This window comes from Dermacentor silvarum, chromosome 6 (assembly GCF_013339745.2).
Source record: "Dermacentor silvarum isolate Dsil-2018 chromosome 6, BIME_Dsil_1.4, whole genome shotgun sequence".
Taxonomy (NCBI): domain Eukaryota; kingdom Metazoa; phylum Arthropoda; class Arachnida; order Ixodida; family Ixodidae; genus Dermacentor; species Dermacentor silvarum.
The window spans coordinates 136811040-136875144 of NC_051159.1; the positions used below are offsets into that span (position 1 = coordinate 136811040).

General features: G+C 46.6%; 3 protein-coding genes across 5 annotated transcripts in view; 1 reads left to right on the forward strand and 2 right to left on the reverse strand.

Annotated features, from left to right (window-relative positions):
• LOC119456917 (protein OS-9-like) overlaps positions 1–18638 on the reverse strand; it is a 56734-nt gene extending 38096 nt beyond the window's left edge. The window contains exons 1-9 of one of the 3 annotated variants that reach the window (XM_049669534.1): positions 18417–18638; positions 17611–17784; positions 16736–16799; positions 15902–15978; positions 15699–15800; positions 14505–14706; positions 12730–12873; positions 10639–10739; positions 2509–2833 (exon numbers count right to left, since the gene is read on the reverse strand). In XM_049669534.1, coding sequence (XP_049525491.1) covers positions 2509–2833; positions 10639–10739; positions 12730–12873; positions 14505–14706; positions 15699–15800; positions 15902–15978; positions 16736–16799; positions 17611–17784; positions 18417–18542 — 1315 coding nt within the window. In that variant the 5' untranslated portion in view covers positions 18543–18638. The remainder of the gene's footprint in view (positions 1–2508; positions 2834–10638; positions 10740–12729; positions 12874–14504; positions 14707–15698; positions 15801–15901; positions 15979–16735; positions 16800–17610; positions 17785–18416) is intronic. The other 2 variants (XM_049669535.1, XM_049669533.1) reach the window with 2 other exon arrangements.
• Positions 18639–28247: 9609 nt separating this feature from the next.
• Positions 28248–45781, forward strand: LOC125946344 (pinin-like). The gene is made up of 4 exons (XM_049669137.1): positions 28248–28429; positions 32092–32310; positions 41165–41184; positions 43774–45781. Exons 2-4 carry the CDS (start codon positions 32131–32133, stop codon positions 45779–45781), a joined length of 2208 nt encoding a protein of 735 aa, XP_049525094.1. The 5' UTR covers positions 28248–28429; positions 32092–32130.
• Positions 45782–47309: 1528 nt separating this feature from the next.
• LOC119456080 (cholinesterase-like) lies at positions 47310–58047 on the reverse strand. The gene is made up of 3 exons (XM_037717683.2): positions 57899–58047; positions 52597–54125; positions 47310–47606 (listed from the first exon to the last, which is right to left on the reverse strand). The coding sequence occupies exons 1-3, from the start codon at positions 57944–57946 to the stop codon at positions 47474–47476; spliced, it is 1710 nt and encodes a 569-aa protein (XP_037573611.1). The 5' UTR covers positions 57947–58047; the 3' UTR covers positions 47310–47473.
• Positions 58048–64105: the final 6058 nt, after the last annotated feature.

Here is a 64105-nt window from a genome sequence, read left to right on the forward strand (position 1 = left end):
TTGGCTAAAAGCTGTTATGGACAGCTTGACTGGGCCAATGAACCCTTTACAAGGCAGTCGGGACTAGAAAAAGAAAAATTGTCAAGAAGTATAATACAAATATCGTAAATAGGAAGTAAGGAAATGTTGTTCACCATTTCAATATACCAATACACTAAATAAAGGAAACAATAAAATACGTGTGTCAGAACATTATATGAACTTTACATTTCTTAAGAAAAAAAAAAAACAGACACCAGAAAAAAAATACATAGTACAAAGGTAAGGTATACAACCATAGCAAGAATCAGTATTGAAAACACTGACTTATCACAGACATAACATATCTATACAATGCCAAATTTTCTCGATATTTGTTTTGTATTATAGAAAAGTACAATGAAGTCACAAAAGTACAAACAAAAGAGAAAAGAGGGAGATCGCACAATAAGTGCATTTTTCAATGCCTCGTGGCAACGAAATCAATTCATATTTACAGGAAGGAACCGCACTTATTTTAACGAGAAGTTTCTTACACGGCTGTATTTATTGAGGATCATTGGCAAATTGTATCGCAACGTTTGAAATTTATAATTATTGCGAAACCTTTGAACAAGCCAGATATCAGTGCTTCTTGCGCGTGATATCTGATACGTGATATTAACTTAAAGGCTGTTAATAAAAAACTATACAATTACTAGCCCTGCAGCTATGCCCAGATTGCTTCAATAGTATAACAGTCGACTTCCATTGATTCAGCTCAGATGGCACCGACGAAACTAATCGAATTATCCGGCAGGTTGAATTAAACATGCCAAAAAAATGCCAAAGCACACCTCAGATTCATTTGGCAGCAGTAAATACGCCGATTTTCTATGCGCCGAAAGTATAAAACAAACATAAAAATGGCATGAAAGCTCCTAAACAAAGTTCCTAACGCACACCCGACTTTTTAGCAAGAAAATGGGCAAGGATCCAATATGTGTTGTACAATGACGACCGGTTTCCAAAAGTCAGCTTCGCTGCAACACACCCGTGTTATGCGGTAAAGCATACGAACGCCGCAAGGGCGGTTTTGGTTTTGTATTCGATTGCACTGCGTAGGAAAATTTCGGCCCAGTTTTCTTGCAAAAAAAAGGGTGTGTGCTGGAATCAGGTCAATACCGTAATCGGACATTGTGAGTTGTGGTTATTCTAGGGCAGACTGGTGTTTTCGAAGGTAGATGATGGGTGTTCAATGCACTGACTTTCGTCCAGGCTCTGCCGAGACAGATGCTGCTACTAAATGGGTCGCTTTTGGAGTCGCCATAAGGGTCAGATGCATGCGTAATGACTGGTCAAGTTCGAATTATCCAGCAAAGGCTAATTTTAAGATCGAAATAACTGAAGTTTGCACCCATGGAAATGCATAGGCGCCGAAATAACTGAAGTTTGCACCCATGGAAATGCATGGGCGCCGGCTGGGACCTTTGGTCGGGATTGAATTAACCAAAAAATCTAATTAAGCGGAGTTGAATAAAGGGAAGTCTACTGTATGCTACTCACTTATAACCAATTTACCAAAGTGAAATTTCATTGCAGTTGGGCTTTTAAAAGGGGCCTGCAACACCTCTTACACAATACGTGGTGTGTGTTTAGTATATTAAGAGGCATCACCTTACAAGTCTTTTCCACTATAAATTTTTTGCAGGCGCCTTGTACGAGCACAGTAATCAGTGATCAAGTGCCCTTCCTGTCACGTCTTCATAGCCTTCCCCTCCTTTTTAGCCATTCCTTTTGCGCTCAAGCTGTATTGCTCTGTCCATCGTTGTGCTGGGCTCTGGCGTGGCTTCAGAGAGTAGTCCACTGCACTGTCCAATCTCACGAGCCATAGTATTGGCACAGTGATATTGTCCTCCCCAACCAGATGGCAACACCCCCCTATCAGTTACAACATTAGTTCTGTTTCTGGTCCTGCCAGAAGCAGTTTGGACATGGCATCTGAAGCAATCTGGCCAAAAGCCATTATGCTTACTGGTGTGTTGAAGTAAACACGTACAGCAGCTGAGATTTCATAAAGTTGCAGGAAAGAGCGTTCATAGAAAAGGAGTTGCAGCAGAAGATACTTACAAGAGTATTGTTCAGCTACTAGGCCGGTGTAGGATTTGCCATGTTCAAAAAGAATTGCAAGGCAAAAGAATTGTGAGCCTTTATATAAAAGCCAGAAGTAATCTTGTAAATTAAACAAATAAAAAGTAACAAAGGAACTCTGCACATGCACACACTGAACAATGTGACATTTTTTTCAATGAAAAATGCAACAAAAATGCCAACCGCATTTCAAGAAAGTTGCAGCTTGCCACAGCTAACAAAACATGACATAATGGAGGAATTTAGTAAAAGAAGGTCATAAAATGTGGCAGCCACATAAAAAGATGAAAAGAAAAAAAAAATTTTCTTCACAGGTTAGGCATTTATCCTTGAAATGATAAAGCATGGTCCATGCTCTGTATTCCAGTGCATGTACTGTGAACTAAAATTGAAGCTTACCACCTTCTTCGCCAACGTCTTGATGCCCATCTCTGCTGGCCAAGTGACCGGTATCCTCCCCGTCGTATTCATTCTCCACAACCTCGTCACCGCCTGTCACATCCTGGGAAGCATTCTCTGGTTCTACGAGATGTTCACTGCCTTGCTGTTCCTCAGCAACATGCTGCTGAGAGGCGATTCCTGCACTCCCTTCCGCATCATCCTCAGCATCAGCCTCCATCTGTTTTAGACGTTTCATCAGTCTCTCGAGGGCTGCATTCATGTCCGCCTGACTGTCATCCTTGAACTGGGCAGTGGCCTCATCACGAAGGTCGCCCTCTCCCTTCTGAAAAGAAGCAATGTAAGCGTCTGTTCTAAAACGTATTTGAACAGAAAAGGTACACAATGCATGACCACATTTTAACACAACTTTCTGACAAGCAGAAAAAATACTTCTATGAAAATGTGCGCACTATGTGCACGTTGGTCTGAATTGGAGAATGAGCCAAATGGAAGGCGAAACTGCTAAAGAACATGCAGAAAGCGACCTCAAATGCTTGCCTTGGTTGAAGCAGCGCAGCATCACAATGCTTATTTTTTGGCACTAATGTGGTCAATATGTAGAAATCATTGACTAGCACAGTCAGCCTAATGAATGGCCATAAACATTTAGTCATTCGGCAAGTAATATTGTGGAGAAATCCGCGTGGAACGACTTTTTACTACCACTTGCATGGACACCAACTTTGATGTAAGAGGCTCACCATAAATATTTATAAGTACCCACAACAGCACTGTAACACAACGTCACACATGTGAGAGGAGTCATAATAAGCAATTGTGCTACAGAGTATTTTGAGACACAACGGCATGTTCCCTGCATTAATGGTATGTCTGTGCCACTCACTCCTAACACCGCTCAGACATGGCAGGGCCTGCAGTCAATTCACATTCAAGTGCTGCTGTGATCTGGGCTGGGCATAACAAAAAGCTGCAAGCCTCATGGACAATTAGAAACCTGGCATTTGCAGCTCAAGAACTACCAAAACAGATGCATTCCCTCTCTAGCAAAAACAAGCTCCCCAACTAAACTGATGTGGTAAATTGCTAATAGGTACACTTGTAGTGGGGAAGAGGGTCACGAACTATTGAGAGAGGATGACGACGTCCTGGCAGCCCGGAGAGCGCGAGACAGTGACTGATGCTCTTGGGACAAGGCTGTTGTTACGTAGCCCCCTGCTTGTAAATAAACCCCCGTACAGTTTGGTGGAAAGGTGCTGGGTAGTCTCCTAGTATCCTAGTCTCACAACCTGGAAGTACGAAGCCGTACCCTGCTTCCAGCGCCAGCGATGGTGGAAGAAACCACCACCCAAGGTCCCTCTCAGACTCAACCCACTGTCTGTCCCGGCGTGCTGCCTCAGCGTCATCCACCGATATTCAGCGGGACTGACGACCAAGACGTCGAGGACTGGTTGGCAACTTACCAGAGGGTGAGCGCAGTCAACAAATGGGACGATGCGACTAGGCTGACCAATGTCATATTTTACTTGACCGGCGTCGCCAGACTCTGGTTCCGCAATCACGAAGCGGAGATTCATAACTGGGCCTCGTTCAAGTCCACTTTTTCAGAAATCTTCGGTCGCCTCGCGATACGCAAGCTCCGCGCAGAACAGCGACTTCATGAACGCGCTCAACAACCCGGTGAGAACTTCACCAGTTATATTGAAGACGTCGTCGACTTGTGTAAGCATATCAACCTGTTGATGCACGAGTCGGATAAGATCAAGCAAATCCTGAAAGGAATAGCCGAAGACGCATTTCAAATGTTGTTGGCCAAAGACCCACAAACCATCGCAGATGTTGTCAGCTTGTGCCACAGTTTCGACGAATTGCGCAAGCAACGCGCCCAAACTCGACGCCTACTGGATCAGAACGACTCGATCGCGGCCTTGACTCTCGGTGACCAGAATGCACTGTTGATTCAGATCAAGCAGCTCATGCGTGAGGAGGTCGCCAGACAACTCTCTATATTATCGAGCATGCCCGAGCCAGCACAGGCACAACATCTGGCCCCAGTCATACGTCAAGTTATCCAGGAAGAGGTCACTGACGCTTTGCCTTTCGCTCGTCCGCCACATCCGGAGTCTGTGCCCTTGATGTACGTGCAAGTCGTCGCTGCCGGGTCGCATCATCAGCCAACCTATTCTTCCGTGGTGGCAGCCAGTTCGACCACCACCTGTTCCGTTCAGCTGACCAGTCCCCACGTTTTCAAATCCATGGCGCACTGCGGACAATCGCCCTATATGCTATTCTTGCGGTTATGCAGGATACGTGGCACGCTTCTGTCGCCGTCGCCCTCCTGTTCAAATAGACGCCATGCGACCGTCTGCGTACGATCCTAGACACTTTGATGGCACAGCGCGGCTACAACAATCTTCTTCGCCCGAGCGCCTGCCGTCCGCTACTCACCGATCTCCATCCCCCCTACGTCGCTCTCTGTCACCTATGCGCCGTCGGCTCTGCCCTTCTGACGCGGAAAACTAGATGCCCGCAGTTCCCAAGGCACGAACTGCGTCGTCGTCGATCAATTCAAGTCCGTCGCAGTTCTCCGGCCAACCTCATCGACGTTTTTGTGGATGGCTTTCATACCCTTACGCTTGTGGACACTAGTGCTGCAGTTTCAGTGATAGACATGAAACTTTGCCGCTTGCTTAGGAAGGTTACCATGACATCAAAGGGATTGTCCCTCCGTACCGCCAGCCAGACCATATTCAGTCATCAGCTGCCTGCACAGCCCGCGTCGTCATTCAAGATGTGTATCCTATTGAAATTCTTGTGTTACCGGCCTGTTCGCATGTCATCCTCAGTTGGGATTTTCTCTATCGCCATTATGCCGTTATTGTCTGTGCTCGTGTCGAGGTGGCGTTCTCTGCGTTGTGTTCCGCATCGTCTGGCCCTACGTTGGAGAAGTTGTTTGTCGCCGATGATACGAACATCCCACCCAGTAGTGCAGCCCTTGTCCCCGTGTCCTGTGCCGCCGTTGGTAAATCCACAGTTCTATTTACCCCCTCCGAGACCGTTCAACGCCGCAGGAATCTCACATTGCCATTTGCTGTTCTCGACTTGCCCAACGGTGCTACATCGTTGTTTGTTAGGAATCCGTTGCCAGTTCCCTCAACCTTACTCCATGGAGAGTGTGTAGGCACAATTCAGGCATTCGACGCATCCTCCATCTTCTTCCTTGACGACATGGACACCTTTTATCTTAGTGCTCTGACACCTTCTGCTGGTACGCCTGATCGCCCACCTTTAAGCTTTGGCTCCGCCATCGACGACAAACTTACAGAGGCGCACCGCACTGCAAGAAACTTCTTGTACTTCTAGACCAGTTTTGTGGCTCGTTTGATTGCCAGCAGAAGTCATTAGGCCGCACGCACACTGTTCTCCATCCGATTGACACCGGCTCACAAGCGCGTTTCTGACAGCGCCCTTGCCGCGTATCCCCTGCCGAGCATCGCGTGATCTCCGAACAAGTCGACGACATGCTTCAGCGCGGCATCATTCAGCCGTCCTGCAGTCCCTGGTGGTCGCCTGTTGTTCTCGTCAAGAAAAAGGACGACTCGATACGCTTCTGCGTCGATTACTGCCGATTAAAGTTACGCGCAAAGATGTGTATCCTCTGCCACAAATCAATGATGCCCTGGACTGCTTGCAAGGAGCTGAATTTTTTTCATCACTAGACTTAAGATCCGGCTATTGGCAGGTCCCTATGGCACCATCCGATCGCCCGAAAACTGCCTTCGTAACTCCCGATGGGCTGTACGAATTCAATGTCATGCCCTTCGGTCTATGTAATGACCGAGCCACATTCGAAAGGATGATGGACAGTGTTTAGCCTGGGTTAAAGTGGAAGACATGCCTGTGCTACCTGGATGACATCATTGTTTTCTCCCCTGATTTCGATACCCACCTCCATCGTCTTTGCGAAGTATTGAGCTGGTTGACGCGCGCAGGACTTCAGCTTAACATCAAGAAGTGCCGATTTGGAGCTCGCAAACTCACCATCCTGGGCAACGTAGTCTCGAAGGACGGCGTCCTTCCCGATCCGCAAAAACTTCGTGCTGTTGCTGAATTCCCAAAGCCTACCACCGTGAAAGCGCTTCAAAGCTTCCTTGGCCTCTGTTCATACTTTTGCCGCTTTGTGAAGAACTTCGCTTCTATAATAGCACCACTAACGAAGCTGCTCACCGGCGATAGCTCTCTGTCTGGTTGGTCGACGGCATGTGATGAGGCTTTCACAACATTACGTCATCTCTTGACTTCACCGCCCATTTTACGTCACTTCGACCCTACAGCTCCAACCGAGGTACACACGGATGCTAGTGGGATCGGACTTGGCGCTGTACTTGCCCAACGAAAGCCGGGATTCTCTGAATACATAGTTGCTCATGCTAGTCATGACCTCACGAAGGCAGAGTGCAAGTACTCAGTTACCGAAAAGGAATGTTTGGCCATTGTTTGGGCGTTGCAGAAATTTCGCCCTTACTAGGCCAGTCATTTGATGTCGTCACCGATCACCATTCGCTCTGCTGGTTGGCTTCATTGAAGGATCCGTCGGGCCGACTTAGACGCTGGGCGCTACGTTTACAAGACTTTGATATTCGCATTCTTTACCGCTCTGGACTTAAGCACGCCGACGCCGACGCACTTTCCCACTCGCCCTTGTCTTCTAAGAGCTTCTGAGTGCATGCAATACTATTCATCGCACCACTACCAGCTATCGTCCACAGACGATACGGAGAGCTTTAACCGAATACTTGGTGATATGCTCTCCATGTACATAGCCTCCGACCATTCTAATTAGGACTTGGTGTTTCCTTTTGTGACATATGCCTACAACACAGCCACACCAGCCCACCACTGGATTTTCCCCTTTCTTTCTCCTATACGGACGTGAGCCCTCTTCCACACTGGATACCATACTTCCGTACCGCCCGGATGCGTCCGAATACCGCCCAGCCTCAGAACTCGCTCAATGTGCTGAAGAGTGCCGCCAACTAGCACGCTCATTTACATCCGTAACACAAGGTCTCCAAAAAGAACGCTCGTGACCCGGCTAAACCTGCGCTACCTTCCCTGTTGGCTCATTCGTGTGGCTTTGACCCCTGGTCTCTCCTGCAAGTTTGCAGCGAAATATCATGGTCCCTACCGGATCGTACAATGCCAGTCGCCGGTGAACTACATTGTCGAGCCTGTGACACCTCCCACCAACAGACGCTGCCACAGTCGTGAAACAGTCCACGAGAGCCGCTTAAAGCCCTACTACGACCCTCTTGTGCTTGCAGCACCTTGAGTCGCCAGGCTGGCACCTCTTCGCCGCCGGGGCCAATGTAGTGGGGAAGAGGGTCACAAACTATTAAGAGAGGATGACGACGTCCGGCAGCCCGGAGAGCGCGAGACAGCGACCGACGCTCTTGGGCCAAGGCTGTTTTTACGTAGCCCCTGCTTGTAAATAAACCCCCTTACACACTGTAAGAACTACAAAGGGAAGCATAACTGAGAGTAGCAAATGATTAGATAGAGGAAATGGGTGAGTTCGGTTGACACAGGACAGAAGTAATTGGAGATCTCCAGGAGATACCGTTGTCCTGCAGTGGTTAAAAATAGGTCGATATCACTAATGCTGACGACGAGTGCTACTTGTTGCTAGATCTAAAATAAAATCACAAACAGCATATTTACGAATATCTATGCAGGCACCTCTGTAGCCAAGATATCTGTATCACATCATGTGGTGTTTTCCAAACCTTGCCACCTCATTGATTGTAAGAGTGGCCTAATAGTAGCATACACTACTATAAGCATGACTACTGCAACTTATGAGCAAGTACAGTAAAACCTCGATAATTCGAACTCGGTTAATTCGAAATTTCGGTTAATTCTAAGAATTTGAGCGGTCCCGTCATTCTCAATGCAAATTCTACCGGATAATTTGAATGGCCCGCGCGACTCTATTCGGATAATTCGAAGTTTCCGGCTAGTAGCAAGGTGCGGCGGTTAGGTTAGGGCGCTCCGTACAGTCGCCAACCGATTTTCCGCGCTCGTTGGGACTGAAAAATAGTCCGGAAAACTCGTTCAGCCGAGAAAAAAGTTATTAGTGCGACTTAAAAAAAATCTCTAATAATGCCCTGCCTCATACTAGGCTTGGAGGGGATCGACTTGCTTGGATTTGCGCAGCAATGACGTCGTCTCAGTGTACAGTCGACACGAACGTCACCGCGTTGGCGATCTCCACCAACGGAGTTCGCCATGGAGATCCAAGAAACGAGCTTCGCACCACACCGCTTAGCTCTCGCGAAGGTACAGGAGGTAGCGCCGATCACTGAGACATGGGTCTCCGAGACACCTGCTCAGTGTACACGCCACGTTCAAAATAGCAACCGAAACTTGAGAGAAAAAAAAAAAACACTGAATTAACAAGCGTGGTGTCAGTGCGCACGAGCGAGCGCGCAGCGAGCGAAGGTTCGTGCGGTCTATCCCTTCAACGGAAACTGAGCGGCGAGAGCACAGCTCATACAAAAAGTCAGAGCAAGTTGGTTCTTTATTCTACGGTCAGAGCCGTCTGGAGATCGCTTTCAAGATACGGTGCGCGCGAGAAACCGCTCCGGCTAGAGCTCCGGCGCTAAGGTACGCAGTTGTTAGAAGAGTAGAAGTCGCCTCCCCCCCCCCCTCCTTCCCTCCCTCCCATACCCCCACGTCGCGTTTACGCTCCGCCGTGCGTTCGCTCTCCATGAAAGCGCGCGTCCCCCGTGCGCTGTCACTCGCACACTCCTTCCTCCATGCTCGCACATACGGCGGGCGCGCGGCGATGATTTTATCGCCCTTGGACTTTGTATGGAACCTCAGGGCGCCGACGCCGACGGCGAAAATCCGCTTGAAGTGTCCATATAATTGCTGTCGCAATAAAAAAAAAAAACATCCCACAATAAATGGTTACAACGATAGTGCTGAGCGCATATACTAAGAAAAAAGAAAAAGAGCAGTACTCTGGAGCGTTTTAGTCAGCCAAGGAAGAGCGGGCATGGCCTCCGAGACTGGAGAATTGCGCGAGCTCTCTATTGATAGCGCACGTTCCAATCTTGGAGGCTATACAGCGAGCCACTGGAATCCAAGCCAGTGCAAAATCCAACATGGCGGCCTCCAAGATTGGGTAGCGCGGCTCGGAAAGAGCGATTTAGTCCGCAAAATCGAACTTTGGGGTCTCAATTCGTCCGAAAAATTGGGTGCGAAAATGCATGAATTCAATGGAAGGAACCCTGACGGTGCATTTTTGAAGTCCGGAATATCCAGCAAGTCCAAATTTTCGGAGTCAAGCACAACCACGCCCGTTTTCGCGGCAGTTATCGATTTCGTGAACATCGTCCGCAACTTTGTTGAGTGCAGTGCGGGTGATATTTGTATGCTACGTTTTTTGAGCCAGCTGGAGAGCATGGTACTAGGGGCGGCGAACCAGCGCGCCAAGTAATCCCGCATCGGTGATTACTTTGAGTAATTTTTCTCGGACATGGAAAATAAAGGTGATTTCTTTTTGCGGCAAGTTCTTGCTTGTTTTCTTTTTTTTATTATTCATTTCGGTTAATTCGAAAATCCGCTTAATTCGAAGAATTTTCGCGGTCTGGCGACCTTCGAATTATCGAGGTTTTACTGTAATATACAGCACATGCAAGATGCCTTTTCAAGTGTGTTGGTACTGTATTTCATTTATTTAGCCATAGCGTGTAAGGCACATGTGCACAAGGCCAGGTTTGACAATTTGCCAGTTTGTAATTTCTTTTTTTGCGCATATGCATATATAAGGAACAGAATTGGGATGTACTAGCAACACACAAAAACAACTAGGCCTTGTTCAGTTCAATTAAATTACTAACAAGACTGATGTGAGGCTGACATTATAATCTGTGGGAACAAGCATTGACCCACAAGCAGAAGTGATAGATACCCGTAAGTGATCAGAGTAAGCTTGAGGCCCCGTCTTTGTACTATGGAGAAAAAACTAGTACACTATTAAATCGAAATGGCAGTGATGGAATGAAGATGCACTGATGTGCATATTCACTTTAAATGCAGCAGTGAACACGAATAAACACCAACCTTGCTGAACACTTCTTTGAACTGCTTCGCCACGTCGTTTCGTGTATTTTCCAGAACTGGTGCTTCGTCATTCTGCGTCTCGGCTGGCACCTCCGGTTGTGCTGTGCAGTGAAGGAGCAGCAAAATTTAGTGCTTTTCTCTCATGCTATTCGCATCCTCAAATGGTTTGTAAAGGAAGCACAAATCCTTAAGGTAGCCCTTAAAATAAAAGACTGGCCGACATTTATTTTCTAAAGAGATGTCACGCCCATAACACACATTAGGTGATTATCGCAGTGAAGGTAACGAAACATTCTGACTGTGGGTCGGCATTTCACTCATACCATTGTACCCATAATGTTCATTCACATAGGCAAGTGCAATGAACTTATCTCACAGACATCGCAGCTCATTTTGCTCATCTCATGAGGCAAATGCCTATGATTGCTGAAAGGCCAACTCCAAAGAAATTTTGGACTGTGTAGAAAGCCTAGTTTAAGATAATGTAGATATAGAGGAACCTCTGTGCTAAATCTGACCTTTGAAATACGAGTGGGAGCATAACAACAAGATAGCAAAACAGCTGTCTTTGATACTGACACTGAAAAAAAAAACTGCCATTACCGCTTGTTGGAAGTTACACATGACCTAACACAGTGGTTTCTCGGCATGACCACCGAGACTGCCAGAGCACACATGTGTCCTCTCGGAGGCCACGCTGCTTCGTAGCAGATACCGTGGCCTCCTCGGGGTACTGCGACAAGCCCTCTCCGAACAGTTATTGCTGTGTGAGATGCTAGGACTACCAAGTGCTCCGATTAACCTCTGTGGTTCTCCAGGTGTGGCAATGTTAGCCAGCGCACGTACCCGGCGACCGCGGCATGCTGAACAATTTTGGACCGGGCGTGCTGGGACTTACGTCATAGTGACACCACCAGATGCATATGTTGTCTGCTTAGGTCTGTTTACAGGCTGCTAGCAAAAAAAAAACTATGCAATTACCAGCTCTGTGGCTTTGCCAAGATTCGTTCAGTGGCATATACTACTCATTTATAACAAATTTAGCCAAAGTAATATTTCATTGCACTTGGCCTTTAACACCATTTGAAGTTGTGAGAGAACATTCGTTTATGCACAAGGGTATGATCAACCTACCCCACAGTCTTAGCTGCTCATTTTGTTCAGCCATGTATGACTACATAACAATACCTGGAGTTCCAACAGAACCGCGGCTTGCGAGCATGTCAAAAAGATTGCGAACTTCACAGCTCATGTCTCCAAAACTAGGAATAATATGTGGCGTGATGACTGATCATGCTTACTGGCACAAGGGTTTGCTTCGCGTATTGACTCAAACCTCATTTCTTCCAATGCGTAGGAACGCTAACACTCAGAACAACGCACGCGTGGGTTCCTCCTAGTACCGACCATCATCTTGTACTAACAAGGCGTAGTACAAAGAAAAAGGCGTAGTACTTATAGAAAAAGAAAAAAAAAAACTACTTGTTGCCTACTTATATCCCGTCAAATAGACCAGGAACTGAAAAGCATGAAAAATAATATATATAGATTGCTCGGTGAACCTAACACTTATAACAACCAAATGAGCAAAAAATGTAATAAACACTTATCGCTTTGACGCACTGCTCCTGCTGCGCTGAGAAGGCACTTCCAATCGGCACATCTGTTCCTTTCAGTGTCACTCTCTCAAATGACGCCAAAGTACAAATTTTAGACATGGCGCCCTCTTTCCTTGCATCTTACAGAGTGCACGTGGTGAAGGTGGCAAACTCTTGCTTGGAAATTTGCCGTCACACTTGCTCAATAAGCACTGTTTCACACAATTCACTAGTTGCGGAAACACGTCTCTGGTATTTTCCTACTCCACTGGTCTATTTCTTCCCCCTCATTATCCTTCCCACAATTTCTTTATTGCTTATGCTCTTTCTACTCTGATTCCATTTTTAGCCCTAACATTTGTTATGGTTCATGACATTCATTATGCTTAGAAGCAGACTAGAGAAGAAATGCAGTGAGGACCCATTAAAACCATTTGCTGTGAAAAATTGTGTGTTGGGCTTATAAAGCATGCAAGTCAGCCAATACACTCACCCTCTTCAATGTCCACTACAGGTTTCTCCAAGTTGGTAATGCCGTTGCTGGGTTCCTTCTTCACAAAAGATTTGATGGCTTCCAGGTTTTTCTGCTGCTCCAGCAGCCACAATTTTCTCTTCTCTTCCTCTAATTTCTTCTCATCTAATAACAACCAGGGAGAATAGTTTGCTTTATTTAAGCACTTCAGGAATAACCAAAATGACCTGTCTTGTGATGAACATAAGTGCACAATTCAGTGGATGCCAAGCAAAGCAGTTTCTCAACTCCCATACACAGCTGAACTACGATATAACAAACACAGACGTAACGAATTGTCAGATATAACCAAGTAAATCCAAAATGTTTCTCGACAATATTAGTATGTACAGAATATATTTTTATAACGAATATTGGATATAAAGCGAATCTTTTTTCATGTAAGATGTAGCTTCTTTATAACAAAGAGAAGAAGGGGGAAACTAAAAAGGGCCCGATTATTGTTAGTCGCAAATATATGAAGCCAAGGAAAATATAGGGAAAATTATTTATTTTGTTAAGTGAAATGCAGAAAGGATCAAGTAAAGGAAAGTGAAAGTGGGTGAAAAAACCATTAGCTGCTGGGGAGAGCCCTACCCAAATCCTGTACCCTTTAGAAGAATCCAAGGTAAATCATCCTCCTAACATGCCAACGCAACAGAAAGGCTATGAGACACACTGTAATAAAGGACTCTTAATTTTGACCACCAGGGGTTCTGGAAAATATGCACCTAAATCTAAGCACTATAAAAGCATTTCTGCATTGCATGTCCATCTGAATGCAGCCAGGATTTGAACCCATGACCTCATGCTCATTAGTACTATGGATCACTAAGAATGGGTCGTCTATGCCACTCAATCTAATAGGTCACAGCATCAGCACAGTGGTATTAACTCACCACTAGATGGTACCACCACTTTATATACCTTGAGGTATCGGTGTTAATAGTTCTGCAAAAGCAATGCTTTGTCCAGACAATTACAAAAATCTGGCCAATATTCGTCATGCTTATGGCGTGCCACAATAAGCATGAAAAGTGGCGGGAGTTTCACGAAGTTGACAGAAAGGGTAGGCAGTGCTCTGAGCGAAATTGCAGAATCCTGGCTGCATGTACTGAGACAATAGTTCGCTCAGCTGTTCATGAGGGCATTGTATAGCAACTAGTGATCACGCACCATGTTCAAAGGCTGCTGTAGGCCGTTTCTTTTTTATTCGCCTTGGTTGCCATGCAGCGTAGCGTTGGAATGAAATTACATATACAAACGGAGGCCCGTTTCATGCAAATTACTACAAAAGCGACTTACAAAACGTATAGTCCATGGGCCATAGTTCATGTTTAAGACTGCAACTATGTGTTACGACATTGATTACACAATTACATTCTGGACACAAGGTAGTACAACAGCACAAAACTAACAGAGACAAAAGCACACAAAGCAACAAGACCAAGCACCAACTTTTATAATGCCAAGTCAGTGATTTTCCGTGTCACCATATTTTCTTTGGTCTGTGTCAGTTTGGCACTTACTGTTATGCTACCACAACATGCAAAGCCATCACAGCTGATTTGTTCCTCTTTACCTCACATTAGTCATCTTAGCCAACACTCCACAATATACATTGGCAAAGGGTGAGGAACAAAAATATTTAAAAAAAAAGCATGATCACGAAGGAATAATTGCCACTAAAAGAACACGCACAAAAGAGAGGGAGAGAAAAACAAATCAAAAAAGAAGAAAAATGTAGAATGACGTACTTTCCTTGACTTCCAGGTACTTTTGGTACTGCTTTTCCGTCAGCCTGGGACTGCAAGAGATGGTGTGGGGCTTGGATGGAGATATCCGCTTCAGCGGTGGAAACGCGCACACCCTCGAAGTGTGCACCGTGAAGACATAGCTGCAAGTCTCTGGCTCTTCCACGCTTTCAATGTAATCAGTGGAGTCTTCATCACAGAAATACTAGAGAAAAGAGAGTTGCACACACATTCAGCAGGGCAAGCACAACTAAGGGGACGCTAGTAACATTACAGCATCCTTGCAGAGAACTTAGCAAGAACAAAGTTTTGATTGCAGTGTCTTTTCTCTCTCTTTTAAAAATGCACATCACTGGTCGTGAACCATAAACAGGGTTGCCACATGTCCCGTTTTCGACTGGAACAGCTGACCTTTTTCTTTTGCACGAGCTACTAGTTGTCGGTTCAACATTCTGACTGGCAAGCATTAGCTAGCTTACTGGTCCTGAACAAACAACACAAAAATTGCGTCAGGAGAAAGGCCGCTGGGCAGACAAGTGATGTAGAAGAAAAAATAAAATCAGTGAATTTAAACTTTCGAGCTCTTAAACGGCAAATTTTGCAAAGTGCGACAACACCCGCCATGGTGGCGTAGTGGCTTTGTCGTTGCGCTGCTAAGCCCGAGGGCACAGGATCAAATCCCAGTGGCGACAGCAGCATTTCGATGGCAGCGAAATGCAAAAATGCTCGTGTCCTGTGCATTGGGTGCACAGTGCACTTAATGAATGACTGGTCATTATTCAGCAGAAGCTAGCAACTCCATGCATTTCCTCAGAAAATGGCCCCTATCCGCCATAACCACAACTCTCCTGCAGCAAAAGCGTTCTGAACAGTCACCACTTGGACCTGTCTTTCTCTCTGTTGACTCCAATAGGTGTTGTAATCTGTTATGTCAAAACAGAAATGGACACTTCACAAGCTTGAACACTGAATTATCAAGTCAAATACAAATCAAATAGAAAAGAGTGTCCAATTCCTATTAAAATTTCAAGTATACTTGCACACCGCTATTCAAAAAGAGAACATAAACGTTTGTTTTTCAACTCTACATTGTGCTCTTTGACTAGCAATGACATTCCTCTCAACAGGAGAAAAAATAAATGTCTCCACCTCTTCAGCATTCAGCAGAAGTAAACATGAAAAGATTATTTAACTCACTCTGACTTCTGCTCTCCTCGGGACACCGGTAATGTCGCATTTGGAACCATGGCTGTAGACCTGGCTGTGGTACTTTTGTTGGCCTGTTTTGTTGAACTGCTCCTAGCCAGAAAGAATGAAGAAAGAAATATACAGCTTATTACATAATTTCACATACAGCAGCAAATGTACAACGGCAAATGTAACATGCGTAAAAGACATACCAGGTTTGTTTCATTGTTCCAGTCAAAATCGTAGTCAAAGAGACCGAGGAATATGATTGCGCCTTCTGGTTTGCCATCTGGGAATAAAAACACCGAACATGTTAAGCAATGAGCATTCATGCACTCTTAACAAGACATAAAGAGTTTGATGCGTAATCAATTTTACATCAACTATATGCTTATCGAAACACGAAGCTTGGCTAGGTGAATCGGGTGCACAGCCAGACATAACAAACAGCATGACAGAGAAACAAGAGTTGGAAGGCCCGTGAATAAGTGAGAAGCCCACTCACTGCTATTAGCTGTATACTTCTCGTGATAAAGAATATGCCCCAAATTTAGCTTTTACTTAATGTGTTTCATTTTTATGGCTTGCTGGTGTTAAGCTATTTCCGATATCATCTACTATAAGTTACTGAAAATATATCTCTTCATTCCGCTGGACAGTTTTAACACTAATGCCAAATACATACAAAATCAGATGCTAGCAGTGTTTCAGCACAGTAACATACGAAGATAGCTTATGTAATAAAGATTCTGACATTGAAGAGACTTGTCTGAATATGTTAGTGAATATGCAGCCTGCTGCTCACGAACAGCTAAACTTCCCATTCTATACTTTAATAAACATTCTTGTATGATCTTTAAATCAAAGCTTTTTATTGAACCCACTGATTATTAATTAGCAAATAAACCAGTCAGTTCCGCTGAATGTAAAATGGTGAAAACACAAGAGTGTCTGCAGATGATATCGCTCTTGGCAAGTAAAATGCCTGATAGAGAAAAAAGAAAAACAAAACAAACAGATAGACAGCCATCAAACAGACTCCTTACTTTCTACATGAAATTGCTTGATTGACTTTCCATAGCAGAGTTCATATGTCCACCAGTTTCGTGTCTGAAAGACAGCATGAACATAAATTATTTACCACCCTGGTAGCTTGCATGCATGTTGTTTTTTTAACAGTAAATTAAATACTGCAGATAACAGAAGATGCATTGAAACCAATACTATGTATGTATAACATGACATGCATAGAAAACACGGAGAATGCGGGAGATGGAAATTCAAGAAGATGAGCAACACGAGAACAAGGTGAAAGCAGGAGCTAACGTTTCGACAAGTCGACTTGTCTTTTTCAAGGCATACAGCGCTGTCTGCATACATATACATGCATAAGCAATTAAACTGCGAAATCTAAACATTCATATCGTTATGCAAGATGATACACTAATTTACTTTGATTACTCACACATAAGGACTACTATGAAATGCAATTACAATTAAACATTTTAAGAAATTATTAAAGCTTAGTTTTCCCTATAACTGTAGTGCTCACAGCAAAGATTCACAAGGTAAACCGTGTTATAAGGCTTTCTTTATTCTTCAAGCACTTTTCCCAATCAAGCATGCATCATAAAACACAATGCATTTGTTTTTTAGCTATTATAAACAAGTACTATGTTGCAGGATCAAATCAAAGACATAAATAGCAGCAGTTTACTATCGGCATAGTTGACAGTGCACGCTGCCCAATGCACATCTGGTTAACTGAGCACACATGCAAAAGGTGGGAAATAAAATGCAACATATCAAGCATACAACATATTGACAAACATGCATGACACTAAGCAATGCATTGAGGGCATATATAACATAACATTGGTTATAGTGCAAGGTGCTATGTTGCAGTCACCTTGCAACATACCTTAGTCAAACAAGGTGCATTTCTTAGTGGCTCCAGTAACCTTAAGACGTTCGGGGCCTCATCTTCAGCATCATCAGACTCTGTATGTTCCGTCGGGTAGGAACTCTCGGGTAGGGAACACTGATACTCTTGTCCAAACTTCGTCATCATAAGTATTACCGATGCTCCAACATCCTAGAGGCAACATAATTGACACAAAATGAGAAACCACTTCAACGTAAAAACTACCATCAATTTCGATTGAAGTGCGGCGCATAATGTTATACCGGTGTCAAAAGGGCAATATCTTGATCGTGATTTTACCTATGCAGCTCAGATGTTGCTACATCGTCATCCTCAAGCATGCTCATCTCAGTCATGCCTCTTTGTACGCGCTTGAAGAGGGCAAAGCAAACTGAGCTCAGTGAAAATAGAAGAGCCCGTATGACAGGTGTTAAAAGTCACACGTCATTGTTAATCTGAAGTATTAACCCATGCACATCGCTTACCATATACATATCCCCATTTCATCCTTTTCGCCTACGAACCAAGTAATATGAAGAAATGAAATCATTTACACAGTATCCACTCGGCAAAACAATATTGCGAGCTTCGGTCCACCGATAATATTCTACAGCTTCCTTGAGACTCCTGTGCCATGACCGACGTCCGGCGTTACCAGCTTTCAATGAAGTAACTACGGTTTGAAAATTAAAGATAGACCAGCAGCGTTGTATAGGCTCCACCCTAGACTTCTTTAACACGTATCAAAGGGGTTGGTATGTCGGGATCGCGGGGGACGTAAACGTGATACACTGCGTACTTACATCGCTGATTTTCACAGGTGTGCTCACGATGTCAACTTCATAATTGAAACTCCTAAGTTCCTCCAAATTGAAGTACGCAAGCACACATCGTAAAAATAACAATAGTAACGTGGCCGACGTGATCATGATAACTAAGGTGAGCTGACGACGAGCATCCGTACAGGGAGATATCACACGTAGTCTCAAGCTGTGTCAGCTGGGTAAATAACGAAGTGAGCGAGTGAGCAAATGCGGGTGCGAGGAGCGGCGTGCCATTGTTGCTGGATGATGCGGAGATTCGACTGAACGAACGCCGTGACTGGTTTCGGTTTTGCTTTGTATCGAATTGGAAGCGTTGTCTCCTGAAAATTACCAACAATTCTCAGTGTATGATTATGATTGTGTGTTGAAGCTGATTGAACAAACTGTTACATAGAACGAGGGAAGCTCTCTTTAACGTAGTATTGGACAATGGCTGTCGTTGCAATCATATGCAATGTAAAATTACACTGTGTGCTTGTTATATTCCTGTCGCATTTTTGCACGGCGTCGTTCTCAGCGATATTTTAAGTACAACCTTTGGTTCTAAGCGAAAGTAAAGCAAACAGGATGATAGTAACGTAAGTGCTGTATATAAAACACGTACCACATGCTTTGTGTTTTTCAATGCGTGCACAACACGTAAAGGCGACAGCAAAGCGAGCATTTTGCTCCCTTCTTACTGACGTAATATTAAAGCGGAAGCTAGGCGAAACGAAAAAGCGTCTGTTCATCGCCTGTCCACAGAAAACTATCATCATCAGCATTGGCTCGAGCATCGTTGTCTTCTTATTTCCGCAGCTGGCTTGTTGGCGCCCCACGGGCTCGGGTACTAGAGAAACTGGAAAAAAAAATTTTAGAGTGACTCTATCGGCTACTAGTACACGTACTGTACCTTGGGTTTCGATCGTGCTCGTGCTCGGCACGCTCTTGTGCCACTGCTGCCGCGTTCGTCGTCGTCGCCCAGCAAACCACAAATATCCTTTGGACGTACCACAAAATACCAAATATCCAAGACATTTAACGACGTCTAGTTCACATCTATAGTATGTTCGACTAGTACGTGGCAGTCAAGGGTCATCCAAAAGACATCGAATGTATTTGTGATTTGGATATCTCTTGCACATTCAAAGCTTTCGCACATTGATCGTACATTGTGCGTTGCGAGTAGATGCACGCACTATGCGCAGAAATACAAGCAAGTTGTCTCTAATGCCTAACATTGGGAAGCTAGGAGAGCAAAAGTCGCGCTGTTGCCTGTTACAGCCCTGCAGCGGGGCATTTACTTTATTTTTTGACATCATCATCACTGTGTATGTTCGAGATCCTACGAGAGGGAAAATGTGTACAGCTGTGTTCGTTCTGAAAAGATTCAGCTTATTAAAGCCCACAATTTCAGATATGACCGCACTTATTTTGCAATTTAGCACAACCTCTGCACGCACTGCTGGAGGTCTAGTAACGTTGCTGCTGGACACCGGGCGCAAAAGCCAATACTTTCGACATTTTTTCTGTATGCTTTCGGTCTCAGTTACATCATTTTTTTTTTCTCATACAAGATGCTTTATTTTTCAGTTATATTTATTAGTACACTGTTCAAAATACGTAGCATTTAACTTGCTGATGTATTACGACAGTTTATAAAGAAAAAAAGAAGCTTGAACTCGCAATACTTTTGACTTCGCATCGCCACTGATATCAATTCAGCAACACGCGCCTCAATGCAAGTGCACTACCTGTGCACTCACGAAGCATAATTAAATTATTTGTCATTCTCATTCGAATCCGTTGTTACTTCCTATTGTTTTCTCTTAACAAAGTTGTGGGCTCGAGTGCTTTAATTACCTGTGCCTTAATTACCTTCGTCATGATTAACACCAATGGTTGCGGGCTCTACTCCCACCAAAGGTCGAGGGTTTGAGTGCCTTAATTAATTGTATCTTAATTAACTTTGCCTTAACACCAAATGTCGAGGGTTCAATCTCCAATTTTGGTGCCATTGAATTTTCGGGCTGTAACGCTGGACATCGGATTTTTCGACCATTGAGCCATCTAAAGATTTCACCTTAATAAGTGTTGCAATTTATATTTTCGCATTCACACGTTTACACGCTAACAAAACATTTCAAGCAAAGCCACCAGCTACATGCCGACAATGGGGGTAACTGTGCCATTAGTGTGCCTCCACAGATATAACATCGAGGACAAATTAAATGCGAACAGTGGAGCGTGTGGCCGAAGCATAACTAAAGGTATACGGTGCATGTCGGCGGCCAGTCGTTGTGCACATGCGTGGGGACGTAGTTCTCGAGGAAGAGTGCAGCGCTGCTCGCCCTATTGCGATAAACGCCACCCTTATTTTGTCCGAAAGTTGTTTTCTCATCTCTCCGTGGCAGTGCCATACCCCCCTGGCAGTACACTGTTATGGTGGCTAGCACCATCGCTACATCTGTAGCGTGATATAGCTGGCATGCACCCAGCTTGGTAACGAGCGTTGCTTTGCTTTTGTTACCACCATCAAAGCTGCCAGTGTCTAATCGTAATTTGAATAGCACGAAAAATGTATTGCATTGGATGCGCAACAACAGTGCTAGCCACCTTAACAGTAATCACAAATAGGAATGACACTGCAATGGCGGGGTGAGAATACAAGCTTCAAACAAAATACAGGTGACGTAATACGCACTAGGACAAGCAGCCCTGCACTCCGCATCGAAACCACATGCATATGTACAATGATCGCTGGCCGACGCCGCACACTGTTTTTTTTTTTTTTTTTAGTTGCGCTTTGGCCACACATTCTGCTGTTCGCATTTCATTTGTATTCGATAATACATCTGCTGTGGTACTTGCAGGTATGCAGCTCATTATAGCGTCAACAGGAAAGATCCACTAGATGTTCCATCGGCCTCCTGCGTCCCCAAAAAGAACATCTATTAGACGTTACTTATGTCCAGCTGCGACATCCTTTCAACGTTACAGCAACGTCTGGATGGGACTTAGATTATCCATGGTACGTATTTGTAATGTTGTTTGGAGAAATATAGATATCTATAGGATGTGTGCAATGTCTCAAACATGATGTTCTATGGACATCCGTGGTACATCAATGGTTCACTGGGCGTCTTCCACAGCTGGCTCCGTTGCCGCTCATCATTCCAGCGTAGAGTTTCACTTCACTTCTGTCACTTTACTTCACTTCATTTTGGAGCAATTTAATTTTGAAGAATCCCAAGCGGCAATGGTTGGCGAATGCTGGTAACGACGCCGCCGAGCGAACTCGTGACATCGAACGTCGCAAGGGACAACGGCGGACTAAGGGCATACCGCGTAAGTGACGTCGTTCTCTCCGTCGCAGACGAACGTGTGTGTAACCTCATTAAGAATACAAAGACGTAACCAATAACTGAGAAATACTTTAATGAACCTTCGGGATTAACCCAGTCATAACCACCGAGGTGGCAAGTTTCAGCTTCGCTGGTTAACCATCTGTAAGGAAGTCTTGGACGGTGATTTCTTTTATTCAACAAATAATTTCTTTGCGTAAAATGAAAGTCCCAGAGCTCCAAACTCTTCAAAAAATACAATAAAGAGAAGCCGCAGAGCGCCGTAAATGATTTAATATAATTTTTTCTGTAGCCAGTTTCTGTTTCGTTTCCCAGGAGGCAACTGTGTCGTGACATCATGATACAGTATGTGGTCACGTGGGAGCATGACATCGCGATGATTTGACTAGTTTTGACACTGCTCTGTCTCGCTCGGTCGTCCGCCATGATAGCCCGTTTACTTACGCTTGATACGTTGGCGATATATGTTGGCGTAAGCTTACGTGTGAGTTGGGGTGGATGTGTGTAGATAATGATGCGAGAAACTTACTATGCCAGAAAGCTGTGCTACTCCCTTGGTCACTGTGTAACGAGCGGTAATCACTCTTGCCGACATTCCGAAGTTGAAGTCCTGTCCTTGGAGGTTAGCGATACAACGCGGGCAAATGAGTGATTTTTTTTTTTAATCCTCGAGGAAAGCTGTGCAATGCGAAACTACCGCCAATACAGGCAGTCCTTATATGAAGCAGCTGTCCGTGTCCGGCACACAGATTCATTCCATTCCTTTATATGCCAGTCACTATTCTTGCACATGTCTTCACTCTACACCGCTCAATATCTTGTAGCACGAATGGAGTACAGTGCGTTAGTGAAAACCCAGTTTCATTTCCGACAGCTGATCGTACGTACAGAAGCGTGGCAGGAGCGGTAATGGTTTCGTGTTCGTGCGCTTTCGCGCAGGGATTGGGAAAGTGTGATGATGATGATTATGTAGTAGCGACCAGCCCCTTTGTAACGGGTGGACACACGCAATGTCCTGGCCTGGAGGGTCTAAAAAATACATAGATAAATCAATAAATAAATAAGGGAGAAAAAGAGAAAGAAAAGGAAAGAAAGAAAGGAAATGGGCACTTCGTAGGTCACTATGCAATCCAGAGTCACATCCGACGCACACTGGTCCACCACTTAGTCAGACGCTTTTTGGTGGCCACTACAGCGCAGTTCCGGCCGACATTGTGTCCATTCGCGATGTGGTTTCCATCTTCTGCCTCGAGCATGTGAAAACCAAGTGCCCGAGGGAGATCTGTGTCCTCTGCTGGAGCAGTCTGCAGGCCAGCGCATCGAAGGATGATATGCTCTTGCGTATCGGCCTCCGCCACGCAGAGCCTGCATTTTGTGCACATACCGGCGTCTTGGAAGCGGCTGCGGTATACGAGAGTGCGCAGTGCCCCTGCCCTCGCCTCGAACAGGAGGCTGCTTCCAATGCTGTTTTCATAGAAGCACTCCGCACTGATCCCTCGTTTGTTTCCCCGGTAGAGTTCAAGGGTGGATTTCGACTCCATTTCCTTGCTCCAAATGGTGGTTTGCGCTTCCTTTACGCGTCGGCGGACCTCGACCGACCACTTGGTTGCAGTGTCGGCCTCGATTTCTTCACCAAAAAAGCCGTACTTTTCGATCTGGTACACTCGGCGTGTCCAGTCAGTTCGCATGCATGTCGCCGAGAGATTCTCGAAAACTCGGCGAGCCCATTGCGTGCGTGGTAGGAAGAGGAGACGGCCACGGTAGGTAATCTTTCTCGCAGTTTCCCGGGTCTCGAAGCTCGACCACCCCACATCTCCCTGCACGGCCTCATTGGCTACGTGGCCATGGCAAGAGCAGTGCGCACAGCCTCCCGCTGCTGACGCTCCAGCCACTCTCGGGTTGCTGGTGAGAGGCAGGTAACTGCATTTGCAAAGGTGAGGCCGGGTACGTGGACCAGTTTCCATAGATCGCGGATCATCAGAAAGCGGTTACAGCCCCACAAGCACCGCTGGCGGTGGATACGTCGCGCCCGAAGAGCCGTCTGCTGCAGTGCGGTCTCGTGGAAGCTGTATTTATCTGCCTCGGCATAGAGAGTGACCCCGAGGTACCTGTACTCATTACATGTAGCCAGCGGCTCGCCCCTGAGAGTCAGGACAGCTGGATCAGTACGCCCTCCAGCCAGACAAACGACCGCCGGCTTCCTTGTACTGAAGCATATCCGATGCGCGAGATTTCCACCTGGCAAATGTCGAGGAGGGCCTATAGATCCTCTATGTTCTCTGCCATGATCACCAGGTCATCCGCGAATGCCAGGTCAGGGAGGCGGTGGTTCTCGTTGGCACTACTTGTACTAAACCTCAGACGGAACCCGAGACCCGAGTTTAGCAATGCCCGCTCCATTTTTGATGTGTACAGAATGTAAAGCAAGGGCGAGAGGGGACAGCCTTGCCTCAGGCTCTTAGTGACAGCAATTTCGTTCGCGACAGCGGAGCCTAGTTGTACAGTCACTACATTATGTCTATACAACCTTTGTATTGTATACAAGAGCTTTGGCGGCATGCCAAGATCGGACAGGCAAGTGACGACTGGCGAGTGTGGGACGTTATCGTAAGCTTTCTCCACATCGAGAAAGCTAGGGCGCCTCGATACCAGCGTCGCTTACAGGGTGGGGACATCTTTTGAACCGCCCCGCGCCGCCGCTCTGGCTTTTCGGCGCCATGTTGGTTCTTTCGCGCCGGCTGTCGAGCTGAACGGACGCGCGCTCGATTTGCTTTCTTTGTGGCGTTGTGGTGCGAGAGCTCGTGTTTTGTGTAGTCCCTTGTGATGTTCTTGCTTGTTAACGAAACATGATGGGCTGCTTTGTCGCTCTGTGCACTGGATCGACCGCAAAAGAGCCGCGGGTATTTTCTTACCCCCGCGAAGTAGAACGAAGGAAGAAAAGGGCAGCGCAAGTAAAACGTGACAGCTGGGTACCGACGGACACAACGAAGATATGCGAGTGAGGATCATGATTTTGTTAAGGATAATGTCCCTTTGTAATCCTTTTAATTTTCACAGAGAAGTTGCTTGTATATGTTGGCGTGCCTTTTCTAGTGATTATAAGGCTGCAGTATGGTGTGATCGCCGTGTTTGACTTGTTGCAACGGCGTAGGTTTATTCTAGACGTTTATGAATTGACCTTTTTTGTAGCTAGAAGTATTGGGGCACTTGCAAACTCGTTTCCTGGATACGCGATCGATGACAGTACCTACCTGGTCGATTTTTTCTCAGCAAAAATTAAACAAGCACAAGGCATCACTCAGTCGGAAGAGAGTGATGAGAGAAGAGAGTTCATTCTCGACTTAGAGGAAGTTTCTTCTCTTGGGGAAGGTGTGCTCGCCCACTCGGCAGGCTTTTTGTTAAAGCCGATTATCCGCAATGTGGAGCACTGCTCTGTGTGCATGTGCATGCAGCGGCTGAAGAACCTGGACAGGAACACCACCTTGCTCAACTAAATGAATATGTCCAAGGCGGCAAAATTTAATTTATGCAAGTAGACAAATTCTGGACTTTGTTTTTTAATGTGAGGGTGTTCGCAAGTCTTTTGCTGAAGCTCAAGATTTGAGCTGTCTGAGAAACACCATTGAAACCACTGAAGGAAATTATCGGAAATAATGTAACCTTGCCAGAAAACCCATGTTATCAGCACAAAGATGTGATTGAAGAACTCCTTGAGCTATTTGTGTCCACACAACTCCGCATCTATCTGCGATGGCTTAACACTCCAGAAAAGGCACCTGAGTGTTATGCTAGCAAGACTGTAGCAGGTACGAGCTTGCAGTAGGGCAACTACATTTTAACCAGATAACCTCGCTGAGAGCTTATAAAGTGGATTAATTAGTGCTTTCTTTTGTAAATAAATTGTGTTCGAGTATTGAAAACTGTTCTCAATGCATTTTTCTTCTTCAGCAGGCACCTGAACTGCTGCAGGCCTACTCACGCGACGTCTCCTAGTTTTTCTCCCAGTTTCATATATATGAGGGGAAAACCCTAAGAAGCAAGATAACTATTAAAAGGGCTTCAAACTTAACATTTCATCAAGTGTACAATTCCAGTAATATTTGTGGGTCGTTTACCAGTGAAATGAGTAAATAAAAAGGGGGGTAACCTCGCAAACAAATCGTGCTACCTTCAGGTTGCGATCGACGCGAAAAGTGTCGGACAACCTCTTTTGAAACGAACACTCTATGCAAGCAAACTGTTTATCAGATGGTAAAGCAGAAAATCTCCATTTAAATCGCGTAGGTATCGCCCTTAACACGCCCGCCGCCATTTCTTTCTGCCCAATGGTTAATCTGTAGCCGCCACACGCCCAGCGCCTACGTATTGGAAAGAACCAAGACGGCGCCGAAAAAGCGTGGTCCCCACCCTGAAAGCGGCGCTGGACATCGAGGCACCCTAGAGAAAGCTAGAGTTACTGTATATGCTACCAAAGGGAGCATATACAGTAACTCTAGAGAAAGCAGCACAGCAGCGCCCTCCTTTCATTCCGTGCGATTTCCGGCGCGCTGCCGAAAGCGCCATCTCGTTTCTCTAGAGCAAACTGCTCCGCGAGAAGGATCTATTGACCCTTTAACAATATATTTAACAACAGTGCAATCAGCATCTCTGAAAACACAGTCTACATCCTTTGTTAATTTCAAATATTCCCAACTTGAGAAGTATGCAATGTCCCATAGCCATCCATTACAAATCCCCTCCTGAAGTGAAGCAAAAAAAAAAAAAAAAAAGATCTCCACAGAATGTCCCAAAAAGATATCAAAAAGATAACATACGTCCTTTTCGCGACATTATTAGAATAATAAATGTACCTTTTAATTTATCGTGCAGCTTCCAGTTCAATAAGGAAGCAGAGAAATGTGTGTTGAATGCGACTGCTTCCTTTTGCTTTATATCCTACAATTACGTTAAATGGGTTTTCAAGCTTCAAAAACGGAATGTTTATTACACGCTTCACTGGGATATTTATTGCACTAAAAATAGCAGAGCGGGCAATAACATCACGCGCAGATGCACTGAAATAAGAAAAAATGAGCAAATGTGTTGTCATCTAACGAAATTCTGGCATGCGTGCAATTCATGAATATAGTATTGCCATGCTCTAGACATATAAACGAAAAAAAAAAGGAAGAACAGGCAGCGCATTATTTACGGCATAGCACGTTAGGAGATGATTGCAATTGAGGTAATTAATTAAGTCGAAACCACCAAACATAATTTTTATAATTTGGATACTTGAGCACACATATTTTAGGAATGAATGCACTGAGTTCTGGTATCGTGTTCATTTACAGTGAAAATCGTCACTTCTGGCAATCGATGATTACAGAAATCCTGACCACGGTGAAAAGTGCAGGAAGATACCGAGGGGCAAAAAAATAAAAAAAAAAGAAGAGGAGGGGGAGTTTTTTCAGAGTTTTGTCTTTTCAACCACAATGAAACATTTGTATCATACCTATGCGAACACGTACTCCTCTGTCACTAAGATATAAACCCATCCATGTGCACCAGAACCAGTTTGCAGACATTCGTCCCCCAAATCTTCAACAACGTAGATGGTATTAAACATTTTGTCCAGCATGTGCTTAAAGAAGGCCTTGCAGGAAAGTTATATGGGACTCGCATATTTAATTGGCGCTAGTCTCGTATTCATGCTAAAAAGATACACTTTGAGTAATCGATCACCGACTTTAATTACACATTTAGAACGTGCTAGAGTGATAAATGAAACGTTTACCAGGGAATTTTGATTACAGATAAGCAATAAGCCATTATCCCACTATACCCGATGACCGCTGAAACAAGAACGTTACGGGCACGGTTAATTAAGCACATTATTTTCTTCTCGGTCTGATCTGTTCTGCAACTTTAACATCGGCTTCACTACGCAGCATAAATTCCTTCCGTGTTTACCGTGTCGAAGTAAATGACCGAGGCCCAAATTTGTTGCATCACTGGTTGCTCCTTGCGCGATGTAGATGCATGAACGGTGATTCACGCGCTGGTTTAATCGCCAACTCTGCACGTAATCCTATAATCTGCGCAGGGCGTTGGTAACTTTTGAAGAACGAAAATGCTAGAGCACGTGACGCTGCAATTTTTGCCTCCGTGATTGGCACATAAATACCACAAGAAAACACTTCTGGCAATCGATGACCAAAGAAATCCTGACCACGGTGAAGGGTGCAGGAAGGTACCGTGGGGGCAAAAAATAAAAAAAAAGAAGAGGAGGAGGAGGGTTTATTGAGAGTCGCGTCTTTTCAACCACAATGAAGCGTTTGTATCATACCTATGCGAACACATACTCTTCTGTCACTAAGAAGACATAAGCACATCCATGTTCATCACCACACAGCACTCAGTTTTCGTGCGGCCGCTTGCTGACGCAACCGCTCGCTTGGTTTTAGTGTTAAGAGGAAGAGGAAACCAAAGTGCCGCGCTGCTCTCTCGCGGGGGCCCAGTCGGCTGTTACAGCTACCGAATGATGGCCGGCAACTGGCCTGAGGGGGCACCCAAAATTTCCGACTAAGGGGCACGCTGCTGCCACGAGACAGCGAAAAAAATTGACGAACTTCGTGTGCGTCTCAGCGGTCCTGCTCTGAAGTCAAGGTGAGCGAGGCAGTATGCGCACGTCTCAAGGTTGCACGAATCGTGTTTTGCTTTGACGATCTGCCCTTGAAAGCTATTTCTTTCTTCATTCCGTAAGAGCGTTGGTTGCTTTCGGTGCGAGTGTTGTATGCAGACGTTATCGGGCGATCGTATACGTCCTGAAGACACATGGCGGTCGGATGTACGTGTCTCGGCCACAAGTGTTTTCCTGGCTGAGGACTTGATGAAGGAAAAGTAATATAAAAATGAGTCGCGCTATGCAGAAAACACAACGTATTCTTAAGATCAGTAATAACATAAAGCTTTAGCATAGCGGACTATGTTGCTTGCATGGAAGACGCAGACGCGAGCAGCCCTCTGTGTTAGACAACAAGCGCAGAATTTCATGCAGTGGCCGACTGTGCCCCACTGACCTTCTGACGTTAGTGCGCTGACCGCGACATAATCATCGCATAGTCAAAAGCAAGAACTTTTCAGGTAAGCAATTCAGCTCAAGTCAGCAAATAAGGAGAGAGCGACCGATTTCCTCTTTAACTCGTCGCGGCCCTTTGTATGGATCCTTGTCCGCCCCCCTCCCACGCTCGTCACAGGGCGACCTAGCATGGGATCTCGCACATTCGTTTATGGACACGCAGCGTGTTCCCACCAATCACGTGGACCGCAGTATCACGGATGTCATATGGTCCGCTGCATTTGGGAGTATAAATAGCTTTCATGTAACATCACAGACACGGCTTTTCACCGTGCTAAAGTACCCAGACATAGCGGCCATGATGACGTCTTGCAAACTATCCCGATGGTTTTCACGCGATGCCTCGTCTGTGCGAAGCTGCGCCCATGACACAGCTTCGCACGGTGCTAGTAATCAGCAGACAAGTCGGCCACGCTGACGTCGGTGCCGACAATATATTTATAATCTTCAGCGCCACCGAATCACGTCGTAGACGACCTGCTAGCGGTGCAATTTGTTGCAGCTCAGTCACATCATGTGTGTCCACGCCATTCTCTCCGTCGTGCGAATCCAGCTTTACGCGCATCAAGTTGTCTACTGTATTTGTTACACTCCCAACCACCTTTCCCGCTATATTTCAAGGTATACACTGCTCTGTGCCGTGATAATCAGGTATCGCTGCTGAAGAAAACATATGAGCGTGCTTATTTTTTGTAAGCGTCATTGCACGCTCGAAGGAATGGGCCGATCAAGGGTAGCGTCAAGGGGTGTATCATAAAAAAATAATAAAAGAAGGCAGGGGGGTTGCACATGCATGTTTAACTTTTTCAGTGCATATACTCCGTTTCGCATATACACCAACATACACAGGGTGTCCCAACTGTCATGTACCAAGATTAAAAAAAAAAGCAATTGCGTTACTCGAAGAAAATCTAGTGCATATTATTTCAAGTACAGTGGAGTAGCTGACAGCAATATTTTCGTTACTGAGATTTATTTAGTTAATGGTAATTAGGTATCTAACTCGAGAAGTACTGTCTTAATTATCAAATTGTCAATGAGGAAATTGTAAAGCAACATGAAAAACTCCCGATACAGCTTTCTGTTGCTCAATACGTGCTACATAAAAGTTTTCCAAGCATGAAAGAAGCCCGCTAATACACTCAAAGTGCCTAGAGCGGGCAGTCGTGCTGCAATTTCTCGTGTATTCGCGGGTTTCTCATGCTTGGAAATACTTTTATGTAGCACGTATTGAGCAACAGAATGCTGTGTCGGGAGTTTTTCATGTTGCTCTACAATTTTCTCATTGACACTATTGATCTCATAATATTACAGCCGTGTACACCCGTGTACTTAGATATAGGCGCACGTTAAATAATCCCAGGTGGCCCAAATTAGTCTGGAGTCCACCACTGCGGCGTGCCCCGTAATGAAATAGTGGTTTTAGCACGTAAAACCCCATAATTTTTTATTTGTGGGGAACCGGCAAAATGGCGTGCCGGTGATGGGTTCGAACCGGCAGCCGGCACCATGAGAGAAAGACTAGCTGTGCCGATGGAAAACCGGTCAGGTAGAAACCCTTAGAGGCGTTCGTGTCGTCCGCTGTTCTTCCTTATACAGGGTGCCACATATTTCGCCGCGCATGTTCGAAAGAAGGTTTTGCGCTCACAGCTGCACTGTTCTTGCTCAAATTTTACAGAAAGATCGCATCTGGAGTCTACGTCGTTTAGTATAACACTTGCCACCGTTAATTGCCTGGTTTTTAAGAAAAAGTGCAAGTTTGCCTTCACTTATATGCGAGCTGCCGCCGCGAACACGCGGCAGATCTCCCTGACCGACTGCTTTCTGCAGCTGCCAACAGGCGGCGACACAATTTTATGCTTGCGACGTTGCGGCAGCAGCTCGCATCTCCGTGAGTGAAGGCACATTTGCAGTTTTTAGAGCGCAACTCTTAATGGCCCGTTCCTGCGGCGAACGTCGGCGGCGGCGTAACCGAGCGAACGAGCACAACAGCGAAAGATGAAAGAGATGCGAGCCGCGAACGGCGGAGACCAATGAGAGCGGCCCCTTCAGTGTGGAGTGCGCCGGAAGCTGGTTTCATGCGGACCCACCCGACAGCTCCATGCGTACTCATATCTGGTCCAGCCGGACCGCTAGTTTCATACTACCTTCTCCTCGCGTCAGCTCTCGCTTGTTTGGTTTGCTTGGTTTTGTCTCGTTCGCGCTTGTTTCGATTGTCATGGTTTGTGATTGTTTTGTAATACGGTTGCATGCGCGACGCGAATTGTGTAGTACTTTTTGGAATCCAAGCGGCACCAGTGATTACACTAGAGCGTTTGACGAGTCATGCATAAAAGCAGACGCGCTTGACTCGCAGATCAGATATACGCCAATTGCCGACTCTGCAACATGTCTCTCTCCAATTCTTTGCCTCAGTATATCGCGAAATGAAAACAGGCATAGAGCCGCGTTCAAATTTCGCATTAGGGAGTATCGTAATCGTCGGTGAATGTTTTCTTGACAACCAGGCAAATTACTGAGGCAAGTGTTATACTAAATGACGTAGACTCCAAATGCAATATTTCTGCAATATTTGAGCAAGAATAGTGCAGTGGCAAGCGCAAAACCTTTTTTCGAACATTCGCAGCGAATTATGCAGCACCCTGTACAAAGCTCGCCCAGCTAGCCATGTTTTAACGCGACAGCGTTAAGGGCCCCGTGTAGAAGAAAATTTGATGTCGGCGTCGGGCACCTTAGCCGGCGTTGGTGTCGCGTGAGCGAAAGTTGCCGTATGTATTCTATACGGCACTAAAGTTCTTCTTATATCACTAAAGTGGCTCATATACCTTGTTTTACATTCTTTACAAAGTTATTCCTCAGAATTTTGAGAATGGCAGTCCCACAAATAAATGTTATGAGACAAAACACCGACAGCGCATGCCTGTTACGTTAAACCTTCTCCGACTGAAATATTAAAAGTGCGAAACAATAACAGAAGATGGGCCCACGCAAGAGGTCGCGTTTCTACCAGAAAGCTCGTCTTCGTGCATCGCGTTCGCTGCCAGCGTTTCCCGGTAAACATTACGGTTACATAAGCGGCAGTTGCCGGCAAGCTTGAGAAGCAGTCAGGGATCTTTGAAGGCGAAGCTTAAGCGTCTTGCAAAAAAAAAAAAAAAATGCTGCGTTCTTGATACTCGCGTGTCGGTCGCAGAGGCTTTTCGGACGCCCTTGAGTCTGCACTGGGACTGGTATGGCATGGTTGTGTGATTGCGACGACGGCACGGCCCCGATGAAGCAGGAGCCGCCCAAGAAACAGCAGCAGGAGTCCAAGACGGGCCAGCAGGGCGCGGCCGGCCTTGTTTCCGTCGACAAAGCGCGCATGCCGCCTTCCGAGGGCGAGTTGGCGCCGGAGTTCTCGGGCCCGCGTCCGGTAATTTATTTATTAATTTGTTTATTTGTGCATACTGTAGCCCTAGCTATCAGGCTATTGCAGGAGTGGGCGTGGAAAGCAGCACAATGGCAAATAACAGAGGCAATTTGAACAGTACAAACCAAATACAAACCCCATACAAAAACCAAAACAAACCAAGATTATTCAGCAGTCGCTAAACATATGTTAAAAGGAAGAGAACGAGTAGGACCAGGCAAAGAATTCCAACATTCAATTACACAGGGAAAGAAACTGTATTACGGGCAAAATAAGGCGCGATCTTTAGCTGGTGGTGATTTATAGTATTCGATGGTTTAGCATAAGTTAGATGATTATCTGAGAAAATCCGGCAAGAGTAGTTAATAATGCAATGCAGAAACTTTAGTGATTGCGTGCGTCGGCGACCTGAGAGCGGTTGCAAGGCTAGGGATGAAAGCGCTGTGGAAGGTGAGGAATCCCTATCGAACATGCGTCATATGAAGCGAATCACTTTCTTTTGGATGGCCTCAATTTGATTAATGTCGCATTGTTTGTGCGGATTCCTGACAGGAAAAGCATATTCTAGTAGAGGCCGCGGCGGATAAATAATTTATACATGATTAGTATCCCTTGGGGCTGTGGTTAATGTGCGGCGCAGATAGCCTAACTTTTTCGGTGCCTTTGAGGTTATTAAATCTACCTGTTTGGACCAAGACATACTAGGTAGGGAAAACAAGGCCAAGGTATTTATATTCATTAACGCTCTGAATTTTGTAAGTAAAAAGTCGAAGGCGTTGTTTTATCAGTGAAAGTCATAACGACGGTTTTACGGATGTTAATCGTCATTTTCTAGGTAGCGCACCAAACGCTAAAATTAGAAAATGATTTTTGAAGCTGTGAATGGTCATGAAAGCAGAAAATTTTATGATATAATACGCCGTCATCAGCACACAAACGTAGATTTGAGATTATGTGGCGAGGCAAATCATTTGTAAAGATCAGGAAAAGCAACGGACCCAACACGGAACCATGTGGCACTCCTGAGGGCACCTCTGCCACCCTAGAATTAGCTCTGTTAAAGGACATAAGTTGAGATCGATGGGAAAGAAAACTAGAAATCCAGCTGAGAAGGCGGGGATCACTTGAACTGAATTTGAATTTGTCTTTATTTCCAACAGGTTGAGGGTGGCAGGGAAGAAAATCTGCAAGTGCAGCTTGAAAAACACCCTGCCCCCTAAGTCTATGGCGTCAAGTTTATACATCAATTTCGAATGAATAACTGTATCGAACGCCTTTGAGAAGTCAATGAAGATTGCGTCACTTTGGTTGCCCGCGTCGATGTTAACACAAATGTCATGTGTTAATTCACTTAGCTGTGTTAATGTGCTGAATCCGCGTCTATAGTAACAAGCTCACCCCCGTGATCGATTTCTTTTGCCTTTTGACAGCGCGCCGCTCTGTGAACGTGTGTTCACACTACCGCGGCAACAGACGTCAATTTAGGCCTGCAGACCAGCTATATTTGCCGCGAATATGCTACCACTGCATGCATGGAAGAAAGTTTCCTCCATGGCTGCATGTCATGTTATGCTGAATACACCGGCTCATATGACGTCACCTAAGTTAAGCAGCATGCGCTGTTCTTGGTCAGTCTTTGCGAGGGAGATACCACACGAAAATGCTGAGTACTGCCGGCTATTCCGTTCTGCCACTAGATTATAGCTCAGGTGTCTGCCGCAGGGCGTGTCCAGTATTGGCACCCTGCACTGTTCAGAGGGCGCTACGACGTTTTCATTTTTCACCCCAGCGTCGCCGACACCCGCCGCTAGAGAGGGGATGAAAACGATCCGCCATTCCAAACGATAGCGGTCATTTCGTCGCTCGTCTGAGTGTTATGCCCTGCGCATGAGCACTTTCGACGTTTTTACAACTCGGACACTCTTGCCCCGTGATAAGCGATCGAAAGTGTCACGGCGAATGTATGCAGCGTCCCTCCAGTTTTGCTTCCAGCACTCGTTAGGCTGTGTGTTCTGGCGCTGCTGTCTACACTGCAAAGCTTTAGCGCAGGGTGCCTATACACCTCCAAGGTCTATCAAAATCCAACCCGTTGCAGAGTGGAAGAGGGGGGGGGGGGGGATTCGGCATGTCCAAGCCACGAAGAAGGGAAAGAAGTATGAGTGAGTGCCACCGGATAAAATTGAAGCCCGGGAAAGTCGGGTAAACGCGTGATCGCGTCACGGTTACATTTAGTGCCTTCGATTGCCGCGATAGGCCCACTCCAGCGGCGCTATAAGCGCCCCGTCTTCCGAAAAGACAACGAGTTCGGCTTTGCAATTTGATCATATTGAACAACATATTGCGCTACAAATGCAACAATTTGCAATGATTACACATGTCAGCACAGTGGTGTTGCTTTATGCCTTTGGTAAAATAGGATTGCTTCGAAATTTAGATCCAATTCCCGAGGTGGCAGAACGATTGCAGCGTTTCAGTTTTCTCTAGTAGTTTCAGTAGGCTGCGCAGTATATCACTGCGCAGGTTCAAATTTGGAGGGCGCGCTTCAGAAAAAGCACGCACTCCAATTTTAAGCACATATATAGTCAATACGACGTGCATTTGACGGTGACTAATCGAGCCGTCTCAGCTCGATCAGCTTCACCGTGGAATGCGTGACATTCAGTACACGAGGCAGGCAGGTACACCCTGTATGATTCGGTTTTAACAAAAAGGGATCGCATGGATAGTCACGCGTTAACATTCCTTTCTCCGAGCAGATTACGCAAAGAAATCACTGCCCTAACTGTAATGTTGAAATAAAGCTGTTACAGGACAACTTCCCTTACTTCCAGTGAATGCGGACACTGCACATCGCTTGGGGGCGGGGTTGAATTCAAGTCAACGTTGTTATTGGATTTTCTGCCATGTTCCCAGCATCCCATGTAAGAAAAAATGCGAAATAAGGATGAAGTTCAAATCAAATATGAAATGAAATTCTATTTAATTTGCAAAGGATGTAGTAATCTAATCCGATAGGAAGACTCGCCGCAAAACAATCCTTGGAAGGTGGATGACATTATTGTGTCAATCCTGAACATCTTGGCGTCCTTCTCGAGGTAATTGACAGCCGTTAAAATCGATTTAAAGTATACCATGCTCCCGGCGTTTCGAATGGCCTCTCGCCACACCCTATTAAGCGACATCATGAACCATGCGGGTAACAAAAGCCATCGCTCCTGGAGGCCCTAACTGACAGGTGAGCACGTTTAAAGGCACAGGTTGAGAAGGTTGCGGAAATGCCGCAGTCGTAACAAAGAGAGGGATGAACATGATTTCGGATGGGCATTGAATTTTGGACAGCATATAGTACACTGTATGGGACACTTGGAAGAAACAAACTTCAGCACTGTTAGCACGCTAGGATAAGTACGGCCACTTGCGTCTATAGAGAGGCAGTTGAAACGCGTAAGTGAATTTCATTATCTTAAGTTAGGTGTTCTCTCTAAAGTGTGACGTCACTAACCCGCACTGTACAATACCAGGCTTGGGTCTAGCAAACGAGTCAGAGTTTTCTTGCGCGGATCTCTTCGTTTCAAACAAGAAATAAAGTGAAAATGAACGTTTGCTCTTCACTAGACATGGTCTTTGTATGCAGGGTGTCCTAACTACCACGCAGCACGAATTAAAAAAAGAGGAACGGCGTTACGCGAAGCAAACCTTGTGCGTATGTTTCCAGTACAATGGAGTAGCCGCCAGTAATTTTTTCGTTACTGAGATTTAATTAGGTAATTGTAATTAATTATCTAACTCGAGAAGTACTGTCCTAATTATCAAAGTGCCAATGAGAAAATTGTAGAGTATCATAAAAAAACTCCGGATACAGCTTTCTGTTGCTCAATACGTGCTAAATAAATGTGCTTTTCTGAGTGTGAAAGAAGCCCGCGAATACACGCAGAATTGTCGTGCGACTGGCCACTCGAGGCACTTTGCGTGTATTCGCGGGATTCTTTCATGCTCGGAAAAACACTTTTATGTAGCACGTATTGAGCAACAGAAAGCTGTATCGGCAGGTTTTCATGTGTCTCTACAATTTTCTCATTGACACTTTCATAATTAGGACAGTACTTCTCGAGTTAGATAATTAATTACCATTACCTAATTTAATCTCAGTAACGAAAAAATTGCTGGCGGCTCCTCCACTGTACTGGAAACAATACGCACTAGGTTTGCTTCGCGTAACGCCATTCCTCTTTTTTTTTAAATCGTGCTGCGTGATAGCTGGGACATCCTGTAAATCGTCTCTGCCATTACGCGTGTGAGATATTTGCAGCCGCTATGCAATTTGAGGTTGCCTTGATTTATTGATGAAGAAGTAGAGTCGAGTTTAGATCACCAGTGAAATATTATAGTTCATTGACATTCAAATCTAACTGGCAATGGACCCTTCGCAAGGCCTTTCAGATAGCTTCACTGCAATACGAAAACGTTTTGACCATGCCGGGTGCGTTCCATGCATGGTAAGTACAACCAGGTGTAGCGCAGTGTCTCCTAGAGCATCCCACACATCCTAATGGAATGAGAAGGGATTCACCCAGTGAGAACAGTAGGTAACGTACACCTTCCAGAAGCGCTTGGTTTAAAGTGGACGGAAACATCAACCGGTCAGCAGTCGAGATAAGCTAAGATATTCGTTTACACTCTAGAGTATTTGGGGAAACAAAAAGCTGGGAAGAGATTTATACGACCGGATCTCTTACAGCCATAGGTAGCGGTGCAAGGCAGATTAAAAAAAAAAGAGTAATGAAATGTATACAAAAATGCTAGATAAGAAACATGTATAGTATACCTGATTAAATCACGCAGGCTGGCTGACTATTTGCCACCGCCCTGTTTCAAAGGAGAGGCCATTAAATCATCATCATCCTCATCAACAGCGCGGCCACTCCGTGCACATAAATGCAATAGGTAGACAGATATTCACAGGCTGTCTTTCTGTATCTTTTGCGTTATAGCTCGGTTTCACCTTGCCCTCAAGGGAAATTCATCAAGGGAACTACGTTTTTTCTTCACGCCTTGACACGTCTGGGGGGGGGGGGGGGGGGGGGGAGGTATTCTTTAATAGTCCACCTAACCCCTATCGCTCTTATCTACCAGACCTCCAGGCTTCTATTACTTATGTCCTACCTCTTGCATATTAATTGCTCCACGGCTGTTATCACGCGAGATCTTGTCAGCATCCTTAGGCGTTGATTAAGAAATTAAGGGTGTAGTGACGGCATGCTAGTAAACAACAGCAAGCAGTTTCGCCTGAAGGGCGAAGCATTGGCAGCGATTTCATTGTTTAGCGTTGCGCTCGAACTCTTCCGACGGTGTTATAAGTAGGGATGTGACATGTATGCGCGACGCAGCACTCAAGGCAACTGCTGCTCTGAAGAAAGAACACCCTGGTAGCTACCAGGTGTCTCAGAACGCTGAGAGCGACGAGGAGCGTCGCCAGTAGCGTTGGAGATATGGCCCAACGATGAGGCACGAGTTGAGACCGACGGGAAACCGTCGATGGTAGTCAGCACCTAGTGACGGGGCTGTAAAGGTTTAAAGGGTTCTGAGCAGGGCCTGGTTATCTGATGAGCAAATGTAGCCTAGGTCTTATGAATTGCTTAATCCAGCACTGGTACTGACATCCCCGAAATTATCGCTGCGGCGATATGCTATTTAGCCTATCTTACATATGTGTCATTATGTGAATAACTTATAATACGTTTGTACTATTATATGACAGCGATGTACTTTATACACACATGAAATTACATGACTATGGCGAAATTCCCGCTGCTGTTCGCTGCACTACCCCTCCCGAAAATAATTCCTGGGTATGGCCCAGCTAATTAGCGATATGCTGATGACATTATCATGCTTGAAAAGCTTGCGGCCCTTTATACGCAATATCTCACGACTTTAAGTGTACCAGAGAGCTGGAAGAACGACAACATTATACTAACCCATAAGAAGGGAGACATTAAAGAATTGAAGAATCATAGACCCATTAGCTTGCTTTCAGTATTGTATAAAATATTCCCCAAGATAATTTCCAATAGAGTCAGGGCAACACTTGACTTCAGTCAACCAAGAGAACAGGCTGGCTTCAGGAAGGGATATTCTACGATGGATCATATCCATGTCATCAATCAGGTAATCGAGAAATCTTAGGAGTACAATCAAGCTCTCTATATGGCTTTCATAGATTATGAAAAAGCATTTTATTCAGTAGAGATACCAGCAGTCATAGTGGCATTGCGTAATCAAGGAGTACAGGAGGCATACGTGAATATCTTGGCAAACATCTACAAGGATTCCACGGCTACCTTGGTTCACCACAAGAAAAGTAGAAAGTTACCTATCAAGAAAGGGGTCAGGCAGGGAGACACAATCTCTCCAATGCTATTCACTGCATGCTTAGAAGAAGTATTCAAGCTCTTAGACTGGGAAGGCTTAGGAGTGAGGATCAACGGCGAATATCTCAGCAACCTTCGGCTCGCAGATGACATTTTTCTATACAGCAACAATGGGGATGAATTACAACAAATGATTGAGGGCCTTAACCGAGAAAGTGTAAGAGAGGGGTTGAAGACTAATATGCAGAAGTGTTCAGTAGCCTGGCAAGGGAACAAGAATTCATGATCGCCAGTCAGCCTCTGGAGTCTGCAAAGGAGTACGTTTATCTAGGTCAATTACTCACAGGAGACCCTGATCATGAGAAGGAAACTTACAGAAGAATAAAACTGGGTTGGAGGGCATACGGCAGGCATTACCAAATCCTGACTGGGAGCTAACCACTGTCGTTGAATAGGAAATGTACAATCATTGCATTCTACCAGTGCTAACATTTGGGGCAGAAGCTTGGAGGTTAACAAATCTCGAGAGCAAGTTAAGGACCGCACAAGGAGCGATGGAACGAAAAATGTTAGGCCTAACGTTAAGAGACAGGAAGAGAGCGGTGTGGATCAGAGAGCAAACGGGGATAACCGATATTCTAGTTGACATTAAGATGAAAAGATGGAGCTGGGCAGGCCATGTAATGCGTAGGATGGATAACCGCTGGACCATTAGAGTTACAGAATGGATACCAAGAGAAGGGAAGCGCAGTCGAGGACGGCAGAAAACTAGATGGAGTGATGAAGTTAGGCAATTCGCAGGCGCAAGTTTGAATCAGCTAGCGCAAGACAGGGGTAATTGGAGATCGCAGGGAGAGGCCTTCGTCCTGCTGTGGACACAAATATAGGCTGATGATGATGATGATATCAGCTTGACGATTATTGTCCGTTACGCTCACATCAGTGCAGACATTGAGGACCCCAGTGTGGTAGAAATCACTGCTCTACGCATCCGCCATATTATACAGCACAAGCAGAAGAATGGCATTGACGTTAGGGTCGCCTGGACGCCGGGACAGGTGGGGGCCCGGGTGAGGGGGGGGGAGGGGAGGTAATGAGGTGGCGCATGGTCTTGCCACATCACAATCCGGAGTTTTACCTTTTCGTCTCCAACCTCTCCTACGCGGGTTTCCCGACCTTGGTGACCACCCCTATGCGGATTTGCCGCCGAAATCTCATTTCGAAATGGCACGAATACGTCGCTTCCTCAAGTACGCTAACAGGGAGAGACTCAAACATCTCACTCCTCCTCACATGTTTAAGGACCTCGCCCTCAGCCGATCCCAGGAAATATTCATAAATAAAATGCTTGACAACTCAGCTACTACCCCTGACAGAATTCACAAATGGCAGACGTTGGCTGACCAAAAGAACGGCATTGACGCCTCTGCGCCCCCCCCCCCCCCCCCCCCTCCCAGTATGCACCTTCTGCCACTCCGTATGCGAAGCCAACTTGCAGTATCTCATTTTACACTGTCTCAAGTTAAATATTTATCGAGGCGACAGCAATAGCTTTCTGCATTGCCACATTGAAGCTTTACAGAACGACATTCTCGAAAACCCCGATCACCTGGTAAAATTAGCCCGCTTCGGCGTTGCTAGCGGCCTGGCTCGCGCGATTTAGTGGGTGTCTACCTCTCCTCGTATGTCCCTCCTCCCCCACCAGCGACCTCCGGTCCTCCCTTTTCTTAATAAAAGAATTCATTAATTCATTCATTCACATCAGTGCATACGCACAGTAACTCAGCAGGGACGCTAGTGTGCTTATATTATGCGGACGCACAACGCTCATGCCAGAAGCAGAACGCTGTCCTGGCTCAGCCACCGAGCCCATTGAGCGGAGCGTTTACGGTGCGCCCACTTCGTTTCGTCGTTCTTGCAGCTCTAGCCTGAGCAGTAAACGTCAAGCTAACGTTACGAATATATTGCACTGGGCGCTAACTAACGCCGACGGTTTCCCATTGGTCTCATCTCGTTCACCATTGAGGTGCGACGCCTGCAAACGCCACTGGCGGCGCCCAGAACGCCGGCATTGAGAGACACCTGGGAACGTATTCTGCGACGATCATTTTCGGCGATAGTATCGCCGTGAGGCATGCCCTGATTGACTGGTTGAGCTAAATCGGATGAGCCGATAGGCTGGTTGAGCACTACGTCAAGAGAAGGCGTCGTCGCAGAATACATCCCTGCATGGTGGCTGCCAGGACTAATTTCTTTTACCCAGCAGGAGTTGCCTTGTATGCTGCATGACGCCAACATGTCGCAGTTGCGTATACTTAGAACACCATCCGAGGAGTTCAAGCACTACGCTAAACTTTTTCTATCGCTGTCAATGCTTCGCCCTTCGGGTGAAAATGTCAAGTTTTATTGATCATTGTGAATTTGATAAAACCTAAGATAATGGTGCGTGCTTTATCAATTGATCTATATGTTCTGGTGGTTTTCAGGGCCTGGAAGGTCAAAGTGGGTAAGTATTTCTCCGGCGAGTGATTACCCACTTAAGCATGTCGCAGGTAATTCGAGTTAACGAAAAGCTTAACTATTTGGCACTAAAGATTGATGTGAGCCACTGCGCACCTAAATGAACAGACCAAGATGACCATTAACGCCGCATTTCTTATACGAAAATTTTGACACACATCTTTCTGACGCAGTTGCGACAATAGCAGTCCGGTGGCGACAATACAATTAGCGGCAAACAATATCACTCTTTAATAAGGAGTTTTACACTGTCCGTATAAGGGCCCTCAGCAGGTTTCCAAGTCGCAGACGTACAGTCGCGGCGCTGAGGTCACGCGCTGGTCGATGTATGAACGTGTCTGCAAAGAACTACACCAATATGCAGCGCAAGAACAGCCGAAAATTGAAACGAAAGCCCGTGCGCTCTTGAAGGAGTCTGATGGGTGGCGAGTCACGTCAACACAATGGCACTTCCGAGTCGCAGGCATGTGGCCTGTAGCGCACCAATAAACATCATCAAGGAGGACGACTCGCGGAAACGTGGCTCTCTAGTGGAGCGCTTAGAACCGCCTAAAAAAATTCCCCGCGTAGCTAGAAAAGAAGGGGGAAAAAAAGGTTGCGGGAGTTCCGGGGGCGGAAGTCTTGAAAAAAGGGTCAATGAAATGTCGACGCTAAAGTAGACAAGGTCGAGATACATGGCGGTTCAACGGATTCGATGATTAAATGTTGATTAAATCTCTCCGTTCTGTCTCTTCATATTAATTATTAATTCATACCTTATCTTAATCGGGTCATATTTCACGCGCAATTACATCGACGTTGTCTTTTTTAGCGACGTTCTGACCCTTTCTTTTTTTTTTAACCGAGAAGTCATGTGGGCCGATCCCGGAGATAGTGAAATTTATGGTGCAATGTGGTTAATTTTTGACTATATTAGCGCTAATTAATTAATTAGCGCAATGTACTGTTAGTTTTACCAACTGTGCGACCAATTCTCTCTTCTTGAGGACACCGCCAAAGTCACCTTCTAAACACTATTGCCTCGCGCAAGCACTCATTAGTCCAAGCAAGCTCGCTCCATATCCCAAAAGTGTACCGTACGGCGGCTTTGCCTCAACATGTCTAATCTACGGTGATGCACCCATTATAGGGGCATAATGCAATGTTAACTTTTGACTATATTGGCGCTAATAACGTCCGCACCATTCATTTTACCTACTGTGCGACTAATTACCCCTCCTTGTTTCGTTAAGACTAGCAATTTGATACCCCTTGCGACTCGATACCGCTTACGACGCTCTGGAGGCGCGAAAAGGCCGTTCTTGTTCGGGAAGTGGTTACAAGATACCCATCCCAGATACGCCAAATTCGTGTCAAGTCAGCTAAGAAGACCTTGTCTTCAAAAACAGGAGTCAGTTGGCTTTTATGAGAGAAGGCGGGAGAGGAATGTTGTTTGCGGACTCTGCGCGCGGAGAAGATAGCTTGCATTACTCGCATCAGTGCGTTACAAAATTCATTTGCTTTTATTTCTGCTACTAAAGCCGTCTCAAAAATTCTTACGGCAGAACACGCCTCGAGTGGACAATTACATGACACAAAATACGCGTATAATGAAAATTTCCGACGAGGCTTGGTGAGGGGCTCTTTAATAAATAGAAGAATGCCGCAGATGCAAACATTAGATGATGATGATTATGAGTGAATTCCCGTTTGAAACGGGGAGTGGCATGTACAACGACGTTCCAGCAGTGGCGCTGGTGGCGTCATCTTGTGGCGATGAACTCAACCACTGCAAACAGAACTATTTGTTGTAATGCTTCTTAGCGGCTTTTGAAGAACCGTCGGCAGCAACATACTCATTAACGTAAAGCGTCCGTCTTTCATTTTGTGAAAATACTCTCGACACAAGCGTCTCTAGGTTTCGCTACCAGCGCTGCTCCTGCGTCTCCGATCTCCCTCCGGTATTCAGTAAACATCAAGAAGTATACGTCTGGGTTAAAACTCGCTATTAAGATGTCTTGAACTGTAAGTAAAATATTATAGTACATTTCAGAATACTCACATTAGTGACATTTTATAAGCACTAGAACTACGAGAAACAATGCAGTGCAGATTAGGTTTATTATTTGCTAACATGCGCCTAAAAGGAGCCCGCGCTGTTGCGAAGCAAAGCAGCCATCAATACGGCAGTCAAAATGCAGCGTCCGAGTCATGAATCGCGATATTTACGAACGGCTCTGCGAATTCGAACCCTGACTAGATGACACTAGACCTAGCTGTCATGGCACTGCGCATATTTAGAGAAATCAGGACTAGTCAGTGCTTATGCATATCTACAAGGCAGACACCAAGACCTCGCACCATTGCTGTTTATCATCTAACCAATTGACAGTAACCTCACTGATAATTGTTTTGAGCCCTCTGTAGAGAGAACCTTGGGTACGGATTCACAGACACGTTGGTATGCATACAAACAGTTCGTAGGACGGTGGACGAGACGATAGCAAATGTGCCGGTCATTGGCAATTAGTCTGGCGAACAAGTTCTTGAACCGCACCGCAGTTTTTTTTCGTGCATTTCGCATACCTCTGTCCAGGGTAGCTTCGAGCTTTACCTCGATGAGGACGCAAAATTACAATGCCACCATCGAGCCCGGAGAGCCTAGTTCCTGCTCTCGGAAGAAATCCTCCATCGGCGACGTCATTCGCAGATCCGAACAGCCCGGCCAAGCGGCCAGACAGGCATCGTCTCGTGAGTCCAGGAGGAGCGACAAAGGCAGCGGCAAGGGTGAAGAGAAGGCGTTACCGGCGGAGAATGCGCCGGATAAGGTTTACGGGAAGTCAGACAGCAAAACCAGCACGAGCCGGACGAGCAGCGAGAAACACAAGCATCGCAAGTCCCACCGCAAGCACCGCCATCGCGAGAGCGGGCCTTGCTGCTGCCCGATGTACGAGGTGGAGGTGGTCAAGACAGCCGGAGCTGCGGCCCTGGGAGGAAGACAGCGGCACCTGCAGAGCGACAAGCTCGGCATGCAGGTCGTCACCACCGAGACAGTCACCAAGCGCCTCTACAAGTACAACATAGACGTTGACCTACCTGAAGGCATACGTGTCAGTCCTCGGGGTAAGCTGGTAGAAGACCAAGGTGTGTCGGCCGAGAACGGTGCCTATGACAACATGCCGCAGCAGTACAGCGCCGAACCTGCATATCAGCCGCCATATGGACAGACATACCCGCACCCGCAGCGGCCACAGCTCACGTACTCGCCACAGGACCAAGTGGTGCCGTACGAGTCTCAGCAGCCGGCGGGACGTTATATGCAGTTTCAACAGCAACAGATTTCCACTAACGGTGCGAGGACCGGAATGATGCAAGTTTCCAGCTATGAGATGCTGCAGCACAGGGTCGCGTCACCGTCGATGATGCCTATGGTGCCCCGGCACGAAGCAACGCAGCATCTGAGAGGCCAGATGCAACTCACTCATCCCCGTAAGGTGGACTCGCTTGTCTTTCAGTGCCTTTGTGGACATGCCCGGGGTAGACGAAAGTCGACCACCCTTACTACCACCACGTCGTCAACGACGTGTCCCACTAGCAAGAACACCAGCACCAAGACGAACAAGACGAGCAGCAGCAGCAAGAGCAGTAACAAAAAGAAGGGAAAGAAAAGCAGTACAAGCACCGATAATGGCCGAAAGAAGAAGGAGAAGAAAAGCAGTTCCAGCAGTACCAGCACCGATAATGGCCGCAAAAAGAAGAAGAAAAGCAGTACCAGCAATACCAGCACCAAGAGCGACCACAAAAAAGGGAAGAAAAACAGTAGCAGCAGTACCAGTACCAAGAGCGACAATAAAAAAGGGAAGAGAAGCAGTACTAGCAGCAGCAGTTCAACCTCCACAAGCAGCTCCTCGAGAAACAAGAAGGGTGACTCCAAGCCCTGCTTCACGCAGGTGGAAATACATTGCGACAGGTGTCGGCTGCGCAAGACGTACCTGGTCTGCAAGGAATGCTATAGTCGTCACAAGATAACCACTTGCAAGGACTGCAAGGCCCCGACGGTCATTGAGTACATTCGGTATCCCTCGCAGAATGCCTTCGTCAATGTGGCTGGCCAGATGGTGCCACAGAGGCCGGCACTACCGCCTCCGCCTCCGCAGGTCTACCAGCCGCAGCAGCAGCAGCAGCAGCCGTACGAAGCAGACGACATGGTCGGGGCGTTTGCCGACGGGAATGCCGCCTTGATAGTGTGTTGTAGCAGCAAGACAGTGCTGCCGGTGAGCAACACAGCCGTTTATCAGGATCCTGGAGCAGCGTACCGTCAGGTGCCCGTCACGACCAACTTAGTGCTGGGGATCATGTGCCCAGACGAGTTTAACGAGCCTAATGACAATTCCACCACTTCCTCCTCTACTACCACGACAACTTCGAGTTCACGCACTCCGGTCAAGTCGGGAACGACAAGCCCGACGAAGTCACCCGGCAAGAGCCGAACGAACACCCGTTCCAGGAATGCAGGGGATGAGAACCGTGGGTCGTCGCTCTGCAACTGCGGCCACGACATCCGAACATGCAGAATGTGCCATGAAAAAAAGCACACGCACTAAATCCATGCACCGAGCCGGACCATGTCGTCCACGCGTGGCGCCTTCGCGATGGTTTTGTGAACACGCATTGTGCTACGCACTGTTAACCAGCAAGATTGCTATGATGAGAACGATTGGCTAAAACGTGTGCACCTTTAAGCTAGGGCTATGAAATTTAGTGTTAATGTCTGACGGAAAAGGAAAAATTTGTTGCCTCTTCCAAGCTATAAAAAAAAAAAAAAAAAAAAACACCAAGCAGACGTGGCCTCCCAGAGGCAAATGTGCTTTGTGAGAGTGTATTTTATTAAGCACATGGTTGTTTATGGTTTGTGAGCAAGTGCTGTTAGCGTCGTTGTCATACTATACACAACTATAGAGGATAAACCTAGGCTTGTTGGTGCGTCATTGCACATTTGAGATATTTTTACCTAGCGCTAAAAATACACATGGAAGGAGAACGAGAAGCACACAGGTGCTTCTCGTTCTCCTTCCATATCTATTTTTAGCGCTAGGTAAAGATAGGCAGTTTTAGTTTGGCCTGTTTAGCGTATTAGCGGGCTTAGCGGAAGAGCGGGATCGAAATGCGCATGCCCGGAACGCTAAAGGACCCATGGCGTTTAGCATACGCACACTATTTCTCAGATTTAACGTTACCGTCTTTGCGTGGTTTACGTAGATTACGTAAAACATGGCGGCGGTCCCGGCCGCAGTTAATTTTGTTGAATTCACTTCATTCGTAGCAAGTGACTCTGTAAACGGTTTTCGCTTAGTCTTAGGCCGCTTCGACGACAGCGTATTATGAAATTGAATATGAATAACCTTGCGGATTTTTCGAGATCGCTTGTCGTTTCGAACGCGCCGAGGCCTTACAATAGAAACTTCCGGGATGGTTGGGCTACCTATTGGCGAATTGCGGTGCCTCTCGCTCTTTTGGGACGCACAAATAGGGCTTGGCGAATGAATAAAATTATGTGCACTCGCTATTACGCTAACGTTAAACTAAAACTTCGTTTTAAATTAACGCTATCTCAAGTGATAGCGTTGATGCAGTTGCTCTATTTCAGCTTAGCCGCTATCTTATACACTTAAAGAGCCCACCCCTTACGCATACACATACAAATGCACGAGCGCGCACGAACGCACAAACACACGCACTCACACACATACACATACGCACGCACATTGTACAAGCGTGCGGACAGTTGTCTGCTGTCACGCACATTTCAGCCAGGCGTCGCAGATAAATTATGGCACATGCTGCACTTTCTTCCAAGTTTTAAAAAATGTTGTCCAATTACAGTTGTCAAACTAATGAATACATTCGGGGAAAACGGTCCTTCAAACGGTCTTATGTAGGACGTGTGCTACACCGAGTAAAAATTGCAAGTCAGTGGTAAGACCCGAGCCTAGGCAGTATCTGCACGTCGCATAATTCAAAACCCCTTGCTCTGACTGTACAGATGAAACACAGGGAAGGGATGTCGCTGCCCTTTCAGCGAGGACTCCGTAAATATGCACACGCTTTATGGTAGACCACAGACATCCAGAATTCTCAAGTTTGCCCGAGTAGTTTATTTGTACTCAGTAAAACACAGCCCGACATAGTCTCTTATATCATAGTCGAAAAATAAAGGGAACGACAGTCGCTTGCATATTAGGCATGACACGTCCATATATTATATATTCTGGTTAAGTGTTCCATTCTGCACCATTCTATTTCTTTAGGAGACCACAAAGCGAAGTGTCCGCTTCTCTTAAATGCGCCGTAGCCTCGCTGATGTCCAAGTACATTGGTCGAGCTTCACTAAAGCGAGACCACAAGGTGCCTTCGAAGACGGGAGGCATTCTGAAACAAAGCGAGGAAATTAGTTGCTGCGAAGGAAATCAACATTGACAAAAATTTCAGCTTGGCAAATGTTTTTCCTGCATAATTTGCATACGCGATTCATCAAATCATCTTTATTAGTTGCTCATAAGTAGCCATAAGTAGCCTATAGTGTAGCTGCTGCGAGAAGGAACTATCTTCCACTGTGCAAATTGAAGATTAATCCATTTTCATCACATTGTAGAGCGAGTGTGTATTTAGTACGGAGCTATATACGCGACACTTTTTTTGCGGAATGCATGTACATAAGCCATGTTGAGTATTTTTCCGACTTCACTACAATACGCCACCAGCGGTATGTTATTTTGACTTCATTAAAGCCTGACGAGCTGTCATCAAGAAACGTCAGTGACCGAGAATGACAAGCAATTATGGATAAAAAAGCGCTCTATGCAGACACGCATGATTTTACTGGGTGATAAATGTCTCTTCGTAAATTTTTAATGTAACAGCTCTCTAACTGCCTATATTCTGCAACGAGTGCCGTGACGAAATTACGGAAAATCTCGTACTGCCGCACAAACAGCACAGTTAAGGGCGTTCGTCTGTGACAAACATGATAATACAGTGTTATAGGAGTATAAGCGGGCATACAGAGTGAGCAAAAACATTTCAGGAAAGCGTTATTTGGCTGCGAGCAGATTAATACGGCTATATTGTCGGTGCCCTATTTACCAGACTCTCATATTCGAGCCTCCATCTGGTCTCAAAGGTCTCTCCATGTTTGAAGAAGAAGAAGAAGAAGAAGAAGAAGAAGAAGAAGAAGAAGAAGAAGAAGAAGAAGAAGAAGAAGAAGAAGAAGAAGAAGAAGAAGAAGAAGAAGAAGAAGAAGAAGAAGAAGAAGAAGAAGATGATGCCTCAACACTTGGCACAACCCACTGAGGGGGACCATGTTTGAACCTCCCGAAGAGGCACTCGTCCCAGCTATCGTCTTTTTCAGTGGAGGTATTGTAGGGAGAATCTCGCTTTTATAACTACCATAGTTTCACCAGCGACCGTCAATATAGGAAAGATACCATGGCATGATAAGTGGCAGTAGGAAGAAAACGAAGACACAGCATCCCGAATTGAACATGAGCCATCAATTCTTAGACCGTTAAACAGAGCAGTCAAAGCGGTGAGGCGGGATAGTTGGTTGCTGGATCTCGCACTCATGTTTGCAGCGCGGACTTGAAATACACGTACACAGAGAGAAACAAGTCGACTGGACGAGCGTTGTTCCAGTCTACTTGTTTCCTTCTGTGTTAAGTGTTTTTCAAGTCCGCCCTGTAAACATAAATGCGAGTTTGAATAGAACACACTGCCAGCTAGAGAATGGCGCTGGCATAATGTTACGATTCTATTCCGATTCGTTTTCTTTTGACTCTTTGTCAATGGCCTGCGCTACGTTCCGCTTAACGTTGTCGTCAACAGGATTGGCCGGTCATGAGAGGTGGGAAAGAAAGGAATGGAATCGAGGGAAAAGAATCGCTAAATTATACCGGTCCCTGATCCATCAGCCGCTGAAAAGGTGTTAATGCATCGAGACCCAGTGTGGCTGGTACGTTGACTGCAGCGTCTGGTAGAAAAGCGTTGCTGCTATTTATACGGTGTGTCTGCCTATGACGTTGTTTTGCTCAGCACGAAACTGCGGATTCGACTCCTGGCCATGGATGTGTAAGAAAGGAATATAATCGAGTGAAAAGAAGACGGAAGAGCACAATGTTGATAGTGTAGCGAGCTTTGGGTGAACGTTAAAGAATACTAGGTGGGCGGCTCTGTTTTCCATAGTCAAAATCTATTGTGTCCTGCTCCAAGAACCACCCTCACAAGCGTATATATACAGCCGTTTGGACTACCACAACTCATTTTGTGATAAGACCAACCTGAGCTCGCTGGCTCGATTTCGGAACCGGCTGAACGCCGATTTGTGGCATACAACGAACTATACGTGATTGTTTGTGTCATTCAGGAAATATCGAATTTCGGAGTCATAGAAAAGGTATTGCTTGCAAATTATTTATTGCGTGGCTTTGTCGTTTAGGATCTGGATTTCCCTGCCGCGTTCTTCCATTGTAAGTTTGCAATGGATGTTATTTAGGCTCCGAGGAGGCACTAAAGCACCCTTCATTGAAGCAACCATCAACCCTATTCCTATCTGCTTAGTCGGCTTCCGCAAGACACATTGGAAGCACAATAACTGAGCAGTCAAAATTTTAATTGACTTATGAGTACGTATGCATCTTTACTATAGTGCGTTTGAATTGTGGGGTTTTACGTGGCCAAAGCCACGATTTGGTTATGAGGCACGACGTAGTGGCGGACTCTGGATTAATTTTGACCACTAGGGGATCTTTAACGTGCCCCCAATGCACTGGATACGGGCGTTTTTAAGTTTCGTCCCCACCGAAATGCGGCCCCCGCGGCCGGGATTTGACCACGTGACCTCGTGCTTAGCAGCGCAGTACCATAGCCGCTAAGCCACCGCGGCGGGTTACTAGTGCGTTTGACGGCGTCGTGGACACCATGGCTTCCACGACGGACCACATAAAACTACTGTCGTTGTTGTCGGGCACAAGGGGTACAAACCCATAAAGGTAATTTGGCAAATAAGCTTTTGGCGTTCGATGTGGAACATAAATCGCTGTACCAGGGGTCGTCGTTGTAGCGAGAATAAATGTGTAACGTAGAGAAGAGGATTTAGCAAAGAAATTGGGCAGAAATCATCGAAGGATGGTTGTCGAAGACAAGCTATAGCTTCCCAGTAGGCCTGCTGAGCTATACTGCTGGGGACACTTATTGGTTAGTTCCAGTGATTAATAGCAGTAACGGGAGCTAGGATTTATTAGCACATGAGCGCGAGCGCGCACTGCAGCCCTGTCGTGCAAAAAAGCAAACGCTGCGTGTACGCATTACAGTTGCATGTCGCTGTGGTCTGCTACGTAGCGTAGATACCGCGGCCGCCGCGGGGTGTCGCGACGAGCCCGCCTGCTTAGTGCACTGCGGCTCGTTGATTACAGCCGCGTTTGGCGCATCGTAGGCGCCAAAATCGGAAATAGCGGCATCTACGTGAACATCCAAAATCAAATTTGAACTGCGCGCCACGGTGACGGCCAGTAGGCGGAGCGTTGTGGACATGCACCGCTTAGCGATAGCCTTCGCAGTACAAGACATTAAAGAAGGAGCGGGAGCACCACGACAGGATTCCAAAGGTGATCTTTTATTTCCAATAACTCCGCTTCTGCTGAACGCATTGAAGTACTTTTTGCTGCAAAGTATTTCTGAAATAGTCTATAGCTTAACTCCTAATGCATTTAATGCATTTATAGGCTTCGATATAAAATGTTTCAGTGCCTCATTAAGCTATTGATGCGCCATATTTTCCTCTGGTGTGAAACTCCGTGTGCGACGGACACTCAGCCATGCGCAGCCATTGTGTGTTTTTTTTTAATATTCCTTTTTGCCGATGTGCTTATGAATGTGCCCATTCTCTTGTATACGAACACCATCAAGACTTTTCATTCATCTTCTGTGATCCAACATGAAACATTTTGCCGCAGCAGATCAAACAAACGATTACAAAAGACTGGAACCACTGATAGACGGATAGGGACATTTTAGAGCCGGTTTAATAGCACGAACCGTATAATGCACGTCATCTACGGTATACGAGAGACAAATTTATTTACAGAAAGTCAGAGAGATTGGCCTGAGCTATAGCTTGCTCTGGCCTGCTACTCTGCACTGGGTAAATGAGACGGGGAGGAAAAAGACTGATTAATGATAACGATAGGAGAAGGAAATGTTTATATACAAGTCCATCCCGTTCTGACAACTTCAAGGTCGTGCGTCGAGCCCAGTGGCTTGTAGAAAGGCTATAGTCGCTCTTGTAATCACGTCAGCGCTGTTGAACCGGTGAACCATACTTGTTTGGTTTTGTTTCAGCTTGTGAGGGCATACGGAACTTCATAATCTAAGGTATGTATTCCAGAGATGATTTCCATGGATGATCTACATGGATGCAGAATGGTAATACAGACATTACAAAGCACAAACTATCGTGAATAACTGGTTATGGATCCTAACACGCAGCTTTTATTTGCCAAATATGGAAGCCAGAGTGGCCTCCTCAGGGCGAATTAGGGGGACTGACCAACCGCTCTCATGACCGGGTACAGCCTCGGCGCGACTTAACGCACGTCAACCGACTTGAAGCCTTGACGATCGACGACATCAAGTGACCTAAGCGCAGTCCTGCGACACCCCTATGCCTCTCTCCACAGAGGAGGTGTGCTTCTCCCTTTATTAATAAGCGACCTTTATTCATTCAGCTATATAGCTATCAATTTCACTATAGGCATATTTACAGAGTGCTGAAATTTCGCGGTCTTTACGCCGAGCTGTCATACATGCTATTAGTTGTCGTACTGAGATTTCGCAGGCGAAACCGTTCAGCTAAGCTAACTATACTTCGTCTCACAAGCTCTTTGTAGTGCAGCAAAATCTACGGGGTGTGTGTGTCACAGGAGCCAACGTGCTGGTGGTTTCAGTCCGGGACATATCAATCGGTGTCTCTTTCACGCCACGATCACTTCTATACAAAAAAAGGAACCTAATGCAGACAGTTATTTAGGATGTTAAAAAACAAACAAACATTTATCTAGCGCTTGACTATGCTACACCTACGTATCTGCAATATAACCGACGCCGAAGCATGGAACTACATTCTATTGCGTACTACGCGGTGCACGTGAAGCAAGTGGCGGTGTCTAAGCATGCCTCATAGCATTCGATGCACTACAAGTTGATTTTAAGACGAGGTGTGGACATCCGTTTCGAGAAGAATTGACAATTGCTTTAGAAGCCGCTAAATGTAGCGTCAGAAACGTGCGAACTCAGCAATGCACCTGCGCGGCAAAATCCCTCGCACGTGTCTTCCGGCCTTACGTAAGTGTGCACAGAATTTGCTTACCCTCGTTTCGCAAACGTAGCCCAGGCGGTCATGATGTTTTGGCTGAAGGCTCGGTCTGACTCTTCGAACTTGCCGGGAAACCTCATAGGCAGTCCGAACACTAGCGTAGCCTCGGCAGAGTGATCGGCATCGGTGCGAAAGTAGCTTTCGACTTCTTCGTCGACGTAGTCGAGCGTGTAGTAGTGCACTGTCAGACCGGCGTTGGACAGTTTGCGGGCGAACGCGAGCGCGGGGCAGCCGGCGGCCACATCGGCGGCGCAGCCCTCCACCAGTTCAGCCAGGGTCCTCGGGTGGTCGGAAAAGGCGACCGCGTGCTTAAGACAGTGGCCGGCCACTTCGGTAGCCACGGGTCGCCGGTATCCTTGCGTGTTCAGCAGAACATGGAGCGCAACCTCAGCATCTTCCTTCGTCATGTTGTTGTTTTGCTTGAGAGCCTCGAAGCGGCCTTCGAAAACTCGCGAAACCAGCTTTCGGCCTTCCTCACGGTTGTGGCCCATCAAGACCTCGACGTTAGTAAAGCCCCTCAGGTCGTGGATGAGATCCGGGTTGTGCGGTAGGAACTCGGTTCCGTGCGTGGGCAGCGTGGCCTCGATTCCATGGTGTCGCAGTTCGATCTGCGCGAGCAGGACCTCATGAGCCGACCGGCTCTTGAGGCATTCGATGACGTCTTCGGGGTGTGAGACGATCGAGTGGCCCGCTTTGGAGCAGCCCACCTCGGCGGCCAGGGCGTCCGCCTTGAGAAGACTCCTGCCCGTGCTCTCTACCGCTTTGGCGGCGTGCGCAGAGCCTCCTTGCATGATGACACGGTGGAAAAGGCCTCTGGCCGAGGGCGATATCATCAGAAGTCGAATGGCTGCGATTCCGGCACCTTCGCCGAAGAGGGTCACTTGCGAGCCGTTCCCGTTGAAGGCAGCGATGTTGCTCTTAATCCAGGTCAGCGCGAGCACCTGATCGAATAAGCCCGCGTTGCCAGAAGCGTTGCTGTGGACCGCATTGAGGAAACCGAAGAAGCCAAGCCTGTAGTTGAACGATACAACGACCACATTCTGCGTTGCGGCGAGCACGGAACCGTCGAATGCAGGACTATCCGAGGAGCCGGCCTTGAAATTGCCGCCGTGGATCCAGACCATGACGGGCTTGGTGCTATTGTCGCTCACGGGCGACCACACGTTGAGGTAGAGGCAGTCTTCGCTCATGCCCGGCGCTTCGGCGTAGTGCTCAGGTGTCCCATCCAGAGCGAGCTCTTGCATGCACCGTTTACCGAAGGCTCTAGCCCATCGTGGAACCGACCAGGAGACTTTTGGCGACGGCTTGCGGAAGCGCAAGTCCCCCAATGGAGGCGATGCATAAGGGATTCCGAGGAACGCGTTCACCTTCTCGCCGTATACGTTGAGGCGGAGTCCCTTGATGTCACCGCTTTGTGTTCGTACTAGGGGAGGCGTCAGCGCATGCGTGGCGCTAACCAGGAAGATCGCGCCAGCGATAGCAGAGACGCGCATTGTCGTAGCACCAGTGCTCCTTTCGCAGGGCTGTAATTAAGGATGGGAATTATTCGAAGGATGGGAATTATTCAACACAAAGTTTTCAAATAACAATAAGCAACTCTTTCAGCCACTCCCTCTTGTACGACAAGCCACTTTAATATGATAAACAAAACGTCTATTTGATCTGTGCAAGAATAAGCGACATAGGTAGTGTACGATCTTGCCTACAATTTCAAGCAGTTCCGAAGCCTGCCTTACAGGTTAAAAAAATTCTGGGGTTTTACTTGTCAAAACCGCGATTTCATTATGAGGCACACCATATGGTGAGGGACTCCGGATTAATTTTGACCACCTGGGGTTCTTTAAAGTGTCCTCAATGCACGGTACACAAGCGTTTTTGCATTTCATCCCCATAAAAACGCGGCCGCTGGGGTCGGGATTCGGTTCCGCGCCCTCGGGTTTAGTAGCGCAACGCTATAGCCCCTACATCACCACGGCGGGTGGACGTGCGCAAACAGGTGTACCTGATACACAAAGGGATTCTTAAATTAGAACCATAGAAGAAGGTGGCAGAAGTTTATTTCCCTTTTATAAGTCATTAACACCTACAACACCATGAAACTACTTGTTTAAAAGGTAATAAAGTTCATTTCCTCCATAGAAAAAACGATGACCCACCACGGTAGCACAGTGGCTATGGCGTTCCGGGAGCGTGAGATCACGGGTAACTATATTCACGTCCGCGGCGGCCGCACATTGACGACGGAGAAATGCTAGAACGCACGTGTGTTTATCATCATTATCATAATCATCTTCTTTATCATCATCTAATCTTTAAGTCTACTGCAAGATGAAGGCCTCTGCCTGCGATCTACGTATTTTGTTATTTCCATATATGCAGCATGGGTGCAACAAACATAAAGCAAGTGATACTTTATTTTTTTTCTGGGCAAAGAGCAACATTTATTATTGAATTTCAATGCTCAAGGCTGCAGTTAGCAAATTTCCCGTCACCCCTAAGCGGTCAAGCCCAAAACTTATTTATTGATGGTAGGGGTTGATCTCAGCTTGCTTTTAGAACACACCTATATCAAAGAGGGACAGGTCTTTCATATAGGTGTATTATGAATAGGTGATTGGTGATTGCCAAAATATACGTCAGTATCTTGAGTTCTAGCAAAGCGGCAATCATTTGTGCACCCCATCCGGCCATGCACCATAAAACCTGGCTATTGCTTTAGACTGGCTAGGCAAAAGTAAGCATTCACACAGTGGAGAACGACTGACACCTTCACGTGAAAAAAACCTAGTAATTATAGAGTACCTGTACATGTACACATTGATAGAAGAATTCGCCACCTTCGATTTTGCAATGGAAAGAACAGAAGACTGCGAAAAAGACTAATTTCATGTAGCCAGCATTCAATGCGTACAGTGCGAGTGAAAGTTGTCTAGAGTGGTCAAGGGGCCGATTTGGTCGCCATCGGTCAAATGAAAAAGTTCAGGCCCACCGCAATAAGGCAGGCGTCCGCTCGACCACTATACATAACTGTTATTCACAAAGTACTACGTAACATCGCACTTTGTATGATTGTGTCATTTTCTGAGCTTATTTAGCGGTATAAGAACTTGTTTAGGTTAGCGAATGTTGAAAGGCTTTTGGAATACCCTTGTTCCTAAGGTTCTTGTGTTTTCAATTTTCACGGTTTTTTATGGCCACATGCTCTGCCATGGTAGTTGTAAAAAAGACATCCATTTTTCTTGCAAAGGGACAAATATAGAGCAGGCATAGCAGCAGTGACGAAACTGCACCGAAATTACACTAAACGAATTACTTCTTATACGTGAGTTACTTCGATGCAACAATTTCAAGCCGGAATTGCTCAATAGTCTTACAATTACATTCTTTCGATATACACGGCACGATGAATGAACGCTTTGAACAACCTGTATAAGCCGGCGTAGGTAAAGCAGTACATGTGACAAAGCGTACCGTTGAGAAACTGCGACCTCTTCAAAGCAGCTCCGTTTATGAATATAAAAGCAAACTGTTCTTGTATCAAAAATCAATTTGATTACCTTCAGAAAATATGTGCACCCCGACGTTATTTTTTGCGGCAGTACTTAACGTTATGTAATTGCTCTATGGCGAGAAATGATTAGCGACATTATTATAAACATGTGAACAGTAGTTTTTTCATGTAATCTACTACAGAGAACCTTCCTGAATACTTTAGTGGGAAACCACTTAAAAATCCGCCACAATATCACATTTGAGTGGGTGAACGTCATAGCAAACCGTTACAGCTGTTCCATCAAGCTCACAACTTTCATGCTACAGTAGCCACCAGAAGTTCACGGGACACCGGGATTGCGAAAAATCTGTATTCTCGCGAAGCCCGCACACGCAACCTCGAATTTGGAGTTGCACTGCGCAGTAGTTTTTGTGGCCTACAGAGTAATCTATTCGTTTAGAACCAGCAAGCTTCAAGAGAGCCCCATCACGACAATTTAGGCTTGTTGGTATGTCATTACTACGATGTTCGTAGCGCAAGTACACAGGGACGAATAAAAAAAAAAAAAAAAAAAAAAAAAAAAAAAAAAAAAAAAAAAACAGGACGTGTTTTTTTTTTTTTTTTTTTCAATTGCACCACGAAAACAGCTTCTTAGTTAAGATATCAGAAACTCATACTTTCTGTGGCACTCGTGCCCCGTAAACTTTTGACGCTGGCTGTTCAGTGAAAAGACAATCGTACTTTCGGAGGTGCAAGTTCTTACAGGGTGTTGCGAATGGCGATTGTCCGTGGTGTGCACGAAGGGTTCCATGTGTGATGCCGTGCCAGGTGCCAAGAGGAGGAGTTATCCAGGGAGATTAGAAAACTGTTTTATATACACTGTACATGGTATATTACAGGATGGGCTCCATGATATTGGAGCCGTCTACGTGCTAACATCTTTGCATGTGGTAGCGTTTACATCTCCGAGCGTTCTCCATGGTCGAGCGTGCTCTACATCGTCAAGCGTGCTCTACATGGTCAAGCCTCTCGCCTCTCTACATCGTGAAGCGTCTCTCACAACACTCAAGTCCCCTGTTTTATCCCTTTTGTTTCCCTCTTTCACTCGACGAGGGAATACACTGTAGTTCTTTAGCCAATCAGCATCTTGGATCAGGTGGCCATATCCCGCACGTGATGTGTCGTCGTTTCCCGCCGGGCTCCGCCTCCAATCTTGTTAGGTCGCCCCCGAACACAGGCAGCGGTTGACACCTTGGGAACCGAACGTTGGTGTCGTTCCCCCGGGATTGCCAGACACTGGCCCCTTTCAAGATTCGCCTCTCCATAGCGGTCAGTTCGCGGAATCAGGGAGGGCGGTGGCTGTCTCGAAAGGGCGCCAGTTTGGCGCGTCGCAATCGACGCCGGACCTCGTCGTGGTTCGGGCGGCGCTGGTAATTCACGGAACCGCACCAAAGGGCGACGCTGCCGTTTAGCGACGCATGAGGTAGCCTGGAGACCAACTGCTAATCCCTCAGTCCCAGGTGACAATTCTCGGCCGCGAGAAAGGGCGCCAGGTTGGCGCGTCTGAGTCGGCGCAGGCCTCCTTTGTCCCGAGGGACCGCCAGACACAACAAGGGTCACTCTCAGGCCACACCAGAATGTTAAGCACTAGGTTACGCGTTCATGCTTGATCGCAGAATCTCACTACCCGGCATGCAGGTCACGGTAAAGTGGGAACAGATCTATCGCGTTTTGTTCTATCTCGATGAGGCGTACGTTAGAAGCAATGTAACGCATCGAAGCAAGCGCAGGACGGAAGCTTACCCAGGGGAGGAGCTCGTCGAAGTGGACTCTTGAAAGATGCACCAGCATGGGAACAATGTCGCCGCTATCTCGCGAAGCACGGGCACAAAGCCATCGGACAGGCTATTTGTGACACAAACACCGATATCCCCGCCGATAATAACCTGCAGCGACCGATTTCCAGGCCTGGCTTGGTGTATCCATTTATCCCGCTGACGTGAACATACGTCAACGTACGTCGGCATACAGATGGTACACGTGGATTCATTCCTACCGGGAGCTTTAAACGACCGTGCACTCGTTTTCGCTAATACGGTGGAATGTTCCGGATGCTCAAGTGTTTGGCGATAACTAATCAAGGGCGTAAACCTCGAAGTTGATCGAACGTACAAAAGTGGCTTTTTGTCACTTTAGGCGTCCGTACGCTGCTTCACTGCTGATCAGCGGAATGTCGCAAGTTTAATTTTATGGTGTATAGGAATGTGAATTTAGATGGCGAAGATAATAAAAACATGCCCGCGTAAAAAAAAGAAAAAAAAAGCTTGCAGTCTTTGTGACGGTGGTCTTCTGCACATATTTTGCAGCGCCTTGTTCCTCGTCAGTTTTTCGCTAAGTGACAAAATCTCTGGCCGCTATAGCAGCGTCTGACTGGCCCCAGGTATTCCTCTAAACACGTACGTTGATGATGATTGGGCCATCAACGTGTTTTTTTTTTCAATACTGTTGAAATGTTTTTAACATTCGAAGCAGAAGTGTCCGAAGGTGAATGTATCGATCTTTGTAACCACAAGATAGGAACATTTGCTTGCTTGCCACGTTACAAGTCCTCGAGGTCCCAAAAAGGCAACGGTGACGTCAGTTAGGGCTCCCGCTCATTACATTCTATTCAGGGCCCTCTACATATTTTCGAGCGCATATGTTCATCATTCTCGATCAGCTCTTGCTTGCATAAGCAGAACAGGATGGCTCACGGAAATGCGTATTGCTTTCCGCACTCGTAACCATACATAGCGCTGTCGTGCCACGGTTAGGGTTGGCTGCGTTTCGCCGACGGTCGGTCGAAGAACCAGACAGTCTGCTTTCATCACTTTGCGTGCATGTGTCCAATGCAAGCAGAGCAAAGTATAGGCACAGTATAGGCGTAATTTTCGCTGGGCTTTTTTGCGCTCTTCGCCTGACTTTCACGGCAGGGTTGCGCAGCCACTCACCAACGACACTACGCTCTTGGTACGTGCATTAAAGTTGCGCACACGGCGGTGGTAGAGCCTTTTGTACACGTTGATGGCGACGTTTATGACGTATACGAAAGTAGATAAGAGCAACAGTCACGGTAAACCTTAGGAGAACAAGAACAGTTCTTATTGCACATTACTGTAGATAACAGGGGTTGTTTTACGCGCGATGATTCTTTTCGTCCAATATCACATTTCGTGGGGCTGCCAAAATAGACCAGCAAATTTAAATACCATTTTAGGTAAATGTAAATTATAAACCACTTCGGAGAAACGGGAGGCACAACTCGCCAGCTCTGACCCGGAGGTGCAGCTAGCGCTTCTGGGTCACGTCAGGCAGGCGGCAGAAGCCAGTGGAGCCCCGAACTTGGGGCCCCACCCATCAAGCTCATAACCCCTTACCCCAACCCCCTTTTCGATAAAGTTATTCCTTCCTTCATTTCATCCAATTTTATTCATTTGTTATGATCCGTCAACTGTAGTGGCCGATCTCGGCGATAACCGGGCCGCGACTTCGTGCGAAACAATCATGAAGGGCATTTCAAGAAGAACGGAAGGTGTAAAGAATCGTTACATAACACGGGCACAGAAGTACAGTAAAGAGAACTGTACCTTTTCTTTATTTATATGACACACTGGAATGTTGACTACAGAGGAGGTGTACCCGGACTTTCTGCTACATACTAAAAAACAAAGGGTGCCATGAAGTTGTAAAAGCGACTCTACCCGCCGTGGTGGCTTAGCGGTTATGGTGTTAGGGCTGCTAAGCACGAAGTCAGGGGATCAAATCCCGGCCGCGCCATGCAGTCGCATTTCGATGAGGGCGAAATGCAAAAAACGCCCGCGTCCCGTGCATTGCGGGGCACGTTAAATATCCCCAGGTGGTCGAAATTTCCGGAGTCCCCCCCTGCGGCGTGCTTCATAATCATGCCATGGTTTTGGCACGTAAAATCCAAGAATTTAATAGTTTAAAGTGACTCTATCGGTGTAGTAGCTGCTTGATACATATACGATGCTGTTCTAGATTACATGTACTTTATCAGGGGTAGCGTAAATGAACTATGCCACTACCGCAGAGAGTAGTAGTCATACACTAATTTTCTACTGCGTAGAGGAGGAGTAACATGCAGTAGTGCTGATTTTATTTTATTTCAGCTAGCTGACGCAGTTTCTCCCCTGCTTGCAAAAAAAAAAAAAAGGATAGTAACGCAAGCTTAGATGGGTGGCGCATTGGGCTAGTTGGTTTTATACACTGTGGTTATCCCATACGAGTGCACAGCCACGTGGCAATGCAGGGCCGCGCACGTGGCTGCGCACCCATGTTTCAGCACCCAGAGGCCATATTCAGACACAGAGATGATCGCGCTTTCACCAATGTCGAAGCAGTCAGTATAGCACGGGAAAGCGGCTCTCGCATAAGCAAGCCTTATGTCATCCTATCGCAAAAGGAGTTTCAGTTTCTTGAGAATGCCAGCCAGCACTGGCAGGCGATTTTGTGATATCATGTTCACTTTTTTTCATTAGTCAATTTGTTCTTGTTACTACTTATGATGTGCTTTTTCAGCCGATCTCACAATTTTTCTGTCTTGTTTGTCCTTATATAAACTGACATTTCCTCTGACAAGAGAAAAAAAAAAAAATGGGGGCAGCTTCACACTAGTGGTGCGAAGTCTGAGCAAACAGCGAAGCTGGCGGCCCTTCTCTAGCTTTAACTTGGCTTTTTATTAGCTTTAACTTGGTTCTCTGTTGGCTTTAACTTGGCCTTTTCATTAGCTTTAACTTGGTTCTCTCTCGAGCGTCGTCCTCTTCTTCCATAGCTGGCACGTTGGCGCCTCTCGGCGCAACCGCGCGAATGGGCTGCACGACATACTTACTAGTGTGCCGATCGCGGGCTTTCCGGTGGCACGGAGAATGATGCCTTCCGCCGGCGGCCACCAGACGGCGATAGCGTAGCAACCGTGCTATGCCGAGCGGCGTCTCTAGCCAAGGCGCGCGTGTGCGAGACGCCGATGGGCTGTCCCCGTTTCGCTCTGCGGAACGTTGGTTGAGGTGCGCAGCGTAATCGAAAAATTATGATTTCGTTGCACTTACAAACGATCGTACGCACAGTTATCATTATAACGCTAGACGATACCGGGTGTTTCTGCGAAAAATACGAATTAATAAATACGTGGTTTCCAAAGAAGTGTAACTTTTTTCCACAGTGAACTATTATATGCGAGCCATGCCCACAAACGCTAAATTCACACCAATTTGTATCTAATTACCACAAATTTACTAAAGATCTGTTTAATCACTAAACGGCACTTATTACGACTGACGGTAATTAAACAGGGCACATTTTCATGGGCGACACACCGTCGACTAATTTTGAACATGCGCTCAATGTAGCAATTATTAAAGTGTTTCTCACAAGCGACAGCCGCCAGAGTAAGCCTTCGATCTGCCCTCTTATATTCTTCTCTCACTCGGCTAAACATTCTGGGTCAGCAGGCGCGCTGAATGATGAGACTTGCTCGTTGTTTGAGCGGCATCTAGTCGTACAATATGGAACAAAACAGGTGCTGTGTTGACGCCTCGTTTTCTGCGACGACATCGTGGTTCCGTCCGTGAACAGGCATAAGTGCGAACCACGTGCACAGAAAAGAAACCCAGCAATGACATGCGGAGGCACCACACGCTACTTGCTCGAAAGCAACAACGCGCCGCAACCGACTGCGCTTACGAACGCGCATCCGAAGTGCATCCGAAGCGCAAGCGTGATGCGCCGCTCGGTTAGCACGGTCAAAAAAAGTGGTCGCAGTTTCACCTGAAAGGCGAAGCATCAATTGCGATAGCAAACTTGTAGAGAGCTATACGGAGTAATGATATTAGCTTTATCAGCTGTATAAACTTGGACATGCAGCAGCATCGGCATATAAGTGGTTCTTGAGGGAAAGGGAAAGGTTGGCGCTATCTTCTGCAGCCCTTGAGGGAGCACGGCTCAGCGCCAACGGGGAGGGGTAAGTGGGAGCGAAAGAAGGGATCACGCAGAACTGTTGTCGACGCCATCGGCGTTTTGCCCGCGTTCGCTCAAAATGCGTGCGGCGTTGGTGACTGTTGCCGGAGCCTGTGATATAAATAGGCACTTGGTGCCGCAGCTAAACGTCGCCTCCCTTCCCTCCCCCTCCCCCACGGCTTCTCGCGCGTCGGAAGAAGGTGCGTTTGCTCTACATATATGGTGATTGTAAAGGAGAAAAGAGACGCCTACTTCTGCAGCCCTTAAGCGAGTACGGCGCGGAACGCGCGTTTGTTCTCCGCCGTGCGTTCACTCCCCGTGAAAGACGCACCCCTCGCGCCCTTTCACTCGCACATACAGCGTTCGGCGCGCGGCGACGATTTCTTCTCCAAATGACGTCATACGGAACCTCACGGCGACGGCGACGGCGACGGCTACGGCGACGGCGACGCCGACGGCAGAAATATGCTTTTGAGTGTCCATATAATTGCTATCGCAATAAAAGAGTGTCGCCGTCTGGTGGCCTCCGGCGGAAGGCATCACCGGCGGTGCCAGCGTCTCCCATTGGAAACGCCCGGCGGCCGGCACACTATACTCGCGGACAACTTTCTGTGGCAATGAAGGGAAAGCTGCGGGCGCGTGGGTGCTGTACATGTGTTATTGCGCCATGTGTCCGGCAGCGTTTGACAGTGCTTTTGGTTGCTCGGAACAGACGCTGAATCGACGCAGCTTCCACGTGCGACGGTTTTGCGTTTGCCCAGACGCGGAAGGGAAACGCCGCAAAATAAACTTTTACACTCAGTGGTGTGTTATGTCTTATTTAACTGTTGCTAATAAGCTGTTTATGTTTTCTCTTCCCCAACCAAACCAACGTGGATTAAAACGCGGGACTCTTTTCAGAAGCGCTCTCACTTGGGCGCGCTTTGCCTCCGTAGCTTTCCCTTCATTGTCACAGAAAGTTGTTCGCGAGTATACTAAGTATATTCTAGGCACTATACTCGTGCCATTGCTCCCGCGTTCGTCGTCGTCTTCTTCCACACTGGCTCCGTTGCTGCTCATCATTCCAGCGTAGAATTTCACTTCTCTTAAGTAGTGGGACGCGTAGAGCTGCTGCCGAGGCCGACTGCGTTTTCCCGCGTTCGCGCCGAACGCGCCGTTGTCCGTCACTGCAACCGATGCCACTGGCGGCGGCTCGGCAGGTAAACTCACGAGGCAAAGTGTGTCTCCGTGCCTCGGTGACGCGGAGCTATATACTCTGGAGTGACGTCATTAGGGAGCCTACATGCAACATTGTTTTGCATGTAGGCTCCCTAGACGTCATTTAGGGAGCCTACATGCAACGCCGTTTATGTAGGCACCCTAACGTCATTGCCTATACTTCGCCCCCGGGCGGCTGTGGGGAGAAGCTAGGCAAAGCTTCGGCGGAGGAGCGAGCGGCGCTGCTGCGGAGGTTCGGCTAAAGTCCCTAAAATTTTTTAGGGACTTTAGGTTAGGCTAGGGAGCCTACATGCAACGCCGTTTATGTAGGCACCCTAACGTCATTGCCTATACTTCGCCCCCGGGCGGCTGTGGGGAGAAGCTAGGCAGAGCTTCGGCGGAGGAGCGAGCGGCGCTGCTGCGGAGGTTAGGCTAAAGTCCCTAAAATTTTTTTAGGGACTTTAGGTTAGGCTAGGGAGCCTACATGCAACGCCGTTGCATGCACGCTCCTTAGGTTAGGCAAGGCGTCGCTAGGTGGCGCTGTGGCGCGAGCGGCGGCGGGCGTGGAGGCGGCGCTCCGTTGCTAGGCGACGCCCGTGACGTCATCGCCAGGCGGAGCAGTTTTCTGAGTCCACCACCGGATTACCTCCAGCCTTTATTGTTCTTACAATGTGCCTCAATCCAGCAAACAGCTTCGCTTTTCAAACAGTAATGGTATGGTCAAAAGACAGGTCGGTCTGAGGAGCAGCCCTATAGCCAGCTGCTCTGCTCTTATGTTTCTTATGTGAAAGCATCGGGTAT

Bases quoted from the DNA above. Each gene is read 5' to 3' on its own strand.
- LOC125946344 (XM_049669137.1), top strand. From the start codon at position 32,131: ATGGCATGGTTGTGTGATTGCGACGACGGCACGGCCCCGATGAAGCAG. The intron at 32,311-41,164 runs GTAATTTATTTA...GGTGGTTTTCAG, and splicing joins AGTTCTCGGGCCCGCGTCCG to GGCCTGGAAGGTCAAAGTGG. The intron at 41,185-43,773 runs GTAAGTATTTCT...ACCTCTGTCCAG, and splicing joins GGCCTGGAAGGTCAAAGTGG to GGTAGCTTCGAGCTTTACCT.
- LOC119456080 (XM_037717683.2), bottom strand. From the start codon at position 57,946: ATGCTGGTGCATCTTTCAAGAGTCCACTTCGACGAGCTCCTCCCCTGG. The intron at 54,126-57,898 runs GTAAGCTTCCGT...CCTTAATTACAG, and splicing joins TCGACGAGCTCCTCCCCTGG to CCCTGCGAAAGGAGCACTGG. The intron at 47,607-52,596 runs GTAAGCAAATTC...GCTTTGTTTCAG, and splicing joins GCTACGTTTGCGAAACGAGG to AATGCCTCCCGTCTTCGAAG.